Source organism: Papaver somniferum, chromosome 11, assembly GCF_003573695.1.
Source record: "Papaver somniferum cultivar HN1 chromosome 11, ASM357369v1, whole genome shotgun sequence".
Classification (NCBI taxonomy): Eukaryota; Viridiplantae; Streptophyta; class Magnoliopsida; order Ranunculales; family Papaveraceae; genus Papaver; species Papaver somniferum.
Window position 1 is genome coordinate 136,144,304 of NC_039368.1, and position 72,089 is coordinate 136,216,392.

At 38.0% G+C, this 72,089-nt stretch overlaps 5 protein-coding genes across 5 annotated transcripts; 4 read left to right on the forward strand and 1 right to left on the reverse strand.

The window, feature by feature from the left end:
- Positions 1-15,163: 15,163 nt before the first annotated feature.
- Positions 15,164-17,424, forward strand: LOC113324139 (probable leucine-rich repeat receptor-like protein kinase At1g35710). The gene has a single exon (XM_026572470.1). It carries the CDS (start codon positions 15,164-15,166, stop codon positions 17,102-17,104), a length of 1,941 nt encoding a protein of 646 aa, XP_026428255.1. The 3' UTR covers positions 17,105-17,424.
- A 21,582-nt stretch (positions 17,425-39,006) lies between these two features.
- Positions 39,007-39,741, reverse strand: LOC113325254. The gene has a single exon (XM_026573458.1). It carries the CDS (start codon positions 39,739-39,741, stop codon positions 39,007-39,009), a length of 735 nt encoding a protein of 244 aa, XP_026429243.1.
- Positions 39,742-45,850: 6,109 nt separating this feature from the next.
- Positions 45,851-47,616, forward strand: LOC113325255 (DNA damage-repair/toleration protein DRT100-like). Its single transcript, XM_026573459.1, has 2 exons — positions 45,851-46,442; positions 46,544-47,616. The coding sequence occupies exons 1-2, from the start codon at positions 45,851-45,853 to the stop codon at positions 47,614-47,616; spliced, it is 1,665 nt and encodes a 554-aa protein (XP_026429244.1).
- Positions 47,617-57,962: 10,346 nt separating this feature from the next.
- LOC113323313 (high-affinity nitrate transporter 2.1-like) lies at positions 57,963-60,080 on the forward strand. Its single transcript, XM_026571599.1, has 2 exons — positions 57,963-58,852; positions 59,024-60,080. Exons 1-2 carry the CDS (start codon positions 58,049-58,051, stop codon positions 59,804-59,806), a joined length of 1,587 nt encoding a protein of 528 aa, XP_026427384.1. The 5' UTR covers positions 57,963-58,048; the 3' UTR covers positions 59,807-60,080.
- A 7,067-nt stretch (positions 60,081-67,147) lies between these two features.
- On the forward strand, positions 67,148-67,639 carry LOC113325257 (uncharacterized protein Mb2253c-like). Its single transcript, XM_026573462.1, has one exon. It carries the CDS (start codon positions 67,148-67,150, stop codon positions 67,637-67,639), a length of 492 nt encoding a protein of 163 aa, XP_026429247.1.
- The last annotated feature ends 4,450 nt before the right edge of the window (positions 67,640-72,089 follow it).

The window sequence follows — 72,089 nt, forward strand, 5'->3', positions numbered from 1 at the left end:
GATTATTCTAGAAAAAATTGAAAATTAATATTGAGATTTGTGAAGATTTGGAGTGATTGATTAAGAATTTTACATAATTTCTTGCAATTCGTTAACATTGAAGAAATGGCTAGGAGAAGAAATACATCAGAACAACCAACTACTGTTAGAAGAAGCAAGAGAATTGTTGTAAGAGAAAGAAGTGAAATGGGAGAATCTGCTAGAATAAGAAATAATGGAGAAAATCAAATTCAACTACCAGTTCAACAAACACTAGTATAAGGAAGGAATATAGATTATGATAGGGTGGGTATACACACCTGGCAATCAAATTCCGCAGAAGAAGTATAAGAAGAGCAGCAAACTAGAAACCATAGATAGGTAGAGAGAAATCAAGAGGCAGACGAAGGAATAATTCATGGATATGAGGAAATTGGAGCGTTAGAAACGTTGAGACGGAGAATACATGAAGAACGAAGAGATGGGGCAAAAGAACGTGCAAATCTAGTAGAAGATCGAGAAGTATTACAAAATCATATTCAAGATTGACTAGAAGAGAGATGAGGCGAAATTCACCCACAACTAATGCTGGAAACAATATTCAAGAAGAAATATCAAATCCTAATGAAGAATATCGCGAAAATAGAGAAAGAACGGATGATCGTTATGTTCCAAAAAATGAAACTTTTGATAATAGGAAAAATGGTAGAAATCAAGAGAATGGACAACGTCAGGGACGAAATGATCAAGATGGCGAAGGAAATCGAGAGGAAGGAAGGAGAATTTTACATGAGAGAGAAACTCAAAGAAATCAACAAACAATTGAAGAAGAAATTGAAAGACATTATGCTGAACAAGCACGTTTAATTTGCGAACGTGAAAGATTGAGAGCAGAAATGGAAGAACAAGAGCTTCAGGAGACAATTCGCCAGAACAATCACGACAATCGAGAAAGAAGGCGTACACAAAACCGGAATAACGGTAATATCAATGATGAGTATGATAGAATACAGAGGATGGCTGAAAGACAGCGAATGGAATTAATAAGAAATTAACAAAATCATGAAGGGGAAAATGAGAGACATAATCATATGTGAATTCAAGATAGAGATGAAGAAGAGACTCGCAGAAGAAGACGAGATGAGGATAATGAAGAAGAAATGAAAAATTTCGCGAGAGAAGAAAGACATGAACGCATAAGAAGAGAGGCGAAATTAAAAATACTAATGGATCAAAATTCAGGTGTAAATAAACAAATCTTGAAAGAGTTAGAAGAAATGAGAGGAATGCTAAATAATAGAGGAGAAGTAGGTAGAGGACAATTGGATGAAGCTATAGAAGAAGCTGCGAAAACTCCATTTACAAGGGAAGTTTAATTAGGAGGAATACCACCGAAATGCAATTTTCCTGCATTAACCAGCATTTTTGATGGATCAACTTGTGCAATTCAACACATTAAAGCCTACGTGAGGTGCATGTTGTAATGGGGAAATCATGATGTTTTATTATGCAAGTATTTCGCATCCAGCTTAACAGGGGAGGCGTTAAAATGGTTCGAAGGTCTACCAAAAAATACAATAACATCCTTCAATCATTTGCAGACTACATTCCTTGGGGTATATATAAGTAATAATTCTTCGCGACCTGGTATTGAAGACGTGTTTGGATTAAAACAAAGGATTGGTGAAAGTTTGAAGCACCTAACTAAAAGATGGAGGAATATGTGTAGCGAAATGGCTGGCCGTGTAGATGAGAGATATCTTATATTATCATTTATCAATGCTATGTTTGCAACCAACCTATTGTATGTCCACATTTTCAGAGTCAAGAATACGATCACAATGACCGAATTGCGAGAACTTCAAGAAGAATATATTGCTCTGGAGGAAAGGCAAAATGAAATGGAATCATACCCAGTTGCGAACACCAGTTCACAAACAACGAATGCAAGCTTATTCAAGCTAATAAACACAGTAGCGAATACTTCGCAAGTACAACAAGAGAAGGTGACAAGTAACAATCAACAGAAACTGGTGGCTATGGGAAGCCGAGATCAAGAGGAGTATGAAGGAGAAAGAAATTTCTACAATCGTGGTGGAAATAACAAGATTCAAAGACTCGATCAACCACAAGAAACTTATGGAGGTCAAAGACAAAACTATAATAGAGGACAAGGAGGTCACAAGGTAGTATGGGAAGAAATCAAGATGCCACCTCTAAATGCAAGTGTGGAGAAAATATGGGAAGCTATAATTTTGATGGAGAATATACCAACACCATGGAACATGGGAACGGAACCACCTCCAAACCACAAAAGTCATGAGTTTTGTTCTTATCATCATTTTCATGGACATACAACAAATGATTGCAGAAATGTAAAAAGAATTATTTTGAGAATTATAGATCAAGGAAAGCTAAACCACTTTTTGGTAGGGCACCCACAATCTCAACCATTTCCACCACCACCAGAGCATCACAAAGTAAACACGATGAAAAAGAAGGAAACATTCTTCATAGAAGTTGGTGCAAAAGCAAAGAATCTATTCTGTCACTCTATCGTACATTCATACAAGACAATTGAAGATTTTCATGACAATGTTTTAATAGAGTGTTCGCAAGAGATAATGATGGAAGAGAATTAGAATATTGCGAAAATCTCGCCACTAAGGAATGGCAGAAACAGATCATTTCTTTTACCGCAGAAGAAATCCCCGAAGGTGAAGAGGTACATGATAATCCATTGGTAGTAAAATTAGAAATTAATCCAAAACCGAAAGAAGATGAGGATGATGAAGCTGAAGATTCATGGGAATTAATAGAATTCTAATCGATACTGGAAGCTCTGTGAACATCTTATTTTATCATACTTATAAAACTATGGGAGGAAGAGATGATGATCTTATACCATCAACATATAAGATATATTTTAATGGTACTGCTAACAAGCCTAAAGGGGAGGTTACTATGCGAATTCCATTGAAGGGAATATCTTCTGAAATCCTATTTGTGTCGTTGATGTAGAATCACCCTACAATGCATTAATTGGTCGACCTTGGCTACATGGGATTCTAGGTGTAGCTTCAACTTTCCACCAGTGCATCAAATTCCCTCACCCCAGCGGTGTAGGAATCATAAAGGGAGATTGGGTTGAAGGAAAGAGGTGTTACGAAACTGAGATAGAATCTTGCGAAGGAAGAGCAAACAAGAAGGAAAATTGGCGAACAAAATCAAAGAGACACAAAGAAGTGAGAGGTTGATGGTGGATGCAATCGAAAGAAAAAGAAGAGATGTTGCGAAACTAATGCTAGCTCAGAATAAAAATGATGAACATACCACTACCAAGGAAGCAGTAGCAGAAAATAATAAAGAAGCAGAGGATGGAAAGGTAATAAAAACAAGAATGTATGAATGATTAATTTGTTGCGACACTCTCGCAATAAGTAAAATTCTCAAAAATACATTTTATTGAATGACAAAATTGAGATTGCGAAATGCAAATACGATATGATGACGTGCGAGAATCTCGCAGAGATAATTAATTTTACAGAAGACAATCAGAGAACAATGACAAAAGAGAAAGGGGCAAACCTTTATGGCGTACACCCTAGTTCGCGAATACAATTTCGCAAGAGGCAAATGTAAGACCTAAAGTACGTCATATAAGGGGGTACTTGTTGCATGGCTCAGGGAAAGGCTAAACCGCCACCGGAACCTGAGTCATGGAGATTTGGGGTCAATAAAGCCCATCCGGGAGAGGCACCTTGGATTCTCAGCTTAAGCATATGACTTAGGTTGGGTGACTAAGGCAATAAGGACTCTCCCAAAGAGTGCAGGTCTGATCAAGACGCCGAGGTACACGGTTGAGTCAAGAGTTCCAGGGGAGTTTGAAGCGTACCTTTTCATTCTTGACAAGTCTTGGTTTATACTGCACTCGGCCTGAAGAAAACCCCACCTAGGGTGTAGTCTCGTAACCATAAGCCCTATAGTAAAAGGGATAAGAGGCTGCGAAAAAAACTGGTTGTTGTTAAGACTGGATGGGAGGAGCTAACCTTGTATGGTAGAAGTACGCCTCCTTGAAGGGGAAACCAGGGGGAGATAAGGGCGGCACCCTCCATTAGGGAGCTGATAAGTGTCTTAAGACGCAAATGTCATGAGGCTTTTTACTCGCAAGTGTATTAAGGCTTGTCATATTTGTGCGACAATCCTGAAGAGGCAATAATACAAAAAAAAAGATAAGACGAGATCAATGGGTTTTCTCATGAAAGTGTGAAGACGTCCTGCGATTTCGTCGCAAGACGGCAATGTCATGGGGCTTTATTTTCGCAAGAATATTTAGGCATGTCATATTGTCGCAACATTCCTGAAGAGGCCATAATACAAAAGAAAAAGTTAAGGCAAGATCAATGGGTTTTTGTATGAAAGTGCAAAAACGTCCTTCGATCTTTCCGCAATGACAAGAGGTGGCATAATAAGACCTTTAATTAGGAAGGAAAAATAAGACCACACAGGAATGAGATTTTGAAAAGAATCAAAATTCACTTCGCATAAGATTGCGAAATTATACATAAATAACTGCAAAGTTAAGGAACAAAATAAGAAAAGTCTGCAAAATCTCTCATTTGGATACAAATAACAGAGGCAAGTATGGGAATGAATGAAATCAGAAAATGTTATTTGTCTCCATATGATAGATTTACACAAAAATTCAACTCATATGATTATATTGATTAACTGTATTACAAGGAAGAATTATTTTAATGAATGCAGGTCAAAATGAAAGAAACTCATATATTAAGGAATATGGAGAACCAAAAGAATTCGCAAATATACAGAAAGAAGGAATGAATGTACAAGTATTACAGAAGATCAAAGAAAGAAACAAAGACTACTTCTTAGTTGATCCTTCATCATCTTCATCAGACTTGTTCCCTTCTTCGTCTGCATCATAACCTTCATCACCATCAGAACCTTAATCGCCATCAGATTCTTCATCATCAGCTTCACTATCAGAAATAATCAGACTTGGAATATTCTTTGGGAACTCTTCCAAGAGACAAGGATAATCAGAATGAGGGTTATTATGGTCATCACAAACCATTTGGATAGTTTGATTGCGAAAATGCATAGCATCATTCTTAAAATTCGCAACAATAATCTTGATTTGATTCTTCAATCTCGAATACTTGTCATTGCGAGAAGAAAGATTCTTTGCGAGTTCCTCTTTTTCAGCTTCAAGTTCCTCAATATTTTCACGATATCTACTTTCAGAATCTGCGAGCAAAAGACAATCAATTATTAACTTTATGAAAATTCATAAGAAACGGAAGATTTCGTAAAGAAGAGCAAATAATAACCTTCTCTGTCAGAAATCATATCTCTAATCAAGGCTGTATGCTCAACTTGGAGACTAACATTTACACCTAAATAGTTTCTGGCATCATCTAAGATTTTTGCAGCCCAAGCAAATTCATCCTCATTACTTATAAGAAGACGAGAACGAATCTGGTTTTCTCTTTCGCAGAGCTCGATGTTCTTGCGGTTAGCTTCATCTCGTTCAAGTTGAACTTCAAGAAGAGTTTCTTGGAATTTCGCTAAAGCCTTAGTACCTTGATCAAAGATGCGATCCTTATCATCTATGAGACCGCTAATTTTGGTTCTCAAATTATTGATTTTCTCTTTAGAATTAGAAGGAGGCGCTTAAATCGGTTGGCCAAGCCTAAACTATATCTATGGTCAATTTCGAGGAGGCGAAATTTGGATCTAAGTTCATTCAGAGAAAGAGATGAAATTCTATAATTTGAGAAACTATTTAAAGATTTATTAAGACGTTCGAGAAGGGTATCATTATCCAAGGCATTAGGAAATGAACGAATAATAGTAGCTTCATCAGAAAGACCATAAATGTCTACAAAAAGGATCATTTAAATAAGATAAAACAACAGGATGAATGAATGAAGGGAAAGGAAAAAAGTAACATACCATAGAGCTGATTATTAGCTTGATGAAGGCTAGAGATTTTGTTCTTATACGAAAAAGAATCAATTTCTAGTTGTCTGTTTTTCTCGTGAAGACATTTGACTTCAGCTTCCAGTTCTTCATTCTTTGTACGAAATTGAAGATTCTTCTTTTCAAGATTTTCGCGTCTCCTCTCTAGATCTGAGGCAACAACGAAAGAAGCTTTTCCAGCCTGCGAGAAAATATAAAAAGTATTAAAAGAGATTTTGAGTTACCACAATGAAGAAGTAAAAGGATGAAAGTATACCAGACTATTAAGAGAATGCAGGAAATCAGGAGTCACTGATCTAGAAACTCCACGAAGAGAACTATCACCATCCAGTAAAGGGACATCACAAATTGTAGCGAGAGCTTTGCAGGTATTAGCGAATCGGCTATCTCCAATTCCTTGCAAAGAATCAAAAAAGAGCCCAGAGAGCTTAGCCATAGAAGATTCAGGTGGAGAATCTTCACTTGCGGCAAGGTCATCATTATCCTCATTATCCTTGTCACTCTCAGAATTTTCATGAGAGGGAATAGTTGAAGGAGAAGAAGAACGGATTTTTCTATTCTTTGAAGGAGGAGCAGTTGATTTTTCCCTGCGAAGAGCACCTTTGCCTTTATCACCAGTCTTCGCAACATTGGCAGGCTCTTCTATTTCAGCAATAATCTTCACACACAAATAGAAGTAAGAAATGGAGGCAACAGTATACTGTTTAAAATCATAAAAGGATATTTCTTACCTCATTTGTGTATGAGCGAAGAGCTAACAAGGTACTAGTCTTCCCAGTCCTGTTATAACTATCTTTCAGTTTTTGGATCTGTAGAATTTCGCAAGAGTTAGCGAATAAAAGAATAAAAATAAATAAAGAGATGGACATGAGCGAAACTGGAAGAAACATATCTCTTTCTCCTTCTCGGGCCAAGAGAATACCCAAGGTTGATAAGTAGCGAGATTCTCAGGAAGAAGATTTGACCCAGCAATGTAAGGTTCTTTCAGCATCAAGGGAAAAACACACCATTTATCATCTTTTGATTGGAGAGGAGTTGTGTTCTTACCAAAATGCCAATCAATATCTTGCATGAGTATTTTAGCTTCATCAATGTTATCTTTCCTTTTCAAACGAATACCCCAGCGAGTATTCTCTTTCTTCATGGAGATCAATTCATAATTTTCAAAGAAACTCGCTACTATGTATTTCTCAGCAATTATCTCCAAGTCTGCGAATTTAGGATCCCTAAGTTCTTTGAAGTACATAGATCCTTTACCAGCACCACGGTTAGCGAATTTTAGCATCATACAAATGCAATCCCTACTCAACTGGAAGATAGATTGCGAAAATCCCGAATGAGCGAGAATTTCATAGAACAGAGGAATATCTGGGTCGTAAAGAGGAATGGGGAGACCTGCGATAATTTGACCTAGAGAAATTATGATTGATTGATTATCACAATATTGATCAGAAAAAAGTTTGATAGAAAGAATTGACTTGGCACTTTCACCAGGAATGGTAGAAAGTGTGAAACCTTTATCTGCAAGATCTTTTTGGACGTCTTTTAAGTTTTTCTCATGTTTATGGCCACTTGGAGGCGTATTTGAATATAGAATATGGGCATGAATAAAAATTACGAAGATTGAAGAAGGAAGGATTACAGTAGCGGAACTTACGGAAAAACAATAGAGTTGCAGAGATGAGAGAATAAAAAGAGAAGAGAAAGTAAAAAGAAAGTGGAAAGAAGAGTAAGAAGAATATATAAAGAATATTTTTTACTCGAATAAATAAACACCATTAAGACGAAAATACATAAGCGGTTGAAAAGCAGCGGTTACAGAAGATGTGTCAAGAAACAGATGGAAGAAAGAATACGTGTGATAAATGCAGAATATGAAGAGATGAACAACTACGGCATTTCTCACATCATTCTCTACTTCGCAGAGAAGATATGAGAAGAGGCAAGATGTAGGATCAGAATCTCGCAGCAATCATGCCTCAGCGAAATTATCAACAACACAACACAACAGCGTCGCAGAACAATTTTAGAAGTGACATAATAAACGACGTCAGCTAAAATCATAACAAAAATGTAATGATTCTGCGAAAATAAGAGAGTTTGCGAGAGTAACATTTGTAAGGTTGCGAGAATGTTGCGAGACATATCCGAAAATAAAGGACTGATTAGGTGTCATCCACTAGGTACTTCCCTATAAATAGTCGTTCAATTGTAAAGGAAAGGGAGCGATCTTTTTTGAGTAAGAAACAAGTAAATAGGAGAGAGAAAATCTAGAGCAGTGGTTATTCTTGATTCCTTTATCTTTTCTTGTAAGATTGTTCAAAGATTCATCAATAAAATTAAAGTTGTTAATTTAAAATGAGTTGAGTGTTAATGAAATCATATGAGGGGTGTAGTGTAGGATTTCCTGCAACTACATAGGGAAGTAGACGAAAGCCGTCCAGAACCTAAGGATTTACTGCAGGTTAGTCATCCCAGGAGGTGGGAAATATTCGTCGATGGAGCTTCAAACAGTTGTGGAGGAGAAGTAGGGATAGTATTCACTTCGCCCACAGGAACTAGGATAGTGTTCTGCTTTCGGTTGGAGTACAAGGCATCAAATAATGAAACTGAGTACGAAGCAGTGATACAAGCTCTAAGGATTGCAATAGAAATGGGATTAGACGAAGTACGAATTAATAGTGACTCGCAATTAGTGGTTCGTAAAATCGAAGGAAGATATAATGTAGTTGATCCGGTGATGCAAAGGTATCAACAACTCGTGAAGGAATATTCAATGAAGATACGAAGCATTATTTGGAGAAACATAGGCCGAGACAGTAACAGACATGCAGACTCCCTTTATTTTATAACTTCAATGATTGAGGATCCAAAAATTGGCCATATCATGATTGAACGCTTAATCCAACCCTTAGTAAGCAGAGAGGAAAGGGAGCCTAAGGTGATGATCATAGAAGAAGGGAATAGGGAAATAGATAATGATGACTGGCGAGCCCCCATCTATAATTACTTGATGAAAGGAGATCTCCCGCGAGATAGGCAAGAGGCAAATAAAATTAAAAGTAAGTCCACGAATTACGAGGTGCGTGAAGGAATCCTCTACAGGAGATCGTACTTGGGTCCGATGATGAGATGCTTGTCGCAGAAAGAGGGGATAGAAATCATGAAGCCAATACACTATGGAGACGCTATAACCATAGCGGAACCAAGTCACTAGCTTTAAAGACCAGGACACAAGGGTACTTTTGGTCGTACATGCACAAAGACGCGAAAGATATCTCCACGAGGTGTGAATCCTGTCAAAGATTCGGGAAAAGAATGCATGCACCATCCACAAGCTTAAATTTCTATGTTGAGTGTATGGCCCTTAGCCATGTGGGGAATAGATATCGTGGGACCATTTGTTACCGGGATAAAGCAAAGGAGATATCTGATAGTGGCAACATATTATTTCATGAAATGGGTGGAAGCCAAAGCCTTACAACACACGCGAGATGGTGACGTATATGATTTCATTCTTGAAAACATTATTTGTAGATTTGATATACCAGTCTTGATCATTTCAGACAATGGGAAGCAATTCGAAGGATAGAATGTGAGGATGTTATTCAACGCATTTAAAATTCAATCCGGAAAGTCGACTCCGTTATACCCACAGAGCAATGGGCAAGCAGAGGCAACAAATAAGACACTGGCAACCACGTTGAAGAAAAAACTGGAAGGTCATCATAAGGGATGGTGTGAACAAATCCCAAACGTGTTATGGTCATATAGAACCACTAGGCGAGATGCAACGGGAATGTCACCCTTATGTCTGACGTATGGATCTGAGGCAGTGTTGCCTGCGGAAATCATCCTTCCAACCATGAAAAGAGAAGCATGGGAGAAAGAGTTAAACTCGGATTTGATTCTAGCAAAGTTAGACGACCTAGAGGAGAACATAGAAATTACATTACAACATATGACAAATTACCATCAGAGCATGTCAAGGGAGTATAACAAAAGGGTAAAACCACGAAGCTTCGTACCCGGAGAGCTCGTGCTACGAGAAATACCCCCATATCAAAGAGGATCGTAAAAAGAGTGGTTGGTAATGGGGCGTACGAATTGGCAGATAGTGAAGGGAAGGATACCGACGAAGAGGGAAAGGTAATATATGGCGAGATCGAGAGGCAAGACGGAAACTAGATCATACCTGGAATCATGTGTATATCAAGCCCATGAATGTAAGTTATGATGCTGAAAATACAATCAATGTTTAATTGAATAGAATTTAGTAATTAAACATATCTTCAACTTATATATGATCAAGACCTTTGAAATATGTGAATAAAACCCACGAGGTAAGAAAAGATAAATAAGACCTCACATTAGGAGGCAAATAAGGCTCACAAAATAAGCAGTTTCTAGGAAAACTTAAAACCTTCGCCTAGGAAGGCTGAGAATCCATGGCATGCACCCTAGTTCGCATGAAAATGCAAGAGGCAAGACCTAACGCATGTCGTGAACAACTCTCAGAGAGAAAGTTAGGGGCAATGGTAAGACCTATCGTCCGAGGGTCCCTTTTATGATGGCCTTTGGTAAGGGGTGCAGAAATATGACCAAGGCGCCGACGTATTCGGTTGAGCTACGGATGCCTGGGACGTCTGGAGCGTTACCGGCCATGTCCGTATGGAAAGTCTTGGCTACGATGCACCCGATCCCAAAGAAACCTCACTTAGGGTGTGACTTCGTAATCCCAAGCCATATCGGCGAAGGTGATAAGAAGTCACGAAAACAACTGAATATCGTAATAACCGGATGGGAGGAGACCAACATGCATGTTAGGGTTAACCTCTTTGAAGGGGAAATCAAGGGGAATATAAAGGGATGAAACCCTCCAGATTAGGGAGATGAGTGACCAAAAAAGACGGCAATGTCATGGGACTAACATTCATGGGAATGGATAGACCTGTCGCATTGTCACGAGATAAAACAAAAAATATGTTAAGACGAGGTAGATGGATTATTATCCTTGTGGGTAATAAGCACCTGATACTTCGTCGAATTAAGATCCTACAGAAAGGATGAGGCAAAATAAGACCTTAATTAGGAGGCACAGTAAGACCTCGTAAAGCCACGAGGAAAACGCAAAGTGAAAGTGAAATTCGACCCTATCTTGATCAGCTAATGCTCAACAAGAACAAGAGGAAAGTATATACTTTTATATTTTATGTTCTTATTTAGCATTATTCTCACAAGATTCAGCATCTCTCCATGTATATACTTGGTACAAAGGTCAATATAGTGAAAGCAAAGGCACGAAGTAAGAACAAGTATACAAAGGCACAAGGTAGAGGCAAAGGGCCGAGGTACAGACAAACACAAAGATACAAGATAGAGCCACGTACACTATTTACACATAAACAAGACCATATATACTTGAAACATTCTGCCCCATGAGCTTGGGAACATCCATAAGATAAAGCTAAAAAGTTACAAACATCAGCAAAATACAAGAGGGAATATAAAATCAATAAGGGTCATGCATCCATAATCATCATCATATTCATGATCTTCGTCAGTTTCAGTATCCTTGTCGGAAGGAATTGACTCACTAACATCGGAATCATCATCTTCACGATCCTCGTCAGTTTCTGTATCTTCATCAGCAGGAATCGGTTCGTTAACAATAGAAGATGGCTCCTTGACGATGGGATTAGGTTCATCATCAGAAAATACTTCAAGATCCAGAGAGACTCGAGGAATGCCTTGAGAATCACAAAACTCATTAAAGAGTCTGACCTTCTCATTCTGTGCATTTATGCGAAGTCGTTTCGCAATTAAGGTTGCATCTTTCACTATTTGATCAAGATCTTCATTCAAACCTCGAACACCTTCCTGAAGAATGGAGACCTTGTCGGAAAGATTGTTTTTCTCGCAGTATAGAAGAGAGACTTGGTTCTTGAGCCCTTTCTCAGACTCTGAAGAAGTAAAGAAATCGAACGGGTAAGTTACTTTTGAGAATAAGGTGACACCTCGAATGGCTAGGAAGGAAGAACTCACGACGAAGTGTAGACGAAGTTTCCTTCTCCTCCGTGAGTTGTTTCTCAAGTTCAAGGATACAAGCACATGACTTCTTCATTAGCGCCCGAGTTTCCCGAAGTTCCACGAGATGGACCATGCTGCGATTTTTTTCCTTAAAGATGGAAGGTATCCTTGAGAATTTCGCGAAGTATTACAAAAAGAAATAAAGGAAAATTCAGGTCAACTTATAAAACTTATCAAACCCATTATGGCATAATGCTGCTGCAGAGAGAGATTCAAAGAGGCATTCAGAATGAAAGATTGGTCTTCAGCCAAGAAATCGTCAAAACTAAAGGAAACCAAAGACTCAGTAGCCGCAGATCTTAGAGAGGGATTTTCACGAGTTGTGACAAAAATCTCTCTTAGGAATTTCATGTCAGGAAGATATTCGGGATCCTCTGCTTCATTATCCCTATGACCTCCCTTAGACGAAGTGGGTATAGACGAAGGAGTAGCTAAGCTGCTTGACTGATGTTGACGAGGCGGATCAAGAGGAAGAAGGTCTGACGAGGAAGAAGGGACTTGGGTCGATCCGTCCACATCTGAGGCACGTCGACGCTGTTGGACGCGATATGTGGTACAATCATCCTGAACTCCACGAAATTAAGAGATGCCACGAGAAAAAGAATGTAAAATTAAGAAATAAAGAGATACCTGAACAGCGGTAGAAAGAACCTCGGGACGTTGACGTTTCCTTAGATTCTTGGCAGGACCACCCGTTGCTTGAGGCTCGATCTCCTGAAAAATGGGAAGTTATAAATTAACAAGGAAAAATGACCAGAAGAGGGGCCACGAGATACAGACATGTGTTTGAACTGGTTTCTTGGAGCGGTTTTTTAACATACCAGGTGGGGGAAGTGGATACTGAGACACGAACAAAGACGTTAGGGAACATTAAAAGTAGAGGACCCAGAAGCAAAATATAATTATACTAACCTCGTTGGGCATCTTATCCCAGCGAAGTCAACCCGGATCATACGCTGCGAGGTGAGCATGCTCAGGGAGAGAACCGGTACGAGCAATGCCATTCTCGTCGAGACCCTACACCAGAGGACCTTCGGCTACCAAAGGAAACATCATCCAATCCTCGTCGTTAGAAAAACGAAGGTACCTGTTTCTTTTCGTACCAATCGGATCAACATCCAAGAGAAGGGCCTTAGATGGGTCAACAAAAGACTTGCAAGAAAGTTTGACGCCCCACTCCTGATAAGCTCTCGTGGTCATATCTTGACCAGCGTAATTCGCGGAGAAGGAATCAATCTTATAATCTGCGGGAACGAAATCATGCACCAAGAGTGGAATCTGGGAAGGACCGCCATTAGACCTTCTGATGAACTCATTAGCAATACGAATAGTGTTTCCAGGAAATTGAGAAACTCCTCGTTCAAGCTTAACTAGGATTTCATAAAAAAGAGGGTTCTTTGGGTCATACAGGGGAAAAGAAAGGCCCGCTTTCAGTTGACCGACGGTGATCAACATCTTTGTGGAGGACCAGGTTCCCATTCAAATCCATCGGTAGTTTAGTTCCATGGATTTGGTTGCAACAATCGGGGGAGAGACAATAGAATCAATCGTCGGAGATAGAGTAATGCCCAGCTTCGCAAGATCGACTTTAAAAGCTTCATAAGTCGAAGACGTAGTCGGATTGGGGACTTTCTTGAGAGCCATTAAAGAAGAATGAAAGGAAACCTAAACTTACAGAAGGAAGAAAAGAGGGAAGAAGAAGCTAAAATTCGAAAGGTATGAAAGAACATGGTATTTATAGAGGTGACTGGTCAAACCGGAATACCCACGATCGAAGAATATGAACCGGTAATCAGCGATTACACGAGGAAAAGAACCACGTGGAGAGCACTGATGGGGAGGAATGTCGGTTATCTAATTCCAGACGGTTCTTATTCCCCTCTCACAACGATCGAGTAGAATAAGAAAAGGAAAAATGTGGATACCAAAATACGAACCGACACGTGGACATATGGAAGACACGAGAATCCTGCCGAAAGATCTTATATCGTACCCCGAAAATTTTCGTCAGTGACTCGTCAAATCAAGTCAGAATCGCCATGGTTGACTGGTCAGCAAAGTAAAACTCATATGCGAGATAGTATCTCACGAGGAAGTAATCTACTAGAAGGACACGAGATATGAAGAATCAATGAAGTACCCCACGAGATACCAACCACGAAGCTTAGGCATGCGAAATAAGCTAACTTGGCAGAAAAGATAACTTGCGAAGTAAATGTATTGGGGAGCAAGAAAAGAGACAGGTGTCCCGACAAGCCCATGTGCAGATGGCAAAACAAGGAGAAAAACTTTATGGAAAATGGACTGGGCGAAGTATAAAGCATCCCCGAAAGAACTTGGCGAAGTAAAATGAGTTGTACCCCATTAGGGTTGATTGGCCTATAAATAGAGGTCCTTGGGAAAAGCATGAGGGAAGGGATTTTGGAGAGAGAAGAGAGCTTAGTGTAAAGAGTGAGATTAGGGTTTCCTGGGGTTCAAGGACTTGTATTTTGTTTCCTTAGTACTCATCAATAAAGATTTCTTAGTTCATATTACTTAAACATGTCTTAGATCTTGATTGTTTTCCTTTTTGGGTGTACTACTGGATTTCCAGTAGTTACAGCAGGATCGCCTAGCAAACCTGCATTACTTCTTGTGCTACGAATATGAAATACAATATACCATGAGATAGTAAAAATATATATGAGGAAGCCAGTTTGGGTTTATATAAGTAAACCAACTGAGGAGAAAAATGACATAATAGATCTTGGTTAGTTGGGTATTTGATGATGGGAGAAAAATTGTCAAAATCTGTCTCAGAATCTGCCTTGTGATCCAAAATCTTGCCAAATGATATGGTTTTTGCCATTTCATTCTTTTATTCAGCATGGACTGAAATGCAAAGTAATCCATAGGCATCTCTGTCCCAAGAGCAACCTAAGCAGAGAATCAATTAACAATAAATGCAGGATTTTGTTTATTAATGTGCGCTTTAATTTCTTCTAATAATGGTAAATTACATTTAATGCACAAATACAAAAAAATCTCTACTTATCAATGCATTTGATGATAATTCTCACTTGTCTATCTTCCTTCCTTTCTTTCTCTCATGGCAATCATAGAAATCACCTCACTTTCTATCTTCATAATATGTATTACAACCATTTTTCTTCAATCAACAACAACAACAGAAGCAGCATCATGTCATGAAACTGATAAATCTGCTCTCCTCGATTTCAAGAATAAGATCACTAAAGATCCATTGCGTCTTTTAGAAACATGGAACCAATCCACTGATTGCTGTACCCAATGGGATGGTGTTGGTTGTGATCAGTCTAATGGTCGAGTCGTAAATCTTAGTCGTCCTGGCGTATTCACTGGCCCTGACGACTCGCCATGGGATACAGAGTTGTATGGGACAATTTCTCCATCTTTGGGTAATCTCGAATTTCTTCAAATTCTTAATCTTGCTAGCCAAAAATTTCTAACGGGACCTATTCCTTCGGAACTCGGGAAATTGTCGCACCTTACTAATCTTTTGCTTAGCAGAAACAGACTCAACGGGACAATCCCCACGTCGTTTCAAAATCTCCGTAATCTCATTTTTCTTAGCTTAGATAACAATCTTTTATCTGGTTCAGTTCCTGACTTTGTTTTCCAAGATATGACTTCTCTTAATTCTCTCGGTTTATCTGAAAATCAATTATCCGGTGAAATTCCATCTTCAATTGTGAAACTAGTTTCGTTGCAGAGACTGGATTTGCATAAAAACAATTTCTCCGGTGGTATACCAAGTGATATTGGTTTTCTGAAGAACGTGATAGATATAAACCTATCGGAGAATCAGCTTTCGGGAACCATTCCTATATCCATTGGAGAATTATCCAAATTAGGCGCACTCGATCTCTCTCTAAATAGGCTGTCTGGAAACATTCCTAGTTCACTATTAAAGCTACCTTCTCTAACATTTTGTCGATTGTCAGATAACAAACTTACAGGCAGCATATCATCGTCATCGATTGGTGGTACTGGCCTTTACAGATTGTACCTTGAAAACAACATGTTAACAGGAGAGATACCGGACAGTATTGGCAATCTTACAAGTCTTGGAGATTTGTCATTGAAAAACAACCGTTTTACAGGTAAGATTCCTTCGAGTTTCGGCAACCTTACGAATATTTATGAAATTGATCTATCCAGAAATGGATTATCTGGTCCAATTCCTTCTGAACTGGTTAAGCTAAAATCACTGCAAATACTAGATTTGTCATTCAACCCATTGAATCTTGTGAACATACCAACTTGGTTGTCGAAAATGAAACAACTTCAGCGATTATATTTAGCTGGAACTGGGTTAGTCGGGGAACTCCCTGAATGGTTAACTACAATGGGTGTGACGTATCTTGATCTATCGAGTAACGCCTTAGCTGGGGAGTTGCCAATATGGATAGGAAACATGCAAAGTTTATATTCCCTCAATCTATCTAACAATGGTTTCCATTCAACTATACCAATTGAGTTCAAGAACCTTGTCGGTGTAATGGAGCTTGATCTTCACTCGAACAACTTCACCGGTGGATTAGAATCCATCTTTGAGAAAAAATTTAATGTTATGGGATACACTATTCTTGATCTTTCAAATAATACGTTTGCTGGTCCTATTGGGGAGGATATTGGAAACCTGGATATCATGCAGTTCACTGAAACATTGATATTATCTAATAATCCTTTTGGAGGATCCATACCAAAATCTCTAGGGAATTTGAATAGCTACCTGCAGACCTTAAAGCTTGAAAAGAATGGGTTAACGGGGGAGATACCAGCTGAGCTAAGCAATGGCAATTTGGTTTCAATCGTGCTATCAAATAACAACCTTACCGGTGGTATACCTTCAGGGTTAATAAACTTGACATGGCTTAAAGAATTGGATGTGTCAAATAACATGTTGACAGGGGAAATTCCTCGTCACAATGCAACATTTCCTCCAGCTTCTTTTGAGGGCAACTCTGGCCTGTGTGGCCCCCCACTTCCTCCTTGTAAGGCTGCCTAATACAGTAAAAACTCCATATATTAATAATCTTGGACTTTATAAAATTATTAATATATGGAGTTTATTAATATATGGAGGTATATCAAAAAAAAAGATAAATAATATATTGAAAATATATCCTATTGAATAATATATCCTATTAGGAATTTTTAAAGTTTTGTGTACACTATAAATAGTACTAGATATATTAGAAAATAATTCATTATTTTTAATATTCTCTTCTTCTCAACTAAATCAAAATGTCCCCCAATGTTAGGAAAAGAACTCATCTGAGTGATAAAATTCGTATAGAATTGTGTGAAAAGAAAAAATCACATCCAAATTGGACGCAAAAAGATCTTGTGAAATGGTTAAAAGATACTTATGAGTAATCAAATTGGACAGTTGCACTACACTAATCGAATGGATATGGATGTCTTCCTTAATCATCCCAATGAGCAACAAGTCGTATATGCTTCAACCAAAGAAGAAATAATCGACGGAATTAGACAAGAAGGGGAGGAAGATAATCCCGATGATGATAGTACGGAGATACCAAAAGTTTCATGCCAAGAAGCTTTAAACATGCTCGACAAGTTGGAAATGTTTTTGCTTCAACAAGATGGTGCACATAGCAACAAGGTCTTAGCATACGCAAATCAAAAGATGCCATAACAATCCAAAAAATTACATCATTTTCTCAACCAACTATAGATAAATATATTCCTATTAAGTTGATTTTATTAATATATGGAGGTAAATTAATTAAGGAGGGACTAGAAAAATCTATTAATATTAAAATGTGGAGTCTATTACTATTTGTAACTGGTCCAAGTTGAGACCATGATTTTTTATTAATATATAGAGTTTATTAATATATGGAGTTTCTATTGTAGTTCTTTGGCATTTGTTGACGGCAAGGGTAGTGTTCTATTTTACAGTTTTAAATGTATGAAATAAATTTGCTATTTTTTGGCATATATATGATAGAGGCCGGATCTTTTGACAGCCTTCTTATTTGACAAAGTTTAACAAAGTACAATAACCGTCCGATAACAAAACTTAGACGGTTAAGATCCGGAAGTTTTAATCAAATATTTCACGGATACATTTGGTACCCGCGACCCGATAACGTCTCCAACTCCCTTTTTCCTTCTCGTCGTTGAATTTTTCTTTTCTCTCTCTTCTGAAACCAAAATCAATCATCTTCCCTATCTGATAATCGATAATTCTTAGATCTTGATTAACAAAGGTTAAACACGGGGTTTGATAATACTTTTTTTCACCTTGATTTAACTAATCAAGTGAAAGAACGGAATTTGGAGAGGAAATTAAGATTTTACTTTCTTTCTTACTTTTATACCGTGGTATGGGTGAACATCTGATGCTTTGAATTTAGTCGGGATTCTCTTGAGCAAAACTTGAGAACCACTAGATGTAGTGCGATGGATCATGTATGGTCGCATGTAATGAGGATAACTTTTGGTCTTGTGATACCACTAGAATTTTTTTCGTTAATACAGAGATTGAATCCATAAACAGTACCAAATAACAACTAAAAAATTATCAGATGTTTTCACATGGTAAGGAACTGATCTGTAAAGAAAGACACAGTAAATGAAGTAATCATTTTAGAATTAATGTCAGATATTTTCAGATAACAGTTATAGACAGTTCCCAGACAATGTTAATATGAGAGAGATAGAGAGATACAACTGGAACAGCTGTATTGGTGTGACTCATCAAGTCAAGTCAAACAGACTAGACTTGACTTGACCTAATATTTCTAACACACCCCTAAAAACTGATACAGGCAGAGTGTGAAGTTTGAAAACTAAAAAACAAGAAAGCAACACCCCTGAGACCAGGAAAAAGTGTGCAGAAAATTAAAAAACTAAAAAAGAAGAAGAAACAATACTAAGCAACTGGAACACCCAACAACAAATGAAGCAAACCACTAAGCAATTGGAACATCCAACAACAAATGAAGCAATCTTGAGTGAGATGGAAAACACAGGACCTTTGTGAATAAATTAGCTATCTGCTCTTCACTTGGAACATGAGAAATAACAAGAAATCCAAAGTCTACTAGCTCCCTGACAGTGCGATATTCAATTTCTATGTGTTTTGTCCCGGCATGAAAAACAGGATTAGCTGACAAAGCAATAACACTTGTATTATCACAATGCAGCTGAACTGGTAATTGAAGAGGAACATGCAGATCATTCAATACATAAGAAACCCATTTAAGCTCAGCAGTTGCAACAGATAATGCTTTATACTCAGCATCAGCAGATGACTTTGCAGACTGTGGGTTGCTTTTTAGAGGACCAAGAGATCAGAGATGAGCCTAAGAACACAACATATCCACTAGTAGATCTTCTAGTGTCAGGGAATCCAACCCAATAAGAATCAGTATATGCTTTAAGTGAGGTTACATCACTAGGATGAATAGTAAAACCTTGACCAATACTACCTTTTAAATACCTGAGAATTCTCTTGACAAGAAGAAGATGACATTCTGTAGGTGCATGCATGAATTGACTGACATAGTTAACACCAAAATCGATATCAGGTCTAGTATGAGTGAGATACTGTAAGCCTACTACAATGGTTCTAAACTCAAGAGGATCCTTCAATAGTGTACCATCATGAATGGAAGCTCTGTGTGTCTTAGCTACTGGAGTATCACATGGTTCGCTTTCTAACATGTTGGCCCTTTCCAATAGTTTCAGAGTATACTTCTTCTGTGTTAAAACTAAAGAATCTGAATGTCTCACAACTTCAATACCCAGAAAAAAAAACTCAGATTTCCCAAATCTTTCATAGAAAATGCATTTTTGAGAGAAGCAATAAGTTTGTCCATTAAGAAATCAGAATTACCAGTCAAAATTATGTCATCCACATAAAGAAGTAAAACTAAGATATCTGAAGAAGAATGAAGAACAAACATGGAGTGATCATTCACAGACTCAATAAAACCAGCAGACAACAAAAAAGTGCTAAACTTGGCAAACCATTGTCTTGGTGCTTGTTTCAAGCCATAAAGACTTTTCTTTAGATGACACACATGATAAGGAAAATTTGGATCCACAAATCCTGTAAGATGTTGCATGAAGACATTTTCATTTAACTCACCATGTAGAAAAGCATTTGACACATCTAATTGCTTGATGGGACAATTGTAGGTGACAGCTAACGTAAGAACAATCCTGATAGTAGTAGATTTAACTACATGACTGAATGTCTCTGTATACTCGATACCATCTAGTTGATTATACCCCTTTGCAACTAGCCTATACTTAAGTCTATCTATAGTGCCATTTGCTTTAAGTTTAACTCTGTATACCCATTTACAACCCAGAATGTTCATATCAGGTGTAGGCTTAACCAAATCCAATGTTCCATTTTCATTCAAAGCAGTCTTCTCTTCCTTCATAGAAACTAGCCATTTTGGATCCTTAGCAGCTTCTTTAAAAGATTTGGGCTCAGGGTTACTAGTAAGAAGAGAAGTAAAGACAGAGCAGTTGGGATGCAGAACAGAGACATTAGCAATATGATCAGGAAATTGCTTTGGTTTTGAAATTCCAGTACTAGATCTAGTAACAATAGTATTAGAAGTAGAGGAAGTAGAAACCAGAGTGCATTCTTCAACAAGCGAAGAAGAAGAATCAGAAGATGAGAAATAAAAATTAGACTCATCAAAAATGACATGGCGTGAAATATGTGTTTTCCTAGAAAGAGGATTGAAGCACTTATATCCTTTATGAAGTAAGTTATAACCAATAAACACACATTTTGCAGATTAAGGTGATAGCTTATCTGCTCTAGAATGACCTAAGAAGGGATAACATACAGAACCAAACACTTTTAAGAGAGAGTAATTTGGAGCAGAGTTAAACAAAACTTCAAAGGGACGTCTTTTATAATTCAAGAGTTTAGTGGGAGTGATATTTTATGAGATGAGAAGCAGTAGAAAAGGCATCAAACCAGAAATCTTTAGGACAAGAAGCTTTGAAAAAAAGTGAATTTCCCATTTCAGTGATATGGCGATGCTTTCGTTCAGCAAAACCATTTTGTTCAGGTTTCTTAGGACATGATATTATAAGTTGAATACCATGAGACACAAGAAAAGATTTAAAAGGACCTTTCACTAACTCATATGCACCATTTGTTTGAAAAGAAATGATTTTTGTGGAAAAGAAGTTCTCAGTGAGGTTTTTAAAATGAGAGAAACATTGAACAACATCAAACTTTTGTTGCATTGTATAGACCCAAGTAAATCTACTATAGTTATCAATGAAAAAAATGTAATACCGATATCATCACATTGAATAAGAGAAAGTAGAGCGAGAGATTGAGTGGTGGATGATGAAAAAGGCAGTCTTTTACTTTTGGAAGTTGACACGATTCACACAAGGTGGATGAAGGATATGAATTTAAAAAAATGTGATGTGAATCATGTAAAATTTTAACAATGTGAATAGATGGATGACCTAATCTATCATGCCACAGAGTAGGAGAAATAGATAAAGTAGATGTTAATGAATAATGAGGAGATGAAAATTTAAGAAGATTTGAAATGGGATACAAATTATTGAGCATAACATCCTGAGCCAAAAGAGTATCATGTTTTATATCCCTAATTTCATAGCTATATGGATAAAATTTGAAGTAACAGTTGTTATCTCTAGTGAACCTAGCAATAGATAACAAATTATGTTTCATCATAAGAACATGTAGAACATTCTTCAACATGAAAGAAGCAGTTGGTGTAGATAAAGTTGAAGTTCCAGTTAGGGACACTAGTCCTGAAAGGATTATTAATCACGCTTTTGAATGACGGATTCATTATGTGAATAAATTTTCACAAACAAATTCCGTCATATAACAAGAAAATACTTGGGTCCATCATTTAACACAAAAAAACTGTCATTCTCAAACGTGGTAATTTTCTAGGTGCGTGATTTTTTGAGAAACCATTATATCATGGAATAAGTACGACACAGATGTTTAGTATTTATACGCCCATTACTAATATTTTATTGCATAACCAAAAGTGGCTAGCCACATGTAATGCCACGTTACTACAAGTATCAAAATTGTTAGCCGCCTACCTGTAATTTCCAGTGAGACTTTTGTGGTTCGGTATTGGACCTATTGGTCCATCAGTGGAGAATAAAACATCTAGTTTCTATGGGCCCAGTTTTTAGATCTCTTAGTTTCTATTTCTATTCGTTTATCTTTTCATTCTAACCCTAACCTTTCTGTGCAACTCTTTTCTCCGTCTTCTGCATCTCCTAAACCAGAAACTGAAAAAAAATCAGAAAAATTAACTCAAACTCAAATCCCTTTCCCCATCTTTTTCATCTTATCCTCAAAACCCAAATTCCCCAACAAACCCAAATACAATAACAACAGTTTTTTTTTCATTAAACAAATCCCTTACTTCACGTATGATTCTTCTTCTTCGTTTACCCTTGTTCAATTTGGATTTAAGTAAAAAAAATCACTCTAGGGTTTTAAGTGAAATTGGAGATTATTTTGTGAATCTGGAATTCATTACAGATTTTGATTTCTTCATGTTTGTTAATGCAGGTCGATCTGAATCGATTCACGTTTTTCTTTGTGATTTCAATAATGTGGAAGGTCTTACCAAGGTAAAATGGATTTTTTAATTTTTTTTTGTAAATTCCCATTTAAAGAGTTATTATTATTGTTTAAGATATTCCTTTTAGGGGTTTCTATGGTATGGGATTCTTAAAATGTTCTTTGATTTTAATCAATTTGATACATCTTGCTTTTTTCTATATTTTTTAGGATTTCAGTTTTTCTGGCTCTAGTGACTGTTTTGTTGTAGTCTTCAATCTGAGAAGATTTAGATTCCGGGGTTTCAATCTTTATGTGTGGTTTTATCTAGAAATTTATACATTGATGATTTTCAGATTCACGGCTAGGGGTTGAAAGATGAAACTCTAGGCAATGGTTCCATCCTATATGTCGTCTGAATTGATTCGGGACAATTCCAAAACCTTGGCCTCGTCCTTCTTCAGGATCACGACATACGAATCATTTCAAAGACACAATAAAAGTAAGACTGTTTCCTCTATGTTACATGTTTTGTGGGGATTAGTTAATGCGATAGTAATTAATTTGAGTTCTTCAGGTGCTCCTGTGCTTGAATGTGAGATCGTAACTGATCCTAAAAGTTCAAGATATGATGAATCGGAAAACCGACTTTTATTAACCGCAAGTATACGGTGCACTATATGAGGATAGTGGCAAATAGGGATCGTTTCAACGAGGAGTGTCAAACAAAATTCTGATCGATACTCACTACTTTCAAGTCAAAGATGTTTCAATATGAAGAATTCTGAATTTTTATACGAACTATATAAACAAACAAAAGAACTAAAGAAAATAATTTAAGGATGTTATCAAGGATATAAACGTGTCAAGGTTACGGGAATCCATTGTAGACTAATTCTTCTTATGTTCTACCACAAAGGTCTCATTTAACTCATGTATAATAGAAAACCTAGCTAGTACATGGAAGATGTGACGTTTAATATTTATCGACAAAATTATCAAAAGTTATGTTTGTTCTCAACCTAATGTAGAAATCCTAAGAACTATTCATACAAGGCATGATTAGTCTAAGAATGTTCATAAACCAATTGGTAACAAGGCTCAAATGAGAATTTCTATTAACCTAACAATAGACTATACATGACATAAAATATGAGAAATTAAATAGAAAATAAGCATTGAAGAGAAACAGAAACAATTATCATTGACCTTTTGCAGTTGAGAACCCTTGTTTTTGAACACAAATAAACAAGCCTACAAGTTCATCCTTTCACCATGATAATGGATTTAGCTACACATAGCTTTCTCAAAAGCCATAGAAATTGACAAAGGTAATAACAAGATAAGCATAGCGAAGGTAAGAAAGCTTAAACATAGGTACTCCTTGTAGACCGCCCCCCTTTCTTCTCCTCGCTACTGGCTTAAATAACACTTTAGGTCTCCTCTTGTGTTGGAGGCAGCAACAAAGCCCAGTCCATTCACAGCCTCCACTTCCTACATTCAGGCCCTTCCAAAGTCTCGCCACCAGCACCAGCTCCCATATCTAGCCACAACACATCACCTTCAAGTACAGGCCATTAGCAGACTCCGTTAACAGTACCCAACTCCGATATTTTCTCCCTGAACTTCAGTTCATAATCGAACCAACACCAGCAACAATTACTTCTTATCATTTATCTCAGGACTTCAGCTAGCCCCAATTTCATCGATACTGTCAATCGTCATTTAATCCAAACCATATCTGGGCAGAACCCATTGCAGACGCTGCTATTAACACGAAATAAAAATAATTGGTTTGAATCTCAACCCCACAACAGCACAGATCGAGCCCAACATCGAAGCAATCAGCCATTCAAACCTCATGAAAAACCCCACTGATATGTTGTTGATAATACCCATCGGAGTACATCAAATTGAGATACAAATTCAGTCGATTCCACGGCGCAAAACTCAATCAACACCACTGCTTCTAAACCATAATCCACAGATCCATTTACATCTTTAGAACTGCTGCAACATCCACCATTAGCCAACACCAAAATTAGGTCGAAACCCATCGTATAAATCACCACTGACTGCACTCTCATTCCTTGGTAAACAAGCATACTACCCCAACCATTCTTCACTGTTAACTTCCCTCCAATTCTTAAGAAAAGGTAACCCATTTTCATTTCAAATTGGATTCAGTAATTAACTCACGATCCCGACTTGGCTGCTCTTTGTCGCTGGTTCATCTTCATACCCAACTGGTTCTCAATCCTCTTCTTTCACTTATTTATTTATTGGAGATAAATCTTGAACAATTTATGCCCTAAATCAAGTACTGGTGTTGCTGCCGTTGTTTCGTGATAAGAATTCAGGTTCCATCGGCGAAGAGAGAACAACAGACGAGAAAGAAGAAGATGGCAGCTGGTTGGAGAATTCACAAATACCATTTCTGCTCAGATCCCTTTTATGTCATATTTCGGTCTTTTTTTTTCTTCTTCTTCTCAGATTTGTATCTCCCTACATCTTTCTTTCATATCTATCGACGGAGTCCAAAATCTCGATTGAGATTAGAAATTACAGCAACCAAGTTGGGTCCGTTTGTCAACTGGATTGGTGTATTCAAGGGTTCGTTTGTGATTCGAATCATCTACAGTTGAGGTAATGTTTGAGAGGAAGAAGTTAGGGTCTGATCTGTTGATGTAATTGATTATGAATGAAGTTTTAGAAGATCAAATAAGGAATTAGGTGAAGTTGCAAAACTGAAATCAACAAAGAAAAGGGGATCTGAGACTGATTGATTAAATGGGTTTTGGTGGTTGTGTTCGAAGAATCGGGAGCTCGATATGATGTAGAAGTTTGGGTTGTATTTTAACTCAAGAGAGCCAGGAAAGAAGAATTTCTTACATCCCCTCTTTTCTCTGTCCAAGAGATGTTGTTGCTGTGGTTGATTGTGATAGTAAATGATGATGAATGAGTCTAGTTTATAATTCCTGGAAGAAGTGGAGTTATTGGGCTGTATTGAATGTGAAATTGCAGGAATTGGAGAGCTGAAGGAGATGGTTTATCAACATACAACAACACCATCAGGTAGCGTATATCAACCGTTCGACAGAAAAGCTGAACCACCATCTTATTACCACCTAATTCGCAGCTGTTACAATGGTTGCTGCTATGGGCATTGTTGATTATCTGGGTCGTGTAAGAAGAGGATAAGAAACAAATGCTGCTGCAGATGTTTGTGTGGGTTGATGAGTGCCAAATATTGTATATATTTGTCCCTTTTTATTGGCAATTAACTCATCTTTTGTGCATTAATTCTACATTTTATCCCATATTCTGTATTTTCATTGTTTTCAAGAATAAATATTTTTCTTACTTAATCTTGCATTTTTAGGTAATAAATGAAGTTCGGATGAGTCGCGGAGCAAAAAGAGCAGAAAAGTAGTGAAAAGCCGGGAAGAATTACGCAAGGAAGCCGTAAAGAATGGAGCGCACGTCCAAAAAGCTAGGAATGGGCTCAAGAAGGAAGAATTGTTCTTAAAGAAGATATGGGCTTGGCATACCCAAGGCCCAAAACCCTCACCCAAACCCATTTTCTATAACCAAAACCGCCTCCATTCTCAGCCGTCAGATTGGATCCAACTCATCATCCTACGGTCGCTCATTCATAGAGCATCAAAATCTGAAGTCTCTGCCAAACACCACAGCGCTTAAATTCCAAGCCTTCAGATTAGATTGTATTTGAATCCAACGGTCGCTCCTATGCCTGTTTATCAAAATTAGATACTCCCGCTTTACACTACAGTACCTAACATCATCTAGCACCGTTGACTTTGTTGTATTTCACAATCCAACGGTCGAAGTGATTCATCTCTCATACCACTGTTAGATCTACCAACCATCTTCGTATCCAACGTCTTTCACACGCTGATCATCAGATTCTTCTGTTCCGCCTCACACCTAAAAGACCTAACCCTATATCCTAATATCTATCGACTTCTCTTTCATTTCTTTCTTCTTCTTCTCTTTCTCTCCACCTCCTCTCTGCAACACCCATTCCGCCACCATCACCTCCACCTGCTACTGCCACTGCCATCGCCACCACCTACACCAACTGCCACCAACTACCCCCCATATCTGCAAAAACCCATCCACCTAGCCTTTATTGTTTCATCAAACCCACACTCACGCCTCTGAACCCTAGGGTGTGGAGTTGATGAAGTAATTCATGCTAGACACAGCAGCAGGAGCGTGAGAAGAATCAGAGCAGAGAGATAAAGCATGGGTCGACGATATGGTGAAGACCTGTCAACCAAATTAGGTAAAAAAATCAAACCCTAGGTCTGTAAAATTAGGGTTTTTATTTTAGGGTTCATAGGCCCCTTTTTGTATAAATTGAACACAAGGGTGTCGAATAGAAGGCATCTCTGGACTAGCCAGTGTATCCCCATGAGGGCTGGACTAGCCAGTTCCTCTTGGGTAGATTTTTCTTCCCTGTTTTGTATTTGTAGATTTAATTTTAATTTGCAATTTTAATTCCAAATTTTAGTTTATCTTGTTTCAATTCATGTTTTGCTATCCATGTTTTGCTATCCATGTTTTTCCATGTTCTGTGTATTGTTCAGTTTCTCCATTTGATGTAATGTTCTGTACTGTTTCTGTTATGAATGTTCTGAATCCCAAATGCTAGGACTAGATGAAATTATGAACCAGCTGAGATAGTCTTCATCATGTGCAGCTCATGTTCAGTGTTGCTAAGCCCTTAGACTAGTTTTGCTTTAATCAGACAATTAGCACTTTGGTAATTATCTTAGCTGTGAGTAGAATATCCCTTAGGTTAATGGTGGATTCAACATCCTAGTGTTCTTTCATCACTCTTGTTTACTGTCTCCCTTCATTGCTGTTTTCTCAATAGTTCACTGATAGTTTACTGTTAGTTTTGTGTTTAATGTTTAGTTTTGTGTTTAATGTTAGTTCACTTTTAGTGTCAACTGTTAGCTTCTCAAATGTTAGGATTAGTTTACTGTTGTGTGTCAATGCTAGGTTAGAGCCTTAGAGCATTGAGTTGATTGAGAAGTGGGGAGAAACTAGTGCTCACTAGTGACTGTGAGCAAGCTGGTTCTCTTCCCACTCTAGATGAATGCCTAAAGCCATTGCCTTGGCTTTGCTTTTTTTTTTTTTTTTTTTTTACTTCATTGTCAGTTTATCTCCACACTCCTGCCCTTGGCTTGTAGCCTTGGTTTGCAACTATCTCTGTTTTGTTATTACTTGGCTTGCACTGTCACCATTGCTGCTTTCTTTCCTTTCCCTTGCTGTGCACCTGCTCCTGCTGTGCCAGCCACCACTGCTGCTGCAACCTGGTTTCCACTACTTGCTGCTGCTGAAGTCCTTTGCACTGCTGCTGCTTCAAGCCCAGTTTCATCACAAAAGCCCACTGTGGACTTAATCAAAGTCCAGGTGAAAAGCTAGAGCCCAATTCTCAGTTCACTACACTGAGCCCAAGCCCAAATTTAGAAACCTAAGGCCTAGTTCACTGCTAGGCTTAAAAAACCCAAGCCCAAGTTCACAGTTCATCATTCAAAGGCCCAAGGCCTAAAGCACTTCATCATTACAAACAAACCCATTAAGCCCAATTTACTCAAAGGGTATTCAAAGCCCAACAGTTCCAAAGGGTATTCATAACCCATTGGTACCACAACCCTTTGATACCTAAAGCCCAATAGCAATTTAGAGCCCAAATAGCTAGAAACTACAAAACACCCCCAGTCTCTGTGGATCGACCCGTACTTGCACGAGATACAACTGACGACCGTGCACTTGCGGTATTACTGTAGGCCCGTTTCATTTCACTTCAATTTTATACGCTTTCCCGGGTCCACCAAGTTTTTGGCGCCGCTGCCGGGGAAAGCGTATAAAATTGAAGTGAACCAGTTGCATAGCCGTTGCATAGCGTTTGCATCTGCATCTGCTTCACTTCATTTGCTGTTGGACCTGTTGTTCTGAACCAGTTTTTCCTCTGCTGGGATGCCACCAAGGAAAAGAACCAAAGCCCAACTGGGTTTTTGCAACAATATCAGAGCAGCTGGGCTGTGCTTAAAAGGTAACCCATTTAAGAGAACCCGAATTGTGGGCTTCCAATTTTTAATTGTGGGCTTGTAATATTAAAGCCAATTTTTGGGCTTTTTATTTTCTGTTGGGTTTGTAATTAATTTTTGTGGGCTTGTTTGTTTAATTTGTGGGCTTGTTTAAATTCTTTCATTGGACTTGTATTTTGGACTCTGGGTTTAAACCCAGCTGAGCTTGTAACCGATTGTGGGCTTGTTTCCACTCAAGAGTGGACCTCGAAACCAAAGTTTTAAAACAAACGTCGGGCCTTAACCAACTGGGCCAAATTAAACTTTCAAAATTAAAACTTAGTGTTTCGTGGGCGCAGCCTTCCTCCCATTCCATTAGAGGACCAACAGTGGGCTTGCTCCCAATTTCAAAAACCAAAAATTTCTCCCATAAAACCAAAGTTTTCCAAATGTTCCCTAAAAAACCAAAATTTTTTTTTTCCCATCAAAGCCAAATGTCTCCCGACAAAACCAAATTTTTCCCAAAAAGTCCAATCCCATTAAAAACCAAATTTTCTTGTAGATAATGTGTTAGTTAAAATTCCTTTTGTATATATTTTGTGCTCATCCATTGTGACTCCGAATATGTTGGAGTTTTGCCTTGGATAACGGAGTTTTAATTCTGCTTTCGCCGAAATCGGGTATTCTCTCTCCTTTTACTCTACTCAGCATGTCCCTTTCCATATGTTGCATTCTAATTCTTTCCATATTTTTAAACATTGAGGACAATGTTTACTTTAGGTTTGGGGGTATAGAGTAGATACCACGATAATATGCTATAATTGAAATCGAACTCCTTCTTCTTTTGAAAAAATCAAAAAAATTCATAAAAAAATAAAAAATTGAAAAAAAAAACATAAAAATGGAGCTCATTTACCTTGAAATGTTGACTCTTGTGCAAATATGTATTTTTATTAGGAGTCTTAGTCTAGATATTTAGGCACCCTGATTCTAGCACAATTCACATAGTGATAAGAAATTTGCACGCGCACGATCTACCAATACATGTATGGCCTCGATCTTCAAGGTGTTTGATAGGAAGTTACGATTGCCAATCACTTTAGAATACTGAACGAAACTTGACTAGCTTGTTCTTTGGTTGGTTGGGATAGAAGGTGGAGGTTACATTAAGAAAGACAACCATCGAATTTAACTGGGTGCATCAAAAAGGGCTACCTCTTGCAAAGTGTCATGTAATCTTTTGTTTCCTTTTGTATATGTATCAAAAGTGTTTCTATGTTAAAAAAAAAAAAAAAAAAAAAAAACGATGTATATTTAGAAAAAAAAAATACAAAAAATACAAAAAAAAAAAATCAAGTATTTATCAATTCCATTCTCTCTTGTTCCAAAAATAAAAGAGAGTAGTCAATGTAAATAAGAGTCATGTAAAGAGTCATCTTTTGTGTTTTATTGTAATAAGCAAGGAAGGGTGTATGCCATTGATGTACAACGCGAGTAATTGTGAAATACCTCCAACTCATTCACAATTCTCGTAAAGTCCGGACAGCTAGCTAGATTTCGACCTTGGTTCTTAGCCTGAGAAACTATCTCTTGGTGATTAGTAGTCATAACTTCAGATCTTTCTTTACACATGTGTAGATACACTTTACACTCTTATCACATGTCTTTTTTTGTTATCAATGCTAGGATTGTGCCTTTGATAGCTAGATTGACATCTCCATTTTGATGTGAGCTTAAACTGACTTGCACATGTCACATTTGATGGAATCTGAGCTTATATTTTGACCTAGAACTTTGTAGGTACGTTCTAAGAAAACCTTCACGAGACTTCAACTCGTCCACTAGGGACACTTAGTGGTTTAAAAGGCTTAGTGCATACGCTAAATGCATTCGAGAGACCATCGACAGTGGTATAGTTAGGATTTCCTTAGTTTTGTTTTACTTGAGGACAAGTAAAATTCAGGTTTGGGGGTATTTGATGGTGCCAAATATTTTATATATTTGTCCCTTTTTATTGGCAATTAACTCATCTTTTGTGCATTAATTCTACATTTTATCCCATATTCTGTATTTTCATTGTTTTCAAGAATAAATATTTTTCTTACTTAATCTTGCATTTTTAGGTAATAAATGAAGTTCGGATGAGTCGCGGAGCAAAAAGAGCAAAAAAGTAGTGAAAAGCCGGGAAGAATTACGCAAGGAAGCCGTAAAGAATGGAGCGCACGTCCAAAAAGTTAGGAATGGGCTCAAGAAGGAAGAATTGTTCTTAAAGAAGATATGGGCTTGGCATACCCAAGGCCCAAAACCCTCACCCAAACCCATTTTCTATAACCAAAACCGCCTCCATTCTCAGCCGTCAGATTGGATCCAACTCATCATCCTACGGTCGCTCATTCATAGAGCATCAAAATCTGAAGTCTCTGCCAAACACCACAGCGCTTAAATTCCAAGCCTTCAGATTAGATTGTATTTGAATCCAACGGTCTCTCCTATGCCTGTTCATCAAAATTAGATACTCCCGTTTTACACTACAGTACCTAACATCATCTAGCACCGTTGACTTTGTTGTATTTCACAATCCAACGGTCGAAGTGATTCATCTCTCATACCACCGTTAGATCTACCAACCATCTTCGTATCCAACGTCTTTCACACGCTGATCATCAGATTCTTCTGTTCCGCCTCACACCTAAAAGACCTAACCCTATACCCTAAAATCTATCGACTTCTCTTTCATTTCCTTCTTCTTCTTCTCTTTCTCTCCACCTCCTCTCTGCAACACCCATTCCGCCACCATCACCTCCACCTGCTACTTCCACTGCCATCGCCACCACCTACACCAACTGCCACCAACTACCCCCCATATCTGCAAAAACCCATCCACCTAGACTTTATTGTTTCATCAAACCCACACTCACGCCTCTGAACCCTAGGGTGTGGAGTTGATGAAGTAATTCATGCTAGACACAGCAGCAGGAGCGTGAGAAGAATCAGAGCAGAGAGATAAAGCATGGGTCGACGATGTGGTGAAGACCTGTCAACCAAATTAGGTAAAAAAATAAAACCCTAGGTCTGTAAAATTAGGGTTTTTAATTTAGGGTTCACAGGCCCCTTTTTGTATAAATTGAACACAAGGGTGTCGAATAGAAGGCATCTCTGGACTAGCCAGTGTATCCCCATGAGGGCTGGACTAGCCAGTTCCTCTTGGGTAGATTTTTCTTCCCTGTTTTGTATTTGTAGATTTAATTTTAATTTGCAATTTTAATTCCAAATTCAGTTTTAGTTTATCTTGTTTCAATTCATGTTTTGCTATCCAGGTTTTTCCATGTTCTGTGTATTGTTCAGTTTCTCCATTTGATGTAATGTTTTGTACTGTTTCTGTTATGAATGTTCTGAATCCCAAATGCTAGGACTAGATGAAATTATGAACCAGCTGAGATAGTCTTCATCATGTGCAGCTCATGTTCAGTGTTGCTAAGCCCTTAGACTAGTTGTGCTTTAATCAGACAATTAGCACTTTGGTAATTATCTTAGCTGTGAGTAGAATATCCCTTAGGTTAATGGTGGATTCAACATCCTAGTGTTTTTTCATCACTCTTGTTTACTGTCTCCCTTCATTGCTGTTTTCTCAATAGTTCACTGATAGTTTATTGTTAGTTTTGTGTTTAATGTTTAGTTTTGTGTTTAATGTTAGTTCACTTTTAGTGTCAACTGTTAGCTTCTCAAATGTTAGGATTAGTTACTGTTGTGTCTCAATGCTAGGTTAGAGCCTTAGAGCATTGAGTTGATTGAGCAGTGGGGAGAAACTAGTGCTCACTAGTGACTGTGAGCAAGCTGGTTCTCTTCCCACTCTAGATGAATGCCTAAAGCCATTGCCTTGGCTTTGCTTTTTTTTTTTTTTTTTTTTTTTTTTTTTTTTTTTTTTTTTTTTTTTTTTTTTTTTTTTTTTTTTTTTTTTTTTTTACTTCATTGTCAGTTTATCTCCACACTCCTGCCCTTGGCTTGTAGCCTTGGTTTGCAACTATCTCTGTTTTGTTATTACTTGGCTTGCACTGTCACCATTGCTGCTTTCTTTCCTTTCCCTTGCTGTGCACCTGCTCCTGCTGTGCCAGCCACCACTGCTGCTGCAACCTGGTTTCCACTACTTGCTGCTGCTGAAGTCCTTTGCAATGCTGCTGCTTCAAGCCCAGTTTCATCACAAAAGCCCACTGTGGACTTAATCAAAGTCCAGGTGAAAATATAGAGCCCAATTCTCAGTTCACTACACTGAGCCCAAGCCCAAATTTAGAAACCTAAGGCCTAGTTCACTGCCAGGCTTAAAAAACCCAAGCCCAAGTTCACAGTTCATTATTCAAAGGCCCAAGGCCTAAAGCACTTCATCATTACAAACAAACCCATTAAGCCCAATTTACTCAAAGGGTATTCAAAGCCCAACAGTTCCAAAGGGTATTCATAACCCATTGGTACCACAACCCTTTGATACCTAAAGCCCAATAGCAATTTAGAGCCCAAATAGCTAGAAACTACAAAACACCCCCAGTCTCTGTGGATCGACCCGTACTTGCACGAGCTACAACTGACGACCGTGCACTTGCGGTATTACTGTAGGCCCGTTTCATTTCACTTCAATTTTATACGCTTTCCCGGGTCCACCATGGGTGCTGTGTGCTGTTGCCGTGGGTTTGAAACCAGCAAGATATTGAAGGATACATGTTGTCTATGGTGAGGGTTTGGTACAGTTCTAGCAGCGAGAAAAGAAGGAAGAAAAGGGTGCAGAGTGATTCGCAAATTTGGTTAGTGCTGTGGAAGATTTGGTCAAGGCTAAACAACAAGAACATAACCAGCTGCAGCTGCTTGACCGCACCTTTTCCTTGCTAGTTTGCTGTGCGTTTGTGGGATGAGTACAAGGGTTGTTTGCAGCGGATGTGGCGTTAGTTAGAAGCCAGTAGGGTGAGCTAACTTGGGTACCAATTTGTTTCAGCATCGGATAGAGTTTGGGTCCTTGAAAATAGCTAAGAAAGAGTGTAGATGCCGTCAGTTTTATGAAATGAATGGCTGCAGATTGGTGATGTTTAGTGTTTGTATCAATCAAGGATTGTTGGAGGCGGTTTATGGTGCGACATTACAGGGTTTAGCACATCAGGTTTTGAAAGAAGAAGCATTATCAACGACAACTTGGTTTGCTTCCAGGATTTGACTTGAATCTATGATGTTTTATTCTACGTCTGCAACAATGGATATGAGGGTGTGCTTGTTGTCCGAGATTGAAGAGTCTGATTTTTGTCGAGATATAGATGGGGAGCTGTGAAGTTGGTGGATAGTTATGCATGACACGTTGTTATGACTGCATAACATGTCAAGATCAGATTTGGTTTTTAGTCTGTTGGGTGTTGTTTAAGTTGTTATGCAGCTATGAAAATGGATGCATAACCTGTTATGCATCTACAAAATTTGTTGCATAACTTGTTATGCAGTCCAGAAAACGGTTGCATAACACGTTATGCATCAACTTTTTCGTCATTATTGAAACCAACAAAAACAAAGACTGCACAACTTGTCATGCACCTACAATAATATCTGCATAACATGTTATGCAATCGTGAAAATTGATGCATAACCTGTTATGCATCCGAAAATATGGCTGCATAATGCATTATGCATCGAGAAATTTGTTGCACAATCTTTTATGCGTCGATAAAATAGATGCATAACCTGTTATGCATCCGAAAATATGTTTGCATAATGCATTATGCATCAATTTTTTATGTACACACTAAAATCAACCAAAACAATGGCTACATAACTTGTTATAGATGCATAACTTTGTTATGCATATGCATAATTTGTTATGCAGTCGAGAAAATGGTTGCATAATTCGTTATGCGTCTGCAGAATGTGTTATGCATCTTTTTTGGTGGCTGCATAATGGTTATGTAGTCAGTTTTCGAAATTTTGCCTAAAATGATGATCACCTCCGATTTTTTTCATGAAAAACAAAAATTTAATATTGTTGTTTGTACTCGTTGCGTAGCTCTCTTAAAAAGATTTCCAACGATATAAAATTTGTAAAATTCCAAGTCGCGGATTTTTATATATGTTATATCCAAATTGCGTTGTCAATTATACCCCTGATGCATAACCCGTCATGCGGATGCATAATCCGTCATGCAAACATTTTTAATAATTTCATATAATTATGGGTGTCACGGTACCTAAAATTAATTGTGGGCCTGAAAATGAGAATTTTTTTTTTTGGGGTCTCCCCCTAATTTCCCCAAGCTTAAACCTAGTTACTCCTTGTAGACCGCCCCCCTTTCTTCTCCTCGCTGCTGGCTTAAATAACACCTTAGGTCTCCTCTTGTGTTGGAGGCAGCAACAAAGCCCAGTCCATTCACAGCCTCCACTTCCTACATTCAGGCCCTTCCAAAGTCTCGCCACCAGCACCAGCTCCCATATCTAGCCACAGCACATCACCTTCAAGTACAGGCCATTAGCAGACTCCGTCAACAGTACCCAACTCCGATCTTTTCTCCCTGAACTTCAGTTCACAATCGAACCAACACCAGCAACAATTACTTCTTATCATTTATCTCAGGACTTCAGCTAGCCCCAATTCCATCGATACTGTCAATCGTCATTTAATCCAAACCATATCTGGGCAGAACCCATTGCAGACGCTGCTATTGACAACAGCACAGATCGAGCCCAACATCGAAGCAATCATCATTCAAACCTCATGAAAAACCCCACTGATCTGTTGTTGATAATACCCATCGGAGTACATCAAATTGAGATACAAATTCAGTCGATTCCACGACGCAAAACTCAATCAACACCAATGCTTCTAAACAAGAATCCACAGATCCATTTACATCTTTAGAACTGCTGCAACATCCACCATTAGCCAACACCAAAATTAGGTCGAAACCCATCGTATAAATCACCACTGACTGCACTCTCATTCCTTGGTAAACAAGCATACTACCCCAACCATTCTTCACTGTTAACTTCCCTCCAATACTTAAGAACAGGTACCCCATTTTCATTTCAAATTGGATTCAGTAATTAGCTCACGATCCCGACTTGGCTGCTCTTTGTCGCTGGTTCATCTTCATACCCAACTGGTTCTCAATCCTCTTCTTTCACTGCTTTATTTATTGGAGATAAATCTTGAACAATTTATGCCCTAAATCAAGTACTGGTGCTGCTGCTGTTGTTTCGTGATAAGAATTCAGGTTCCATCGGCGAAGAGAGAACGACAGACGAGAAAGAAGAAGATGGCAGCTGGTTGGAGAATTCACAAATACCATTTCTGCTCAGATCCCTTTTCTGTCATATTATGATTCTATGAACACACCTCGCCTAGGAGAAATGAGAGCGTCTTCTTCTTGTTTTGATCGAACAAGATGTGATGAAAATGATTCCACGTCCACCTCCTTAGCCACCAGTGGGCTGGGCTAATTTGAACAAGCAAAGACAACTCTTGTTTTTCATAACATGCATGAGATGGCTTGAGCCTCTAGTGGTGCTAATATATAGCAATACCAGGCCAGCCACATAAGGTTATTTTGCAGCCAGTGACTTTGCTCATTTTTGTGGCAAACGTCATTTTGTCTCCAATTAAGCCATTTATTCTTCGGGCAAACGGTTTTTCTTGTAATTCTTGTAAATGACCTAAAACAATATTATTAGCTAGCTAACGAGACCTAGCTAGTGTAAATGCGGGTATAAAAGTGTTGCACTTGCGTGCTTATCAAGATAATGCAATTGTATTGAAGCCAAAGCAAGATGCTGGAATTGCATTGAAACCAAAGCAAGAAGTGGCTGCTTAATCTGTCGCTCAAGTTGTGCGTAAGAAGTGAGTTTCTTCAAAATCTTAATATGAATGAGGTTGTTGTGATTTGGATATAGGTTCAAGTTTTGAGGTCTTCCAGCATATTACTTGCATTTCGTCACCGTTTAAACCTTTTGAGTTCCTTTATAAGTTTTCGCAACTGCTTCCCTTTGATGTTTAGATTTGTAAGTGACAGTAGGAATATTTTCTTATGCTTTATGCTCAGTAAATGGATATATGTTTCCAGTAGATTAATGTGTTTATACCTTTAATATTGAGTTCAAATGACATTTTGGTATTGGAACCCTCATGGTCTGAGTTTAGTTAAAACTAGGCTTTGTTCAGATGACATTTAGCTTCCATTATTTTCAGTCTCTTCAACTTGTTCATCTGTGGTTTGTTCTATGGATTGTGAGAGTATTTATTGACCATGTCCAAGATTATGCTTGGTTTTCGTTCTTTCTGTTAAAACTGGTGATAGATCTAAGATCAAGTTTCGGGGTTCTTAGAGCTGGTGATAAGTTTCTCTGTTTTTTTTCAAAGGAAAAGTTATTGTTACTGATAGCTTGGCAGGACACTGCTATTATTGAGGTACATAGAGTCATTGATCTTAAACGATACATTTTCTTTTGTAGGAAGAAACTGTAGCTTGTTATGTATCCTAAATAACTCTTTAAGGGCAAACGACGGTTCACCGAATTAAGTTGTCTGCTTGAACTGGTTTTAAATTGAGTAAGATCCACTTGAGACCTACAAAGCATGGAATAGAACTTGTTTCTACGATTGTGGATTATTTTGCTTTTTCGTTTTAAAGTTCATGATACTTCAGGTCGGTTCACCAATTCTATGGATTGTTCTCTTTCGCTGGATCTCTCAACGATGTATAATATCTTTTCTTTGCACTTGTAATTTGTAATTTGTAATTTTTGTTCTGCTCTTAGAGTAATATGTGATTGCGAGTTAGGTCACATATGTTATAAGACTGTTTCATCTCTTGTTTGTGGTTCTTACTATTGTACTTTGTTTTAATGCAGTTGGAAGCAGCTGAAATATCTTATTTGGTATGTGGGGTTTTTCGTATTAGAAGAGATTTTTGTAAGCAATCCCTGATATTCTTTTGCATATATTTAGTTACTCAAATTATCTATATACAATAATTGCAGACCTGCATAAATTGTCAATGAGATACACATACAGGTTAAACGGTAAGGAGATAACTTCTTTTTCTTAAAGTTACATGCCAAAGACCACTAGATTAAGAATTGGACATCTAGCAGACTACTTGTATCGAAATCTACCTGTTAGGTAGGTTTTGTTAATGAATGTCGATTATAAATAAAACTCATTTTCTGTTTACAGGTGTTTTTAATGTAATTGAGTTGTATGAAAAATTTAGGCTCCATGTGACTTCATATGCTTTAGCAGATACCCCATTTTACACAATCTATGTACTAAGAAATTTTTCCTGGTTGAATTTTTCTTATCTCATAATTAATGATCTTCTTAACCTTTCTTACTTTTTGCTTCTCAGACGCTTAAGGAGGCATGAAGTGTTTTCCAATAAGGTTATTGTTGGGAGCACAAGCGTAGAGCTACTGTTTACAAGTGCAACAAGGTTATTTCTCGGTGTGGTTGAATTGTACTTTTGTTCAGTCATAATTTTGAAGCTTATGATCTTTGTACAACTTTAGTTCATACTATATATTTCTTTCCAAGTATTTTTTTTTGTTTCTTCGGTTTTTGGATGGATAATTTTGTATTGAGCAATGAACATGAATGATTTCAAATTTGTAATAAAATTACTAGTTGATTTGAGTCTAATGATACTTTGGGTAATTAATAAAGAGTATTCTACTGTTTCCTTGAAGATTCTATTTCATTTTCAGATTTATTAAAAAAAAAAAAAATCGCGTCCTGAATCAGTTGAATGAAAATCAGATGCACCAAATATGAATCTGACTGAATTTCAAATTCACAAAATCTGAATCAGTGGCATGAAAATGTCATGGAAGATATTATTGTATTTAACACCCAATAGTCGTGGTACTAAGCGCTTCCTAAATGACAAACATCATCTGATATTGTATTTTACATACAATAATCGTGGTACTTAATAACAGATTCTATACGTGATTTTAAGTCACAAATTTTATTCGTCATATTTAATAACGTTTTCTGTTTGTCATTTATAAAGAGTCACACCAAATATAAAACGGTTCGTATAACAGGTGAAAACTGTGATAAATCGTGTTTAATAACAGACTTCAATCGTCATTTATAGCCCCTTCTGGACTAGTGGGAGATTGATAAAGGCTTACCATTGCCAACCATAACTCTTTCCTTGCCACCATAAGGAGAAGCCTTTTGCATTAAGTTTTGATCATGTGTCTAGTAGCACCAGAATCAGACAGCCAAGTAGAGCCATAAGCACCAGAACTTCAAGAAGGATCACTCATTGTAGGATTTTGCATTGTCATACTAGAAAAAGCTTGATCCATAGTAGCTATATTTGCAGAAGGATCCATATAATGAAAACCATCTTCTTCTGAAGCAATATATGCAGAGTGATTGTTATTTTGCTTCTTATCTGAAGCATATCTATAATAGCACCTATTTGCAAAGTGACCAAATTTTCTGCATATTTGACACTCAACTTTGGAAAAATCAATCTGTGTTCTTCTACCACCAGAATTTGAAGGACCGCCCATTTTTGGAACTCCACCAGAATAGCCACCATTGTAACCACCTTGTGAATTAGAATTTGAAGAGGAACCAGATTGAAATTGACTATTCACAAAGTTATTGGGATTGAATTTTGGTTTATTTTTATTACCACCACCAAAGTTATTACCATTTCGACTGTAAAAAGCTGAAGGATGTTGTGAATCAAAATTGATAGACATATCTTGTTCTTTATCAAGTAACCACTGCTCATGATTCATTAGACGAGGTTTGAGTTCAGCAAAGGTGAAAGGTGTTTCTCTATTATTCGCGGAGATGACAAAATTATCATATGCTCTTCCCAGACCATTAAGAACATACATTGTAAGAAAAGTTTCACTCACTCTTTCACCAATAGCCGCTAGAGAATCACCCAGGGATTTAACATTGTGCAAGTAAACAAGAATTGACAAATTTCCTTTTCTAACACCACTCAATTGATTGTGAAGCATAGTTCTACGAGCAGAGAATTGATTTCTAAAGCTAGTTTGCAAGTAAAGTCATATTTCTCTAGCATAAGAAATACCAATAACATCACCTGAGATAGTATCCGTAAACGTAGCTTTGAAACAGCTTGCAACAATCCGATCAACCTTGCGCCAATACAGCCACATAGGATTAGTAACAACAGATCCATCAACGAAAATTTATTTAGGTGGCTCATGAATTTCACCATCAACATATCCAAACAAATCAATGGAGATTAAAATTGACTCGAACAGATCTCGCCAGATAAGTTAATTATCAGGACCAAGTTTTGCTGAAACAAAATTGGTGATATTGGTAAAAGGTAAAGAGAATTGAAGAGGGGGATCTGATTGATTTTCAGCGGAAGGATTTGATTATGTTCCCCATGGATTTTCAGTAAAATTGTTGTTGTTGTTGTGAAGATTGTGTTGTTCCATACTTCGAGTAGTTGCCATTAAAGAAATTGATGAAGAATCAAAGAAAATGATGAAAAGAAAGTAGATCTGAAATCAAGAAAATCAAGAACTGAAAGTTGAAATTCAATTGAATGATCGAAATAGGAAAAGATATTGAAAAACAATGAAGATGTTGAATTGATTTCTGATGAAGGTTGCATCAAAGATGATGAATTTTTGGAACGATTTTAGTATCTGATACTATGTAAAAAAAGACACAGTAAATGAAGTAATGATTTCAGAATTAATGTCAGATATATTCAGATAACAGTTACAGACAGTTCTGAGACAATATTAATATGAGAGAGACAGAGAGATATAGCTGGAACAGCTATATTGGTGTGACTCATCAAGTCAAGTCAAACATACTAGACTTGACTTGACCTAATATTTCTAACATGATCCGCCATGATGTTTTATGTGTCGAATATCTTTTACTTCTCCCATACTGTTTGTGGAACTCATTAGGGTCTTCACTACAAGATTGACAACTGAACTAAATAAACATGGACAAACACGATTGATGTATGACAACAAAAATCCTAGGACTTATTTTTCTTAAACTAGTATTTGATCACTGATAAAACAAAATGAAAAAAGACCATTAAATCCCATGTTTACCATTGATTATCAAGATCTAAAATTGAAGTTGAATTTCGATTTAAATCAGTTTCGTCCATAGTCGATTATCTGAGAGGGAAGGTTGAATGATTTTATTTTCTGAAGAGAGGGGGAAGGTTGAGAGACGTGGAAGAGAGAAAAAAATCAACGAGAAAAGTGAGCATGGAGACGCAATCGGGTTGCGGTTAATTAACAAGCATATCTATCGGATATTTAATTTACACTTTTCAATCTTAACAGTCTATGTTTTGTTATTGGACGCTTACCATACTTTGTTAAACTTTGTCAAATAAGAAAGAAAATATTTGATGGGGGCGTTTTTTGAAGGGGGCATGAGGGACAAATGATATGTTGACTCATACATTTGATTTTAATTAATTTTGTTTCCAAAAATACCAACACCAATTAAGAAAACAAATTTTTTCTCCAAAATTACACTTCTTTTATATTTTTGGAAACATAATTCATTAAAATCAAATACACCTGTCAACATATCATTTGTCTCCCATACCCCCTTCAAAAGACGCCCCCATCAAAAAAAAAATCTCTAAATAAGGGGGCTGTCAAGGGATCCGTAGAGAAATAATTTCTGGATCATCTTTATCTGGACTGTATGCATATCTAAGAGTCTGTTCTCTACTTGCTCCTTTGTGTGTGTTGAAAAGCCCGACATTTTTTATTACCTTGCAACAATACTTAGGCAGGGGTTTTGGTGCCGAAGAAAGTTTTAATGTCAGAGTAAGTAAACTATATATAGGCCATTGTGTTCATTGCCTTAGAAAGTAGGTAGTTAAAAAGTTAATGTAGCGTTGCGCCATGAGTTAGCTCTTACGATATGATAGATCTTAGTAGGGTGTTTGAATAGAAACGAATCTTGAGTCAAAGTAATCCACCGGCATATGAGCATATCCCATCAATCTCTCTCGCAAGCATAACGTAAACAGAGAATAAATTAATGCCATAAATACTTATCCTTATTGTGCGCTTTAATTATATTAGTGTCTTTCCCGTGCGTTGCACGGGATCAAATTACTTGACCTATATATATTTTTGCAGATTGATTTCTTGAGTTGGATAATCGTAAATAAAAGAAAATACAACCCTTGGCGAAAGATGATAATAAACAACTTAATAGTAGACACGTGTTCAAGTCATGTTTGGACTTGATACTCTAAAAAGACATGTTCAAGTCTTCTCTTCTTTTCTCAATTGTTCATTGATCGTTTCCAGCTTGATCACCCGTCCCGTCTTTTTATCTGTGAAATCTGGGCTACCTGTTGGTTTACGTGTTCTTTTACTTTGGATGTAGTATGATTCGTTTTAAGAAAAAGAAAAGTTGCAGCATACGTAAGCCAAGATATTTAAATAACATTAAATTTAAATAATATTATAAGAGGGTTTAGAAATTACAGTATCACACGGTAGATAGCGCAAACTAAAGTAGGATTGAAGGTTGTATGTTTGGTGAAGCGAGCAACATACTTGTCGGTTAATACCCTCAAAACATAAAAAATAGGTAAAATGAGTATGCAAACCAAAAATCAGTAAGCTAAATAAATTAGTTTTATCAGGAATCTCAATTTTCCCACCGACTATGTCAAGGAAACGCTAGCAGAAGTCATGAACGAATCGTTTTCCACTATTAGTACCTAAACCATCAACACCTTCATAGTTAAGGCTTAAGGTTAAGGAAGTTTTATGAAAATCTACTCAATCATGAAGAACAAACTAATCAAACTATAAATATAAGAAACCAACATAATTATGTAGAAAAAATGTATTTTATTTATGTGTACCATGTGCTAGAACCAACGGAGAAGAGTGGCCTAGATGAGTCACCCAAGAGGACACCACGGAATTCTCAATGATCTCGAAAGCTTCTAATACTTCTTCTCACTGTCCTTTCAGTTGACTTCCTTCTAACCCCTTGGTACTCTGAATCTGGATAAAACATATGCTCTACAGTTAATTGGAGCCATAAATCATGTCACTTAGAAATCTACGTAATGCATGGCCAATCAGCAATTGCATGGTCGAGAACCACGTGCTCTTCAATTTTATCTAAGACATCTTGAAACATTTCTTAATGTAATTGGATTTGATATAATGATAATTAAGCACATGAGCAAGTCATAAGCATACCAAGAAATTTTTTTACCTGATTCTCGGCTTGGGGCACACATATCAACCCAATAGTATAATCCCGAGTCTATAGTGTAGATAGTGTACCTTACCAGATATTTACCAGATAATTCCATCAGCATGTATTATGATAATCATTTTTACCTTATAAAACAGAATTGATTCAGAAGTCCAGGATGATGCGACCATGAGTACTTGTAAAGGAAGTAAACAAAAAGGAAGCATGTATTAAGGAAGAAATATTTAGATGGAGAAACTATATATTCATGCTTTATATATGAGATGAAAAACAATGGAATGCGAGTTGAGAGTTTCAAGTGCACCTTCCTTTTAGAAAAAACAACACCTAATATCTTCGTTATCAAATTGCAAATGTAGAGCATGTGCGATCCTCGGTACCAGTTTTACCTAACTAATATATCTTGTGGATTCACATCACCATTTTATAGAGTTGTTGATTCCATAGCTGAAGATCCATCAGTGCCACGTATAGTAATACCAGTTGCGGCGGCTTCTTCTGCCATAACTGATGCTATAAATCATACATTAGTTGCAGATCCTTGGAATTTTTAGCAGTCCACACGTTATTTTTCAACGCTTACAGTTTTTATAATGAGTTAGTATTTCTCTGAGTCTACAGCTGGAACACGTACTGGCAAGACATTGTTAGATATGAATCCCCAAGGAAGCCCTAGGAAATGGATATGGAATTGGATTCATTTGCATAGACTGCAGTTGATTAAGCAAAAGAACTACGTACAACGATAACACTGTAATGACATTAACATAGATCAAACGAAAATCACCAACATTTTTAAAAGTTAGTCAGATCCCATGCCTAATTCAATCAGTGAGCTACCTAAATAGATATGCTCAACCTTGTGTCGATATAGCATATTATACACATTTGACGGAAAACAAAGATGAGATAAGAAATGAGTTCAGAGCACTTTCGTTAAAAGTCATGATTAAGGGCTCCGACCATTCCTTCATTGTGTCGATATATCTTAAAGGACATGTCACAATGGTGGTATCCGTAAAATATGTCAGTTAGTTAGATTTAAACAACCAATATAAAAATCATATAGGTAGACACAGTATGAATGAAGTACTTGCCAAGAGTTTATTTGATTCTCGAGTTCGTTCGAAAAAACTATTTAATTGCTCACTGGATCTGCAAATTGTGTGAAAATGAAAATGAAGAACGGTAAATGAAGCATCAAACTCCAATTGTATATAATAAAGTATAACCTCCTACTGGGGTAATCATTAATTTTTCTTAGTGAATTAGTCGTCGTGAATAGTATTGATATAAATATAGTATCCAGATCCGTCATTCATCACCTCGATTATTTTCTCTCTTGTACATAAGACGACAATTCTTCCAATGAGCATTACTTATATTGTGAGGCCGGTTTCATATATCATGATGGAATAGCCGCTAGTACTCTATATGCGTGGTATATGAATGGTGTACATACCGTTTTCCGCTGTAGCGAGTTTAAGAGCTTTGGATCTGCACTTGGAGCAGTGCATCTGTACCTCGATGACAATCTTTTGCTGCAAAATCATCACATGTATAAAAATAATTTATTTAGTATGAGAATTAAGATTATGCTTTGCATATATAGAACTGATGATCAAGACAAATTATAAAAACAGATTGAGATAGCAAATAAACAGCTTACCTTCATGTTGTATCTTAGGTTGTTTATGCCTGAATGCGTAAGAAAACAAATTAAAGACTGTCAATTTGTTTGTACCATCAAAATCGATCTAGCACCCTATAAACACAGTATTTCCAAAATACAATTTGACAATTAATCATAGAACTGGATTACCCACTCCCTTACTCCCAAATCCCTGTGATGGAGGTCACAAAAGGTAGTGAAGCAACGCATACAATTCATTTGCAATGCATAAATAATCCTTAATGTTCACCTTAATTAGATGCTAAAAAAATTCCATATTCACACCTTATTTAGTTGCTAAAGAAGCTGATAACATCATGATATACATTTAATACAAAAAATAAGAATACCTCATGCCTATTAAAATTGTCATTGCTGTGAATTTCGACCATTGTTCATAAACGCTCATCTACTATGCATTTAACGGATGCTCCATATAATTAGTTTTGAAAGCTGCCAGATTATTAAAGACCAATAATCTTTTTGACTTGTTAACCTAATTAAGCATAACATGAACAACTTTCAATATCGAGCAGTGAATGAATCACGAAGAGAGGCAGAAGAGAAAGGGGAAAAGAAATAAAACAGGTGATTACCTTTCTGTAAGGATTTTATTGTTTTTTTCTTTTCGATCGAGTAAAAAAATCGTTGCTGCAAAATTAAAAAAAAAAACAATCAAAAATTAGAACAAAATACACTTGATGGATTCAAAGCTTTTTCATCATTTTTTTCCCCACGGATCGGAGTGAACCGAGGAGAATCAGGGCTTCGAGTTAGCTTTTATGTTTGTGGAGCGGGAAAAGATCGGATAATACACTCTGCATATATTGGCCCGGGGCCAGGAGCTCTAGAATTCAAGCTTTTGGCCTAACTTTCAATCTGAAGCCAATATTTCGTCCTCAAATTATATATACAATTTAACGCACAGATACTAAGCGATCATCACTATTAATAGTGAATTCGATGATAATTCTCACTTGTCTATCTTCCTTCCTTCCTTCCTTTCTTTCCATCATGGCAGTCATAAAAATCACCTCATTTTCTTCTATCTTTATAATATGTTTTGCAACCGTTTTTCTTCAATCAACAACAACAGAAGCAGCATTATGTCATGAAACTGATAAAGCAGCTCTCCTTGGTTTCAAGGACAAGATCACTGAAGATCCATAAAATCTTTTACAAACATGAACCAATCCACTGATTGTTGTACCCATTGGGATGGTGTTGCTTGTGATCATTCTAATGGTCGAGTCGTTTCTATTATTCGTCCTGGCGTATTCGATGGCCCCGACCCTGACGAATCCCCATGCTATGCGGAGATGCATGGAACAATTTCTCCATCTTTGGGTAATCTCGAATTTCTTCTTGTTCTTGACCTTACTAGCCTCAAATTTCTAACGGGATCAATTCCTTTGGAACTTGGAAAATTGTCGCACGTTACTACTCTTTCGCTGGCTGGCAACCGACTCAACGGGACTATCCCTGCGTTGTTTAAAAATCTCCGCAAACTCAATCAACTAAGCCTAAGTAGCAATCTTTTATCTGGTTCAGTTTCTAACTTTATTTTCCAGGATATGTCTTCTCTTACTTATCTTGGTTTATATGAAAATCAATTATCCGGTGAAATTCCATCGTCAGTTGTGAAACTAGTTTCGTTGCAACACCTGGATTTGCATGGTAACAATTTTACTGGTAGTATACCAAGTGAAATTGGTTCTCTCAAGGATTTGATTGATCTAAACTTTTCGGAATCATTCCTATATCCACTGGAGAACTGTCCAAACTAGAAGCGCTCGATCTCTCTCGAAATAGGCTGTCTGGAAGCATTCCAAGTTCACTATTAAAGCTACCTTCTCTTACATTTTGTCGATTGTCAGATAATACACTTACAGGCAGCATATCATCGTCGTCGATCGGTGGTACAGGCCTTCAAAGGTTATTCCTTGAGAACAACATGATAACAGGAGAAATACCCGACAGTATTGGCAATCTTACAAATCTTGCAGAATTGTCATTGAAAAACAACCGTTTTACAGGTAAGATCCCTTTGAGTTTCGGCAACCTTAAGAATGTTTATGGAATTGATCTCTCCAGAAATGGTTTATCTGGTCCAATTCCTTCTGAACTGGCTAAGCTAAAATACCTGGAAATCCTTGATCTCTCATTCAACCCATTGAATCTAGTGAACATACCAACTTGGTTGTCAGAAATGAAACACCTTTCGCAATTATATGTAGCTGGAACTGGGCTAGTCGGAGAACTCCCGGAATGGTTAACTACAATGGGTTTGAGGTATCTTGATGTGTCAAGTAACGCCTTAGCTGGAGAGTTTCCTAGATGGATAGGAAACATGCCAAGTTTGTTTTCCCTCAATTTATCTAACAATAGTTTTCATTCAGCTATACCTATTGAGTTCAAGACAATTTTAACTGTCATAGAGCTTGATCTTCACTGGAACAACTTCACCGGTGGATTAGACTACATCTTTGCGAAAAGAAGAGATGGCGGTATGGGGCAATACCGTCATCTTGATCTTTCGGATAATATGTTTGCTGGTCCTATTGATGAAGATACTGGAAACCTGGAGGTCATGCAGTTCATTAGAAAATTAGTATTATCTAATAATCCTTTCGGAGGATCCATACCAAAATCTTTAGGGAAATTGCGTAGCCTGATGACTTTAAAGCTTGCAAATAATGGGTTAACGGGGACGATACCATCTGAGCTAAGCAATTCCACTTTGTTAGGATCAATCGTGCTATCAAATAACAACCTTAACGGTGGCATACCTTCAGGGTTGATGAACTTGAGATTGCTTGAAGAATTAGATGTGTCACATAACATGTTGACAGGGGAAATTCCTCGTCACAATGCAACAATTCCTGCAGCTTCGTTTGAGGGAAACTCTGGCCTGTGTGGCTCCCCACTTCCTCCTTGTAATACTTCCTAATACAATAATGCGTGTTTGGCCTATGCTGATATAGGGGAAGTGTTCTATTTCACAGTTTTGAAGATGGAATAAATTTTCTTTGTTTTAGCATATGATTAGAGAAGTAACTTGGCGTTCATCTTTATCTTGCATGCATATCAAATTAAAGTCTGTTTCCTTATTTGTACGTGATGAAAAGCCCGGCATAAGTCCCCAAGATTGAAAGTGGACCAGTGATCGACCAAAGTATATTTTTTCTCTTTGATCTGAAGTTGTATTGATATTTTGAGATCAAAATCGTCCTCGCAGCACAAAACTTTGTGTCACGAATTCTCATTCGAATTCTCCAAATCGCATAGGTTTCTTTTATTGTTTCTTGCAAAGAAAAATTAAATATGCTGCTCCGGAGCGAGTAAATTCCATGTCAGAATCTTTTAGTCCCGTCCCGTGGTTTCTTCTACAACTATGCGGTTCATATCTGATGCATTTACCATATCAAACTAGAGCATTGTTGGAGAAAAGACTCGAAGAAAATTTGATCTTAACTCACATATTTGTTTATCCATAAATTGACAAAAAAACATTCAACTGAACGATAAGAAAATATTTCCGAAACCGAGTTTAAAACAATGAGGTTATTTTGTGGATCTCCGGAGTCGTGAGCCATGACGTTCAGTTGATTGAGAAGAGTTCTGCTTTTAGTGCTTTAGGATCGATGCAGTCTAGTAGCGATGTTTAGCTAATAGTTACTGTAGGAATGAAATATCGCACATATCAATAAATATGCGAAGTGAAGATTATCTAACATAAGCGAGGACTATCGCACACAGTGAAGTTGACGTGACGTACTGGATGATGTCAGCAAAGTCATGAGTAAAGTATGATGTTCTATGCGAAATATAGTTTGTGCGAGAATGAGTGAGTATACATGAGCGAACGTAACGCACAGTGATTCCGAAAATAACGGGTCTCTTAGGTGTCATCCACTATGAGGAATCCTATATAAAGGAAAGAAGTCATCACATAGAGAGAGAGATTTTTTAGTGTGAGTTAGACAAGAAACTAGGAGAGACAAAGTTTATTTGGAAAGCAAGTAAAGCCATTGTAATCCTTTGTATCCAATTAAAACCTTGATAATTAATAAAAGAATTCATTATGATTACTTAGGTTATTGTTTAGATACAACGGGGTGTGGATGAAGCTTGGGAGAAGAATCTAAGTACAGATCTAATTCTAACAAAACTTGATGACTTAGAAGAAGCAAGAGAGGTCGCTTTGCAACATATGGAAAATTATCAAAAAAGACTAGCTCGATAATACAATCAACATGTTAAGATAAGAGAACTTCAACCAGGAGAATTGGTGTTGCGAGAAATCCCAGTTTATCAGATAGGGAGAGATGGGAAATTGGAAAATAAATGGGATGGACCCTATATAATAAAAAGGGTAGTTGTAAATGGAGCTTATGAGTTAATGGATCCAGAAGGGAGGGATACAGGTCGAAGATTAGACAATTGTTGAAGAAATATTATCCATAGGAGTTTGCGAGATTCATCGCAGAAGTCAACACATGTGCCAAGTTAAGAATATGAATCTTCATCTTTGAACAGGGATATAGTATTTGATTCAATAAACAAGTTTGAAAATTTCGCTCATATTTAAGAAATTCTTTTTAAGAAAAAAGAAAATGTAAGACCTCAAAATAAGACCTTAATAAAAGGCACCAAAAATGATTTTAATCAAATAGACTAGGAATTCGAATGTGGCGTGCAATCTAGTTCGCATACATGCAAGAGGAAAAAAATAAAACCTATCGCACGTCATAGTCGGAAAACCTAGAAAGCATGACTCAAGGGAAAGCTATACCGACCTTGGAACTTGAGTCATGCAGATTTGGGGTGAGAACAAACGAAAATGCCCATTCGGGAGAGGAACCTTAAATTTTCAGTCTAAGATAATAATCTTAGATTGAGAGGCTAAGGTGAGAAAGTCTCTCCTAAGGAGTGTAGAAACTCGATCAGAGCGCCGAGGTATACGGTTGAGTCAAGAGTGCCCTGGGTGTCTGGAGCGTACCTTTCCACTCTTGACAAGTCCTGACTATGATGCACTCGGTCCGAAGATACCCCACTTAGGTGCGGTCTCGCAACCATAAACCTCATCGGTAGTGGAATGTGAGAGTGCGAAATCAACAGGTTGTTGAATTAACCGGATTGGAAGAGCCATAACCTTAACACGGTAGAGGTAAGCTTCCTTGAAGGGGCTATCAGGGGGAAGATAAGGACGGCAGCCTCCATGAGGGAGCTGAAATTATGTCAAAAAACGTAAATGTCATAAGACTTTTTATTCAAGGGAGTATTAAGACTTACCATATTTATGCGATAAAATCTGAAGAGGAAACAATATAAGAAAAAGATAAGATGAGATCAATGGGTCGATACACTACAGTGTAAAGACCGCGTGCGATCTCATTGCACAGAACTAAGGCAAGATAAGACGTTTACATAGGAAGGTGAAATAAGACCTCATGAGAAAAAACATATACAAACTAATAATTTTTTTACAGGAAATTCAAAATTCATTAGATCGCGCACTTGTTTTATACAAGAAATATAATAAGAGGAAAGAATGGGAATTGAAATAATAAAATATTATCTTCCTTGTAACAAACAAGTTTAAAGTGTATCAAAACAAAGAAGGGAAATACTGGATGAAAAGAAAATTAAACATGTTCAACAGCTACATCTTGTTCGACCAAAGACTTTTCAGCTTCAGTATTGGGTCCAGGATTCTCAATTTCAGCATTAGCCTCATCAACAGACTTGTCCTTCTCAATTTGATCCTCTTCATCCTCTTGATCTTTCTCATCATCGCTCAAATCATAATCAATATCCGGTTCAGGGTACTCTTCATCTTCGCTTACATTAAGAGGAGGAATCTTTACTGCAGGAAGAGAGTTGCTTAGAAGAATTCCATTAACTACAGATTGAGCACTAGCATGAGCCTTGCGAATAGCTCCCCTTTCAAGGTTTCTAGCATTGATCTCTAAAAAAGATTGTTGATGTGCGAGTCTTCTTCGCGCTCTGTCTCGAGAAGCGGAAAGAGAAAGCTCAAGGTTCTCCTTGAGATGCTTCCAGGTTCATACGCTCTTTGCGAACTTTGAATAAATCAGATCTCAACTGAGCAATACTAGATTGGTGTGACCTTTCAGAATCTGCGAAGAATGATAAACTATCAAAATTGGAAATAAAGCTCGCACTAATGAAGTTCAAAGAAATAGTTAAACAGGAACAAGGCAGTCAACTAAAGCTGACTACCTTCGCAGAATTTAGAAAGGATAAGGGTGTTATTCTTCATACTTTCCATAGCTTTATCAAAATCATCACCAACTGAACCATTAATACGGGAGCAAATCTTCTTTTCATCAGGAGAGAGAGACTTATTCTTTTTCTTAAGAGCATCATGAGAGTTCCTTAATTGATTATATTGTTCTTGAAGCTGATTCTTCTTCACGGTCAAACTTATTTTACTTTGAATTATTTTTTCATTCTGGGTCTTTAAGTCCTTAAGCGATGTCTCATGCTGTACTTCAAGTGAACGAAGAGCTCGCGCTTGATCTTCGTTTATTTTTTTGAAGAATTGAGTATTGGTGCGAAAACATTGCTTCTTTGCTTAAGAAAGAATGCTTCTCCCTAGAAAGGGTATGATTTTCTTCTGACAATGTTTCATGTATTAGATCAACATTACGTGACAATTTAGAAAAGTGGGATATTTGACTATTTAATACTTCAATTTCTTGAATGGGATGGTTATTTTCATGGGTTAGACTATTAATCTGATCAAGTGAATATGAATGTTGATTGTTTAGTTGGTTTAACTGAGTCTGCAACTTCTCGTTATTCGCTTGAGTACCCTCAACAAGAAATTGAAAAGTATATCTCTCCAAAACTCGCTGCTGGTTTAAATCTTAATAAATGCATGAAGAAATTTAAGGAATGTTGGTAAGCGAAAAAAATATATCATAGGGGACAGTAAGTAAAGGAGGAAAAGTTACCTCTAAGTTCTTGGTTTCGGTCACGATGGTTTTCAGCATCAAGATTTGCAACTTGAAGTTCTCCCTTCAGCTTCTGGACCTCCTGAAGTTCCACTTTCAATCTATTGGCTTTCTTCTCCAAGGAAACATTTTGTTGCGAAAGTTCCAATTGAGAGAAGCTAGATTCAAAACGCCCTTCGGCAAGAATCATTCGACGATGAGAATCCTAAAGAAGAAAGAAGATAAGGATAAGAGGTTAAGATGTTAAAGTTAAGCAAAAACATGAAAAAATGCACTTACCAAGACATCTAGAACAGTATGGAAGCTTGGATCAATTTAAGAATGGATCTCATCTCTTGTAGCTCTATCAGAGGGAAATTCGCACAGAAGTTTACTCAAAGCAGAGCAAATGCGAAGCGGAGTTGATGATGTCGGACAGAGTTTGGGAAGCGAAATTCACACTATCCCAAGCTTTTTTGCTAAGAGAAAGAGAATTTAATAAAAGAGAAAAACATGAAGAAAAAGGGATGGATATAGGAGGAGAAGGAATAGTGAAATCTGTAGGGACAAATACATTAGCATAATTTGGTTGAGAATTGATATGGATGGATGAAGAAGAAGTCTGATTCGCCCCTAATGAATTTGCAGAGGCAATAATATGGGCATCTTTCATCTCTTGATCAACAACAGTTTCCTTTTCACCAGGAAAAATTTCTTCAAAGGTGACAGAAATATTCGCATCAGAAGTTGAATTGGGGTGATAGAGGCATTAGTATCAGAAATTTGAATTGTTGTTAAAGGGGTGACGTCTACGACATCAAAATCAAGAATAGAAAGATTTGACTTAATTACTGTAGGCTTGCGAGCTTTCTTAGTCTTTGGTTTCTTGCCACCACCCATCTCACAATCGGAAACCTGCGGAAACAAAGTAGATAAGAAATAGAGGCCACAATATTATTTAGTAAAAATTGGATATTTTTTGTGCGAAGCTTTCCTCTTCTGATATTCCTTATTCATATCGTTTGAAGAAGATTAGGGTTTTGAACAGTTATCCTGAGGGCGCTAAAAGAAGAATTTTTCCTGCAATAGTATGGGAATTAGGTTAATCAAAAAGATAACAGTTATAATCAAGAATCATGATTATCAGAAGAATAATAAAAGGATAAATCTTGAAAGAGGAAAACAAACTTTGCATTTTTATCCATGGCAACAGTAGCAGAAGAACAACAGCAACATGAATGAAGCAAATAGCGACAACAAACAGAAGAAGAAAGAGAAATTTTAGTGAAGAAGAGAAGAAAAGAAAATGTTATTCTTCCTGAAAGAAATCAATAAATAGATGGGAGAGACGACCGGTTATAAACGGTTTGAGCTGGTAAAAAGGAGAAAGATCGACACGTATGAATAAATAAACTTGAATTCCGGAAAATTGTCGGCAAGATAAAATATGAAAAGACAAGCTTATGCGATATTATAGGATAAAGGTTTCTCATACCGCTCACTATATAGAATAAGCGAAATGAGAAGAGGCAAAATGTAGGAATGAAATATCGCACATATCAATAAGTATGCGAAGTGAGGATTATCTAACATAAGAGAGGGCTATCGCACACAGTGAAGTTGAGGTGACGTACTGGATGATGCCAACAAAGTCACGAGTAAAGTATGATGTCCTATGCGAAATATAGTTTGTGCGAAAATGAGTGAGTATACATGAGCGAATGCAACGCACAGTGATTCCGAAAATAACGGGCCACTTAGCTGTCATCCACTATGAGAATTCTATATATAGGAAAGAAGTCATCACATAGATAGAGATCTTTTAGTGTGTGTTAGACAAGAAACTAGGAGATAGAAAATTTATTTGGAGAGCAAGTCAAATTAGGGCTGTCAATGGGTACCCATTACCCGGATCCGGATCCGGACCCTAAAGTTGGACCCATTAGCTACTTAGGACCCGGCGGGTAATTACCCGATTGGACCCGAATTTAAACGGGTCCAGACGGGTAATACCCGTTGGGTATCCGCGGGTATCGGGTACCCGTTTATTCATTCTTTTATTCATGTTTTTAGCAAAATTAGAAGTATTTTTGCTAGTTTTAGCTTTGATATTTTACTCATTTAAATTTTTTCTCTTACATTTAACCTTTATTTAGTACATTAATAAGAAATAATAATAAATTTTTATAAAAATTACTTAAATTCAAGCCAAAAAGAGAAATATATTAAGTTTTTGAGGTTTTTTAAATAGTTTTATTAAGATCCAATGGGTACCCGGAACCGACGGGTACCCGGGTATTTAAACGGGTCCGGTTCTGGGTCCACAAGTTTAGGAACCGGATCAGGAACCGTTAGGAACCGGACCCGACCATTATAAGTAGGGTCCGGATCCGGGTCTAGTGATACCCGGAAGGACCCGGACCCATTGACACCCCTAAGTAAAATCATTGTGATTCTTTGTATCCAATTAAAACCTTGATAATTAATAAAAGAATTCATTATGATTACTTAGATTATTGTTTAGATACATTGGGACGTGGTTGTAGATTTTCTAGCAACTACAGTTACTACACTAATAAGTTATAGATTTTTTTGACATACTTTAACTAGCAGTTTTTGTTCATCTGGCCTCGTAATATTCTATTACTCTCTCAATTACTCTCTCAATTACTGCACAATTATGCGGATAATATTCTATTACTCTCTCAATTACTGCACCATAACTAATTTGTATTGAATTTGTACTACTAATTAAATATCATTATTATAATACAAATACCACTGTCATTGATAATTGTGTTTCATTACTTATATTATTCTTGTTGTCGTAATCCTTTGCCAATTGGATTTACGTTATTACCAATATCACCCACCTAAAATTTGAAATCAAAGCATGTTTGAGGATTTTGATCATCAAACATTTGAAAGTAGGGCTGCACATGGGCGGGTATGGGTGGGTATAAGCTAAAACCAACCTCGCACCCACAGACTGCGGGTTTTTTTTTTCATAACCAACCCCGCACCCACAAACAGCGGGCGGGTTTTGTTACCCGCCCGCTACGGGTTGGGCGGGTATGGGTTTAAACGGGTTTAAACCCGCTTTATATTCAAGTATTTAGAGTAACTTCTATTCTCCTTGATTAAGTGAGAAAAAAAAAACCAAAACCCCCAAAATATTCATATCTAGGAAGTTCACAGATGAAGATTAAGTGTTGAATCTGTTGATTTTTCGTTGTTGTCGATTTCTGGTGAAGATTCGAAGTTGTTGTTGTCGATTTCTGGTGAAGATTTCTGGTAATTGTCGTTCGTAGGTGAAGAAGAAGAACCGAGGAGGAAGAAGAGGAGAGGCCGAACAGAGAGAAGAGTGTAGAAAGTGAATGAGGGTTATCAGTTATCCTATCTACTAGTATTAGGGTTTCATAATGGACGACTAGGATTAGTTTTATCTAATGATATATAATCTGCGGGTTTTTTGGGCGGGTATGGGCGGGTATTAGCTTAAACCAACCTCGCACCCACAGACAGCGGGTTTTTTTTTTTCATAACCAACCCCGCACCCACAACGGGCGGGTATGGATTAAAAACCCACGATTTTAGCGGGTACGGGTGGGTTTGGGTATCGTGGGCGGGTCTTGTGCAGCCCTATTTGAAAGTTTCTTCAGAGAAGAACTCGAATGATATCATTGTTAATTAGATGCCCCTTACAGATCTCCCGGAGATAACTTATTATTTAGACCATGAATTTTCATACAAGTACTTGATAAGTACGAAGAGCTTATGTGTGTACCCTGACGCAGAGACATGAGTAAAAACAGGTACACACATAAGTCAAAAGTTTTTGTTGTTAGAAACTGAAAATAATAATTCCCACTCTCTAATAATCTAATGACAGAGTCATATGTGATGTTGATCAGCTAATATATTCAACAATACATTACAACTTCGATAAATTAATATCTTCGTTAAAATAATATTTTTTAACGGTCCCGAATTGGACCAGTGTATTATATTAATAACCTCGTTAAATTTATAAGATAATAAAAAATTTGAGTGTCCAATAGGTCCCAACTGAAATATAAATTAATAATCATTATAATAGCACTACATTATGATGTCTTACTAAAATAAAATTCCAAAGTTGTTTGTTTCTTGTTCAGATTTATGCAACATTGGACTTTATCTATGATATTTTGTATTTCCTTGAGGAGTTCACGATTGCCTTTTTCAAATTGTAGGATGAAATCATTTAGCTTTACTATTGATAAGATTTTTTTTTATGAGAAACTGGCTCCACAATGCAACTATCATCCTTTAGTTCCTCTTCTTGGGGATTTGATATAACACTCCCAATAATTTATTCGTTTGTCCAAATTTCCGTATTGTTATTATTTTCACCTGGATAGTCTAGCAAAATGTTGACATTTATTTGATTACGGTAATTTAACTCGTTGATTATAAATCCAAGTTCATTAATACCTTCATCTTCAACGACCGGTACATCTTCATTTTCTTGTGACTGAAGTTTTCAATGTTCGAAATAATTTGCAATTGAATTTTGTTGAACATCTGTTGTCCATGACAAAACAGCAGTATTAATTTCCTCGCAAGGACATTATATTTTCTGGACTTAATATTTCCGTTTCATAACCTTCAATATATTTGTTGTTATGAGAAATCTTTAAGTTAACTTAAATATTTTGTTTTCTTTAATTTTTGAAACCTAAACTTAGTATGTTTCGATAATTTAATAATTTATTAATTTATCGATAAATTAATACTTCGCAGTTCCAACATTATTAATTTATTGAAGTTTTACTGTAGTTGTGAAAAATCTTCTCTGCTACCCACTGAATGGGTAAATGGTAGGACTAGGATTTTTTTGTTTATAATTGAGTCGCCATCTAACTAATTGCACTCGACCGTCATCATCATGAATCTAGCTAACAAAGGTATTCATTTGATGTTTTTTAATCTAATAATGTATTAATTTGCCATTTCAGAGATAAATACAACGCGTTATCAAGCTTAGATTAATAGAAAATTAAACCTATTTTAAAAGATAATGAATCTTAACTTTTCCAACTAGCTAGGATGTATCTTGTCAAGAATGGAGATTGACAATATTGCCTGAATTTTTCCACCTTAAAATCTCCCGCAGTTCCGCTGCTCAAGGAGACACAGCTAAGAAATATAAGAGAATATGGCTATCACATGATTATATCTCAAGATTCTCAACTTGCATATATCAAATGGATCAATAATATCTGTTTTTTGCATTTTTAAATCGGAAAGTATGACGGTGAAAAAGTTTATTTCAGGTTAAGTGTTAAACACAATACAATACGGTGTGCCGGTCGGTGTGGTATTCAAAAACCAGATAAAAATGATGTAGTCGTTCAGCTTGTAGGATATAACGTCAACTGCATTTCACATGGGAAAAAGATAATCTAATGACAGGTTTTAGAGAATAGACTACGCGGGTATATAGAAGATAATTTATCGCCATGATTTATTGTCATTTTCAGTATTGCTTTTCTATCATCATCTTCGACAAATGTGAACATGCAATTAGGGGGACAACTAATGGTTATTAGTGTTCTTTTTTTGGTTTAAGTTTTGGGACTTAGAAGAGATATACACAGAAGGGGCCAGAGCTGGTTATGTTAACCGAACAAATATTCATTGTTAATTGTGTCAAAGAAGTCGTACGTACGGATCTAAACAAGTTGGTACAGAAAAATCAAACATAGCGATCGATGATGCAACATTTATTTGATTATCGTTATATCAATGTTATTTCTATCAAAAAAAGAAAAAGAAAAAAAGCACTCGAAAGTCATGGGGTGCTAATCAGCAAATATGTCATATAAGAAGAATCCACAAATTGAAAACGTAAACAAATTTTTATATGCAACTAGCTAGAAATAGATCACAATCAACGATACGGAAATTTAATGTGCACACATATAAAACAAACCTTAGATCCAGGAAGAATTTTGTCATTAATTTTTTACTGCAGACAGTAGGTAAGACAATTCTAAACAATATAGTTGACATTCATGTAGTAATGTATTATACACAACCGACTCAAAGAAAGAAAATTAATTCAGACTCTTCATAAAATGGAATGGGTTATTGGGTAAAATTGATCCTTGGAGGATATCATGAGACCCTTTTTACAGATGCGGCGTGCTGGATTCATCCCCTCAATTCATGTTTTACTGGTTGGAATCTCTGATCTTGCCCCCAACAGAGTCGACAGCCTGACAATGTCAACAGTTTTCATATATAAATGCATCAACCCATCTGCTTCTTTCTTCAGTATCTCCAACAACACTTCACATAAACCAACAAGTTTTTTACTATCTCATAGATCTCTCTAAATCTAGCTAGCTAGACTTTCATCTCTTTTTGTGGAAGGAAATGGCTGGTGGACAGGGGGAGCCAGGGAGCTCCATGCATGGAGTGACTGGCAGAGAACCAGCTTATGCTCTATCTGCGGAATCGGTTGAGACCGACAAAACTGCACATTTCGACTTACCTGTTGACTCAGAACATAAAGCAACAAAATTCAAGCTTTTCTCATTTGCTAATCCACATATGAGAACATTCCATCTCTCATGGTTGTCTTTCTTTACTTGTTTTGTATCAACATTCGCTGCTGCTCCTCTTGTTCCTATTATAAGAGACAATCTTAACTTGGTTAAAGGGGATGTGGGTAATGCTGGAGTTGCTTCTGTCTCGGGGAGTATCTTCTCTAGGCTTGCCATGGGAGCTGTTTGTGATTTACTAGGGCCAAGATATGGTTGTGCCTTCTTGATGATGCTCTCTGCACCAACTGTATTTTGCATGGCTCTAGTTGGATCTCCTGGGGGTTATGTAGCCGTTCGTTTTATGATCGGGTTTTCTCTCGCTACATTTGTTTCTTGTCAATACTGGATGAGTACTATGTTCAACAGTAAGATCATTGGGACCGTTAATGGTACGGCCGCAGGTTGGGGAAACATGGGTGGTGGTGCAACTCAACTTTTAATGCCTGTACTTTATGAGATAATCAGAAAATGCGGTTCTACCCAATTCTCAGCATGGCGTATTGCCTTCTTCGTCCCTGGTTGGATGCATATCATTACAGGGCTTATGGTTTTGATCCTTGGACAAGATCTTCCTGATGGAAATCTTGGTGCCTTACAAAAGACTGGAACTGTTGCCAAAGACAAATTCTCCAAGGTTTGTTCTTCTCTTTTATTTCCTCGCCTACTAAATCCGCGAATCCTTGAGTACTTAACCCGCAGATTTAGTTGGCTTTCTTACTTGTTTAAACTATTTCTTTCTATTCCCAATTAATTTCGAAAAACTGAATTGTGAATCTGATAAATTATCATCATGTATTTTGCTTAGGTACTTTGGTATGCTGTAACAAACTACCGGACATGGATCTTTGTTCTACTCTATGGATACTCAATGGGTGTTGAATTGTCCACCGACAATATCATTGCTGAGTACTTCTTTGACAGATTTGATCTCAAGCTCCACACAGCTGGTATAATAGCTGCTGCTTTTGGAATGGCCAACTTCTTTGCTCGCCCAATTGGTGGCTATCTCTCAGATATTGGTGCCCGTAGATGGGGAATGAGGGCTAGATTATGGAACCTATGGCTCCTACAAACTGGGGGAGGTCTCTTTTGTATATGGCTTGGTCTTTCGGATTCACTTATCGTCTCTATCGTGGCTATGATACTTTTCTCCCTTTGTGCTCAAGCTGCATGTGGAGCTACATTTGGTGTCATTCCTTTTGTTTCTCGGCGATCACTGGGTATCATTTCAGGTTTAACTGGTGCTGGTGGTAACTTCGGTTCTGGATTAACCCAATTCTTGTTTTTTACAAGCTCAAACTTCTCAACCGCGGATGGAATCGTTTATATGGGAATTATGATAGTGGCATGTACCTTGCCTACAGCGTTCATACACTTTCCTCAGTGGGGAAGCATGTTCCTTCCAGCTTCAAAAGATGTCGAAAAATCTAAGGAAGAGCACTACTATGCATCTGAGTACACCAAGGAGGAGCAGGCGGAGGGATTGCATTCAAACAGTATCAAGTTTGCTGAGAATGCTAGGTCAGAACGTGGTCGCCGTGTCGCTTCTGCACCAACCCCACCTGGATCTACACCCCAACATTTTTAGCTTAAGGTTGCACAGACACTATATATATATATATATGTACACATTGTATACACACGGAACGTGGTACTTAACTTTCCGGCCTTGATTATGATTTGTTCCAAAATATTTTCCAGTTCGATGTCTGGTCTGTTTTAAGAAAAGCTTATTTGTGGTTTGGTACCAACGTTTTGTCTAGCATCGGACTTTGGTACACAGTTATTTAGAATATTAAGTATTGGTATGTACCTGGATCATTAGTTGAATCAAGCTAGAGAATTCTTTGAGGTTTCATACATATTTTTTGTATCCGGTTTAGATGATATACGGAGACAGAAAAAAAATCTGATCTTTCAACTTACGTAATTTGACCAAAAATGCATGGTAGATGCCAAAAATGAATTTACAAATATGGACATTGTTTTGTAGTTCTCAGTTTGAAAATTAAGGATAGTATGTTATGACAACCGACAATGTCTAATTAGTGATCGTCGGTCGGTTCTCTAATAATCCCTCTAATTTGACGGGATATAAAATTTTGACATACTAATTTAAATAGGAATAGCAATTAATTGGTATTGAATTTGTACTACTAAACAGCATTATTACAATAAAAGATTATTGTGTTTGAATTACTCCAAAATCATACAATGTTTGAGAAATTTGATCATAAAAATTTGAAAATATCTTCAAAGAAAAATTCGATCATATTATTGTTAGATGCGCCTTAGTCTCCTGGACATAACTCATTTATTCGATGAATTTGATATCAATACTTTTTTATATAAAAGAAGATGTTGAGGTTGATGTGACGAATCCAGTGTAGATACCAAAGATATGATTCGCCAGGTGGACGAAGGAGAAGACCCGTGTCATTCAAGGCAATTCTGTCGAAAGATCTTTCACTATTCCCTGAAAATCATCGTCAGTGACTTGCCAAATCAAGTCAAGGACGTCATTATTAGGTGCCTGACGAAATGAAAAATCATGTGCGAGATAACATATTAAGGCGAGGTAACTCACTAGAAGAGTCTAAGTCGCGAAGAATCAGTTGGAGTACTCGGCAAGACACCAGCCACGAAATAAAAATTGACGAAGTAAGGTTACTTGGATAGAAAGATAACTTGCGAAGTACGTAAATTATGGAGCAAGAAAAGGGACAGTTGTCCGGACAAACACCCAAAGTTGTCAGCGAAATAAAGGGGAAAACTTCATGGAAAATGATCTTGGCGAAGTATAAAGCATCTCCACGAGATCCAGGCGAAGAAGAATGAGTTGTACACCACTGATTGGTCTATAAATAGGGGTCCTTGGGAAATGTATAGGGGGTCGGATTCTTTGGTGAGAGAAAGTTTTGCTTAGAGTGAGAGATTAGGTTTCCTTGTACTCAAAAAATTGTATTATTCACCACTTTAAATGGTTAATCAATAAAGAATTTCTTATCCAAAACCTTTATCATGTCTTAGATCTGTTTCTTCTCTTACTTGGGTGTGCTACTGGGTTTCTAGTAATTACATTTTGGCGTCCAGAAACAAGGACTTAGATCGGGGATTCATCGTCATCTAAGAGTTTGAGAAAGGTTGAAATTGCTTTAAAATTGCAGAAGTTAGAGATTTTGGCGAGTTGTTTTAAAATTAGGGTTTTGTAGATCTTAAACGATTCATTCGTAGTGAAGATTAGAAATATAGGAGAGAGAGTGATCCTTGGATATTGCATCGGAAGATTGAAGGCAAGAGATTAGTCGGAAGAGATCGAACCAAAGATCAGTTGATGGTCAGAACACCAGATCGGGCGAGACACGTGATAGCAACAAGGAGGAGCAAGCGGTTGGAGGCACGGAGAGAAGAAATGAAAGCAAAGGCATCAGTTGTAGATGGAAAAATCATCGTAAGTCGGCGGAAAGGAAAGGCGGAGGAAGATGCTGAACTTACTAAGGGACTTGTCCAAATCAGGAAAGTTAGGGCTATCGCAAAAAGAGGAATGAGACGGAAGAAAAAGAGAAAGGATGTTGTTGATGAGAGCATGACGTTGGAAGAACCAAATGAGGCATCTCGTTGGGAGAAAGGGAGAGCAAGGTACAGATCTGAGAAGCAAGTCGGAACGGTAAAACAAGGAGGTCAGGTGGCGCGATCGAATTACAAACGCGGCAACGAGGTGAAGATGGGAAACTTGCAAGAAGAATATACAAGTTCAGAAGTGATAACATCTTTGTCTCAAATGAAGATTCCACAATGAGGAAACGATCCATGGGAAGGTTACGAGAAAGATGGACAAAGTGCAGAAGGAAGAACGTAGAGGAAAAAGCTGCTGGAAGGATATGACCGGGAAAGAGATCTGAGGAGATTACTGCTGGAGGTAAGGTGTGAAAATCAAAAGCTAAAATACGAAGAGGAAAGGAGGCGCGAGGACGAGAATAAACGTAATAAGAGCGAAGGAAGCATTTACGAAGTAGCAGGAAGAACTTTAGATCATGAGATCTTACGGGAGCTGGGAGGTATGAGAATAGAGATGGGAGTCTCGTGATGAGTTCTAAAAAGTGCATATTTCTATATATTTTTCTTGGCATTTAACTCATCTTTTGTGCATTAATTCTACATTTTATCCCATATTTTGTATTTTCATTGTTTTCAAGAATAAATATTTTTATTAATTAACTTTGCATTTTTAGGTAATAAATAAAGTTTGGATGAATAGCGGAGCGAAAAGAGTAGAAAAGTAGTGAAAAACCGGGAGGAATTACACAAGGAAGCCGCGAAGAATGTTGTGCACAAGACCAAAAGGCTAGAAGTGGGCTTGAAGAGGAAGAATTGTTCTTAAAGAAGATATGGGATTGGCATACCCAAGGCCCAAAACCCTCAACCAAACCCATTTCCAATATCCATACCCGCATTCATCTTCAGCCGTCAGATTGGATCATCTCAGCATCCTACGGTCGCTTCACCGTCGTGCATCGAAGTCTGAAGCTCCTGTCAAACACTACAACACCTAACTCCATCTTGGACCGTCAGTTTTGATGTATTCCATATCCAACGGTCACTCCACATCCATTTACATCACATCGTTGGATCTTTCCCTCATCCTATCATCCTACGGATTCCCCTCACAAAACATCAAGATTTGATGGGTCTGCTCAACACCCAAACAACCAAATATCCTATACCCAAAACAAACACACCCTAGCCAAAACCCATCGAGCCATCTCCTTCTTCCTCTCTTCTGCAACAACGACGCTTTCTCCATCACCACCACCATAACCCACAAATCACTCAACCACCACCACTCGAGCCATCATCACTTCTAACAACCAAGACCTACCTTTCTAGCCACTTATAACATCACCTCCTAATCGTTTCATCTCACAGGAACCCTAGGTTAGGATTTGATGAAATAGGTGAGGTTAGAGGATAAATCGAAGGCATGGGTAACATCAGCAGACGAGAAGGAAGCATGGGTGAGAGCTATCAGTCGTTTTCAGAGATTAGGTAAGGATTTTTTGTAAAACCCTAATTTCATAAATTGGGGATTTTTGGGGGAAAGTTAGTGTACGTCTAATTAGGGGCATGGGTGAAAGTTTTCGAGTAGTTTTCAATGTATTAGGTGATTTAATCTCACTTTTTGTCAGAACCCTAATTTCACTGATTTGGGGATTTTGGAATTTTTTTTGTTGTAACTATAAAAGGGTGTTAGGGGTTGTGAAATTCGGCATCTCTGGGCTAGCCAGTGAGCAATATTTGCAGTTCAACATTAATTTCAAAATTCATTTTCAATTCATCCATGTTGAATCTCTCTTATGCATAAAGGTTGAATGTGAATTGTATGCTGTGTAATGTGGAGCATGTTTATACCTGTTAGTATCATGATTACAAGCATGTCCATGTTCTAATTCACTTGCTATGGTTTAGAGGAAGCTCTTGATCATATGCTAGGAATGTTAATATATTTGTATGTTCTTTTATTGAGCTGAATTGCCTTAGGATGAATGCTTAGCCATTTGGGCTACCTGCTAGTGATCACCTGTGCTGTTAGAAGACAGCTGATTCTAGGAGTGGAGCTAGGTCTTTGGCCAAGAATTCAATCCACTAGAGAGATTTCCTTAAGCTAAACTAGCTAGAGGAGCTAAATGCCTGTGATTAGTTGTGTTGATTAAAGACAACTGATGCTAGGGGTAATTTGGTTAGGATAGTTAGTAGAATCCTCATTGTAGTCTTTCATGAAAGAACAAGACATACATTGCATCATAATTTCCTTAGCCTAGGGTCAAGTAGTGGAATCAAAAACCTTAGTACCTTCTTTTGAATTCAGATAACTTTAGAAATTTAGAAAACTTTAGAAAATCCTCCAAGTCCCTGTGGACAAACCTCTATTTACATTCTATCTTCATCAAGACCCTGTATACTTGTAGGTAAAACATAGGTTGTAGTTTTTAGGTCGCATTCCTTGAGCTACCAGCTCGCAAAGGGGTAGGAAAGCACAACGGGCGAGGGAAGACGTGTCAACCGCACTGGCTCGTGGAAAACAAAGGCCACGAGGTGATAAGGCGAGGTGTTATGAGGAAACAAAGCAAGGATCGAACACGTTAGCATGGACCGAGTTGAAACTCCCAGGACTCAATACAACTGTAGAAAGGATATGGGAGGAAGTCATATTGACCGAAGAGATCCCAGCCCCACCAAATCTGGGAAAGGATCCACAACCGGGAAAGAGGAATGATGAGTTTTGCCGATACCATCGCTTTCACGGCTACCATACGAAAATTGTAGGAATGTCCGAAGGATCATACTTCGTCTCATTGAACAAGAAAAGATCGCACACTACGTGGGAGAGCAGAAGCTTCCACCACCACCGCAACACGACTACCATAGGAACCAGACAGAGAGGCATCAAATCGAAATAAATAAGGGGATGTGGAGGAATGGTTGTAATTTCATAGTGCATTCGAAGAAAAACATGCAAAATTTCCATGACAATGTGCTCTCAAGAGTATGCAAAAGGGACTACGAAGGAAATGAGATAATCCCTGTAGTGAACGGGAAACCGCTGGAGGAATGGAAAAAAAGGGATATATTATTTTCGGCGCAAGATGCACCAGAGGAAGGATCGCACACGAACTCCTTGGTCATCACCTTGGCCATTGGAAAAAACTCACGAGGAAAAGAGGATCGAAGCGGTAAGGGAAGGATCTGGGCTATGGACAAGGTCTTAGTGGACATGGGAAGCTCGGTGGACGTCCTTTTCTATCATGCGTTTAAAGATCTGGGATATGAAGATTCTGGCATGATGCCTTCGGTGTACAATCTGTACGGATTCAATGGGGTGGCAACAAAACCAAAGAGTGAAATATGTGTGAAGATCTTTACGAGTGAGCTAGAGGCGGAAGTTACTGTCAGTGTGGTGGACGTGGAGTCGCCGTATAAATCCCTTATGGGAAGGACATGGATCCATGGAATAAAATGGGTTGCATCGACTTACCACCAGGCGATACGATTTCCAATGCCGAGTAGGATTGGTGAGATAAAAGGAAATTGGGGAGACGCGAAGGATTGCAGCGAGAAGGACATTGAAAACTATGAGGAAAGACTGAAAAGGAGGAAGGAAAGAAGGAAGAGCGTATTGGAGTTAAAGAAGGAAAGGGAACTAATGGTATACATGACCAAGGCAAAGGAAGGATGGGAGATACCTAGTGAAATACCCGAAAAGAAGGGTGATCCGATACTAAAATTGAAGGAACCAACCGCGCTAAACGAGCCAATTATGAATTTCGCAGCTGTAGAACCAACGAAGGATATAAATTTGGGTACTGACGAAGAGTCGAAAATAGGTAAGATCGGGACGAAGATGGAAACCGACGAAGAAATGGGGTTAATCCAGCTGCTATGTGACAACCGCGAAGTACTCGCGTGGGGCATGGACGAAATGCCAGGAATTGACCCGCGAGCAGCATGTCATAAGTTGGCTCTGGATCCAGCAATTAAACCAGTAAGAAAACGAATAAGGAAGATCGCGACCACCTACCATGAGAAAATTGAAAAGGAACTTCAAAAGATGATGGATGCATGTATAATAAGACCAGCAAAATATCCGAAATGAATTACGAATATGGTGATATTACCAAAGAATAATAATGGGATAAGGATATGTATTCATTTTAGTGATTCAAACATTGCATGTCCAAAGGATAGCTTCCCTTTACCCAATATCCCACAAATGGTGGAATCGGCGGCAGGATATAAAAGACTCTCCTCGATGGATGGTTACTCATGGTACAACCAGATACCTTTAGACGAAGAAGAGCAAGAACATACAACATTTTTCGCTCCAAGAGGATTGTATTGTTACACAAGAATGCCATTCGGATTGAAGAACGCGGGAGCCACGTACCAACGGATGGTAGAGAAAATTTTTGCCAAATGGGAATATACAACATTGGAGGTATATGTGGACGATATGATCGTGAAAACGAAGGACTCAGGGATCAAGTGGAAGATTTAAAAAAAAAAATTTGAGCAAATGAAGAAATATAAAATGAAGATAAATCCGGAGAAATGCATTTTTAGAGTTGAATCAGCGAAATTCTTGGGTCATATAGTTTCAAGAAAAGGAATCGAGGTAGACCCATCTAAAGCACAAGCCATACTAGAAATGTCGTCACCTGCCACTATAAAAGATGTGCAGAAACTAAATGGGCAGTTAGCAGCTCTAGGAAGGTTTATTTCGAGATCTTCGGATAAATGTAAATATTTCTTGACATTTTGAAAAAAGGTGCAAAATTTTCTTGGACACAAGAATGTGAGCAAGCTCTGCAAAACATCAAAGAATACTTAATCAACTTGCTAATACTACAAAATCCAGAACCAGGGGAAGAATTACTTATTTGTCTCGCAGCAACATCAAATGCCCTTAGTGCAGTCCTACTTCGAACAGATGAAGGGGTAGAGAAGCCGATAGTTTATGTAAGCAAAACGTTCAACTCAGCAGAAAGGAACTATCCAAAGATCGAAAAATTGATACTAGCACTGGTATACGCGTCTCGAAAGTTACGAACTTATTTCCACACTCACAAAATCAAAGTTCTGACAAGAGTACTTATAAAATCATTCTTGAAGAGCTCGAATCGGGCTGGAAGAGTCGAGATATGGAATACCCAGATCGATTTGTTTGGGTTAAAATACGAAGTTCAGACTTCCACGAAGTCGCACATCATTGCAGAATTCCTGGCTGAATTCCCGTCAGCAGAAGATGAAGGAGTAGAGGAGATGATGGACATAGATTGAAGGACGCCCGGACCCAAAGGATCTGCTACAAGAAAGCCACCCTCGAAGATGGGAGATATTCGTTAATGAATCTTCAAATAGCTCTGGAGGAGGTATGGGGATAGTATTCAGTTCGTCGGCAGGGGCCAGAATTATGTTTTGCTTCCACTTAGAATATAAAGCAACTAATAATGAAGCCGAATATGAAGAGGTGGTACAATCTTTGAGAATCGCGATAGAAATGGGATTGGACGACGTAAGCATTACCAGCGATTCACAGCTGGTAGTTCGCAAAATTGAGGGAAGGTATAATGTGGTTGATCCAGTGATGCAAAAGTACTTACAACTCGTGAAAGAGTATTCTGCCGAGATAAGAAGCATAATCTGGAGGAACATAGGCCGAGCCAATAACAGACACACAAATGATATTGCCTTTATAGCTTCAATGATTGAAGATCCGAAAATTGGACATATCCAGATCGAGCGGTTGATGCAGCCATCAGTAAGTAAGGAAGAGAATGAACTCAGGGTTATGATCATTGAAGAAGGAGATATGGAGATAGACGATCAACGATTGTCGAGCCCCTATCTACAACTATTTGAATAAAGGAGACCTCCCGCGAGATAGGAAAGATGAAAATAAGATTAAAAGCAAAGCCTCGAATTATGAGATGCGAGAAGGGATACTGTACAGAAGGTCATATATGGGCCCCTTGATGAGATGATTGTCGCAGAAAGAGGGAATAGAGATTATGAAATCGATTCATTATGGAGACGCTGGAAACCACAGCGGGACTAGGTCCTTAGCTCACAAGACAAGGACACAAGGTTACTTCTGGCCATACATGCACAAAGACGCAAAAGACATCTCCACGAGATGCGAGGCATGCCAAATTTATGGGAAAAGGATGCATGCTTCGTCCACTAGCTTAAACTATGTATTAAGTGTTTGGCCATTCGCCATGTGGGGAATTGATATCGTGGGACCACTCGTAATGGGAACTAAGCAGAGACGATACCTAATGGTGGCAACAGACTATTTTATGAAATGGGTTGAAGCCAAAGCACTGCAACACACGAGAGATGAAGATGTATACAATTTCATCCTTGAGCATATTATATGTAGATTCGGGATACCGGTCCTAATTGTTTCGGACAATGGAAAGCAATTCGAAGGGAGGAATGTGAGAATGTTATTCAACGCTTTTAAGATCCAATCTGGGAAGTCGACTCCGTTATACCCGCAGAGTAACGGGCAAGCGGAGGCCACGAACAAGACATTAGCATCCATACTAAAAAGAAGAAGTTGGAAGGGACCATAAAGAATGGTGTCAGCAGATTCTAAATGTGCTATGGTCTTATAGGACCACTAGACGTGACGCTACCGGTATGTCTCCCTTTTGTTTAACATATGGAATGAAGGCAGTTTTGCCAGTCGAGGCCATTCTACCGAAAACCAGGAGAGAAGCGTGGGAAAAGGGGCTAAACACGGATTTAATACTCGCAAAATTAGATGACCTTGAAGAAAACAGAGAAACTGCATTACAACATATGACGAACTATCACCAAAGACTGTCAAGAGAATATAACAAGAGTGTGAAGGAACAAAGTTTCATGCCAGGAGAACTTGGGATGCGAGAGATCCCACCATACCAAAGGGGATCGGGAGAAAAGTTGGAACCCACGTGGGAAGGCCCGTACATCGTGAAAAGAGTAGTTGGAAATGGGGCATACGAATTGGCAGACTGCGAGGGGAAAGGCACAGACACGGAAAGGAAGATAATATACGGCGAGATCGAAAGGAAAGATCGAAAGCTGGATCACCCTTGGAACCCTGTGTATATCAAGAAGTATTATCCATGAATAAAGTTGTGATGCTAAAAGAAAATTGGTAATTGAACAAAGATTATTAATAGAATATCTTTCGTGTTTAATTTACATATCGGCGAAGTAGGACATACGAAATAGGCAAGTAAGACCTCAGATTAGGAGGCGAATAAGATCCACGAAATAAATGGTTCCCAGGGAAACTTAAACCCTTCGCCTAGGAAGGCTGAGAATCCACGGCATGCACCCTAGTTAGCATGAAAGTGCAAGAGGCAAGACCTAACCCATGTCGTGAACAATTCTCAGAAAGGAAGCTAGGGGCAATGATAATACCTATCCGCTGAGGGTCCCTTTTATGACGGCCTTCGTTAAGGAGTGCGGAGTATGACCAGGGCGCCGACGTATTCGGTTGAGATGCGGGTGCCTGGGACGTCTTGAGCGTTAACGAAAATTACCGTATGGCAAGTCTTGGCTACAATGTACTCGATCCCAAAGAAACCTCACTTAGGGTGTGACTTTGAAACCACAAGACATATCGGCGAAGCGGATAAGAAGTCAAGAAACAACTGAATTCGTAATAACTGGATGGGAGGAGACCAACATGCATGTTAGGGTTAACCTCCTTGAAGGGGAAATCAGGGGGAATATAAAGGGATGACACCCTCCAGATTAGGGAGCTCCGTGACCAAAAAAGACGACAATGTCATGGGGATGACATTCATGGGAATGGCTAGGCCTGTCACATTGTCGCGAAATAGGGTTCATAACAAGTGTTAAGACGAGGTAGATGGATTATTATTCGAAAGAATAATAAGCGCCTGACACTTCGTGGAATTAAGATCCTTCAAAAAGGATGAGGAACCATAAGACCTTAACTAGGAGGCGCAATAAGACCTCGTAGAGCAACAAGTAACAAAATTTTACCTAAGACAATTCGAGTTAACGGACCCAGCGAGGAAGAAAATTAGAGCAACAAGTAAGGAACTGACGAGGAAGGTAAAACAGAAAGCAATAAAGGAAAAACTACCAAGATTCACTAATAACAAATGATAATCTGACTGGTATGACTCAGTCCTGGTCAGCTAATGCTTAACAAGAACATGAGGCAAGTATATACTTTTATATTCTGTGTTCTTCTTTAGCATTATCTTCGCAAGACTCAACATTTTCAAGTATATACTTGACACATAAAGCAAGTAAAATAAGGACAGTAGCATCATTTACAATGGCACAATGGAGACATGAAGTAAAGGCAATTACATTATTTACACAGAGAATATCCTACCCCTAAGCTTGGGAGCGCCCAGTCAAAATAAAGTTAGAAAAGGTTACAACATTAGTCTTCTTCCTCGTCATCACCACCCGATTCTTGGGAAAATTGACGAAGACCAGTCCTGACATTGCCAGTTTTCTGAATTAAAGGGATCTTGCCTTCAGAATCATTAACTTGGAGATCTTCGTCTGTTTCTGTCTCCTCATCAGTAAAAATTGGCTCATTAGCCACAAGTTCAGGTTCGTCATCAGAAAATACCTCAAGCTCTAGGGGCACACGAGAAATGCCGTGAGAATCACAAAACTCATTAAAAAGTTTGACCTTATCATCCTGAGCATTTATGCAAATTCGCTTCGCATTCGTGGTTGCATCTTTTATCATGGTATCGATATCTTCATTCAAATATTGAACGTCCTCTTGGAGAGTAGACACCTTCTTGGAAAGATCACCCTTCTCGCGAGACAGAAGAGAAACCTGCTCCTTAAGCTTGTGATCAGACCCTAATAAAGAAGAGGAAGGCAACGTTAAAAGGGGAGAATAGGCACGTTACTTTTGAAACAACTAAGGCAACGTTAAAGCAATTTAAGAAATAGAACCTACCACGAAACTCACTTATCTGCTTCTCCAAATTGGATGAGTTCCTTTTCTCATCTGCGAGTTGTTCCCTCGGTTGGGAAAGATGAGGACTAGACTTCTCCAGTAGTTCACGGGATGCGCGAAGTTCCACGAGATGATCCATGTCCCGATTGTTCCCCTAAATTGTAGATATATCAGAAAAATCTGAGAAATATGAAAGAGAGGGGAAAGTCAGGCTTAAATGTCTTCAAACTCACCAAACCCATTATGGCGGCGTGCTGCAAGGAGAGGTTCAAATAGGCATTCACTATGAAGGATTGATCCTCATCCAAGAAGGTATCAAAACTGAAAGAGGCCAAAGACTCGGCGGCAGCAGACCTTAGGGCAGGGTTCTGACGAGTAGAGATGAAGATCTCCCTTAAGAAATCCATGTTGGGGATGTTACATGGACCCTCCACTTCGTGAGCTTTGTTTTAGCCATCATCCTTGGGAAGTTCAGCTGACGAGGTATTTGGAGCAACACAAGAAGGAGTAACCTCGTGGGAAGGCAGAGGTTGCTGATATCGAGGAAAAGCAGGATGGGTAGGACGGCTGACTTGAGTCAAACTATCTAAATCAAGAACTCGACGACGACGGTGTGGGGGCTCGTGGACAGGAGGAGATATGGAAGAATCATCCTAAAATTCACAAAGTCACGAAATCACGCGAAAAGACGAAAATAAAACCAAAAAAGAAAGAGGTATCTGGGAAGTGGCAGAATGAACCACAGGACGTTGGCGTTTCCTTAGATTCCTTGAAATAGGGCCAGCCGCGGCTTGGGATTCACTCTCCTGCGAGGTGGAAGGTTAGAAATTCTCAAGGTAACGACTAACAAAGAGGTCACGAAATAAGAACATGCACTTGATTCGTCTTTCGGGTACGGTCTTTCACCAAGCCAGGAGGAGGAAGTGGATACTGGAATAAAATGGGGCGTTAGGTAATTACGTGAATAAAAGACGAAAAAGACAAGTTAAAAATAAACTAACCTCGCGGGGCATCTCTGACCAGCAAAGTCTACCAGGTTCATATGTTGTGAGATGAGCATGCTCAGGGAGAGGACCATATCGAGCATTACCATCCTCGTCAAAACCCCACACCAAGGGACCCTCAATCACTAAGAGAAACATCATCCAGTCCTCGTCGTTAGAAAGGCGACGACGGCTATTTAGTTTCTTGCCAGTAGGATCCACGTCCTCGTCATTAGAAAGGTGAAGACGACTATTTCGTGTCTTGCCTGTAGGATCCACGTCCAAAAGGAGGACCTCAGTGGAATCATTCGGAGGCTTGCGAGAGAGCCTAACACCCCATTCCTGATAAGCTCTCGTGGACATAGCTCTACCTA

Bases quoted from the DNA above. Each gene is read 5' to 3' on its own strand.
- LOC113325257 (XM_026573462.1), top strand. From the start codon at position 67,148: ATGGGGATAGTATTCAGTTCGTCGGCAGGGGCCAGAATTATGTTTTGC.
- LOC113325254 (XM_026573458.1), bottom strand. From the start codon at position 39,741: ATGCTTCACAATCAATTGAGTGGTGTTAGAAAAGGAAATTTGTCAATT.
- LOC113324139 (XM_026572470.1), top strand. From the start codon at position 15,164: ATGGCAATCATAGAAATCACCTCACTTTCTATCTTCATAATATGTATT.
- LOC113325255 (XM_026573459.1), top strand. From the start codon at position 45,851: ATGAACCAATCCACTGATTGTTGTACCCATTGGGATGGTGTTGCTTGT. The intron at 46,443-46,543 runs GTCCAAACTAGA...GTCGATTGTCAG, and splicing joins CCTATATCCACTGGAGAACT to ATAATACACTTACAGGCAGC.
- LOC113323313 (XM_026571599.1), top strand. From the start codon at position 58,049: ATGGCTGGTGGACAGGGGGAGCCAGGGAGCTCCATGCATGGAGTGACT. The intron at 58,853-59,023 runs GTTTGTTCTTCT...TATTTTGCTTAG, and splicing joins CCAAAGACAAATTCTCCAAG to GTACTTTGGTATGCTGTAAC.